A 58384-nucleotide genomic window follows, 5' to 3' on the forward strand; every position below is an offset into this window, starting at 1 on the left:
TTAATAGATGCATTCGATTCATTCGATTCTTAATGAATTTTGTTCCTTTTCTTTGTCTCGTTGTGGTATATTTAATTCTTTTAGTATAGTTTCTTCTTTGTTCGTTTTCTCTTCTGTGTTCAAGGGTTTTTTCTACGTTTTTCCTTCACAAAAATCTTAATCTGGCCTTTGGCAGGGGAGCCTGAGCTGTGAAATCACTCTCAAAATGTTCAAAGTTATACAAATTACATGGTTGGCTTTCAATGCTTGTATCAAGGACTAAATCCGGCGAGACCCCAATCACACCTTATGCACTAGTCAATTGAAACCCCCGCCCCTCGACCCCAGCGGCTAGCGGGGCACTGAACGGAGACGTGACGCGTTTTTAATGTGCTTTTAAGAGCATGATTGCACCGGGGGGTTCGGGGATTTAACGAATGGTTTTCTCAGCGGGGAATCGAGCGAGGATTTTAACGCTCGTTTGAATGTGTAAGGGCCTGGAAACAAGAGGTCGGCCATCTTGAAAAATACCAAGGAGGCGTTGTGATTCCAAGCACAGGCAGCCCGTAGCCTAGTACAAAGCAGTATGTCCTACACAAAACACATGCTCAAACAAACTTATAGCAGTTTCTACCTATACACTTTTACACTGAACTCCACTGATAAGAATCTTTCTTGATTGTAGCCTTAATAGGTTCTTATGTGGAGGGGTCTTAAAATGAGAATTTTAGCCTAACAGGTTCTTAAAAAACCCAGGTTCTTATAAACGGGTTTTGTTCAGTCGTTTCGGTCAGTTCGCCGGAATGTAGAATCAGATCATGATTAATCTATTAAAACTACAGCTTCGCAATATTTACAAGCATTGTTCATTTGAGGTTCAGAGCCCATGAAAATATTGAGCATTGAATATTAGTGCATGGAACACACAACAATTGGCTCTGTGTAGCACAAGAATTATTTGGAGTTGGTGTGAAATATGTTTTTCTTGTTGACTACTAAACCAAAATAACGGGGCCACAATAGCGGGGATTTTAACAGTGAATGTGCCTCCGACTACCGGGGAAAATGTCTAATTTTAACACCACTCAAATATTAAATTCCACGGTATTTCGCGGGGGTTGGGGGGTGGGGGGTTTCAATTGACTAGTGCATTACCTTCACTCCAAGATGTTCAGTTTAACTTTAAGCACCTCTAACTAGATGCTTTGGTTAGTTTTCTTCGGTTTTCTAGAAGTGAAAACACACAACAACGAGTATTGTTTTTGAACGAGTCAACTTCGAGCCCGAGTCAACTTCGAGCCATGAGTCAACAACGAGTCACATGAGTTTTGAGTATCTTTCTAATCCATATTTACGAACGAACATAAATGTTTGTCTAAATTAAGGATTGATTCGAAAAAACCGCTGACCCAAGTACCCGAGTTTGAGGCAACAGTTGTGATCACGTCGTGATAGAAGAGTGATCACAGGTAAAACCTTTTACATGTGATCACACCGTGATCACAGAATGTGATCCAAAATTCGAGTGTGATCACTTGATATCACACTTGAAGAATATTCATAGAACTTGTGTGTGATCACGCCCAGTAGCGTACATGTGATCACACTGAATGAAGTATGATCACATAGATGGATGCGTGATCACCCACTGACAATACAATCACAAAAATTCAATTCAAACAATAAAATGTAATTAAAAGTCTCTTAAAATGATAAACAATAAATTGCAAATGTTGATATCTTTTGATCAGAATCACACTATAGATGATTAAAATATTTATTACATCCATTTTGAAATCACAAGCAAATCCTGCAATCTGATTTGTTCCCTGCACCAGTGATTTCAGCATAAATTGCAAGATTTTGAGCTCTAAATTGCTCGATTTTGCACATCAACTGATATGAACCAATCACAAGAGAGACATGTCATTTTCTAGCCAATTATATCAAGGAATCCATGTGAGTGTTGAGTTGTGTTTTCTGAAGAACGATTTAACCGTCAAAAGTCGTAAAAAAAGACTGAAAAAGCCATAAAAAGGACTTAAAAAGACCAACTGATCACTTAAAATTGTCAAAAGCATCTTTGTAAAGTAACTGCTTAAGTAAGTTGAAGATATTACAGCGAAAAGCAGTGGGGGAAAATGCAAACGGCATCTTTAGAATGTGACTTCTTTGGCGATTGATCGTTGAAAGTGGCTTCCTTTTCAATCTGTAAAGCATAACAACACATCGAAAATACAGTCATTAAAAGTCTTAAGAAGAAGATTTTTGCTGAGCTACGTGACTTCTTAAGGACAACCGAAGGACTAAACAACTTTTGATTTTTGCTGTCTTCTCGGCACAAGTGTGATCTTAACATGTTGAACAGAAATCGTAAAAATACAAGCAGTGAGCATTGGCTGTATGGACAACAGCAAGTTCATTACAACCCTTTTGGGCAGGACTGTTTTGCTATTTAATGTAAGTAAACGATTCTTAATACATGTAATGCCTTTTGGTCCTATATAAATTCATTTTAGTTTTGGATTGAAAGTGTTGGTTTTCAAAATGAGAATCATTGCTCGATCAGTATAAATAACAAGTTCACTTGACAGCATGTTTGAATCGACTGCTTGTAGATTGTAAGTCATGTCGGTTTAACTGGAAAAAACGTCTTTTTCAAAAAAGATTTCAAAATGGATATAATAAAGTGGTAATTGAACTTCGTGTCGTGCAATTTTGGTCTGAAATCAAACTTGCAATTACAAATCAAATTTTGTAATCGCGCGTTTGATTTCAGACCAAATTGCACTCCACTCAGTTCAATTACCATTATTTACAAATACAATTATCAAGTAAATAAAAATTGTTAATCTGTCTGAGTATATAATGTTGTTTAGTTGTTGAGCAATGCTAACATATATAAAAATAAAATAAAATAAAAAAAGTAGTATTACAATTTACTTATTAATGTATTATTTGCATGGTTTGATTATAACTGCAATTGTTCATTACCACGAATCCATTTTTTTAATGATCAATCAAAAGGGCATCCCGTCCCTCTCCTGTGCAGGTAAAATCAACCTATCTACTGTTTTTTTTCCACTTAGCCGTATTTTCTGAACTCGAGCTCCATGACAAGCATCGCCCATTCCTCACCATACGACATTTGGAATTTATGCTCAAGTTTATATCATTCTAGTTGATTTCTCCTTCAGGAAACTTTCTGTTAGTTTGATCCTTCAAAGCTTCCATTCTTTTAGGATCAAGTTTTCGTAACTTATCCCCCTTTCCTTCGATGCTTGACATTGCAGCTTCCTCACGGCTGAATAAAACCTCAAATAGCTTTAGTGCATAGTTTTTAGCTTTCGTGTTGCTTATTTTGCTGAGGGTGTCTTTGTTTACACATATTCCATGTTTAGGATTTCCCAGCATCACCAAATCAGGTTTTGCATCAGATTCTGGTAATCCAGATGAGGCTGCCTTGCAGCTGGTTGTAGTGATTATGCTATGCTCGGGTATTGGTGATTGGTGATCGGCATGCGCTGCAGGTGATTGGTGGTGATCAGGTGTTAGTGGCGGTTGGAATTGAGTATGAAGTGACTTCACTACAGAGCCTGTTGAGTTATCCTCTTTTGCATTTTTGTAAAATCTCTTGACGCATTGCTTACAGAATGCAAATCCTCTGAGGAGGTGCTCCATTTTGTAAAGCTGTTGTTGCATCTCCTTGATCTCTTTTGAGATCAACATTATTTCTTCTTTCGTGGCAAAATCCCCACTGCTGAAATTCTTCACTTGACTTTCAATATCTGAAATTGATTTTGAAAAATTATAAAAACTAATATCAATGATAGTCAGTCTTTTTTTTCATCCTTAAAGAAAATGTTTATAGGGTAAGTGTGCGGCAAAAAATGTTATTGAAAGGGGCCAAAAAAATCAGTGAGTCATGCGAGCCATGTGAGGCACTTTCAGCATAGGCATGCTAATTTTGCGAGGCAATCATACAAGGCATGTCAAATAATAAATTGGCCAAAAAATTATGCATAATAAATTATTATTGAGTTTCTGAATTTTTATCAAATTGAAATGTGTTTCACGGATATAATGAATGCACTCTACTCAGTAGCGCTGACTAGTCGTTTGCGCAAAGGCGTATCGAAAAAAATCGTTGATGAAAAACGTCGCGTGTAACATAACGTTCATGGTATTTAAATATTTGAGCAGTATTACAATGCTCACCGGTTTTATTGGCATCAAGGGAAGTGCCATCAAATTCTGTACTTGGATATTCTTCCTTACCAATCCAATTATCATCATCAAACTGGGTTCCTTGGGGCAAAGAAAATGTTTACACCAATAAATTAATGTCTTAGTTACTTAGTTACTTAGTTACACACAAAGTTATGCTTTGAAGTCAAAATTAACTTATTGTATACATTAAATTTCCGTGATATCAAAAAATATCTCAATATCACGACATTGACGTGTTGCGAAAAATGGGCACGTCAAATTCGCGAAATTAAGGTTACTGTAACCGTTCAAACCTAAATTTTTTTCAACTTTCTATTGTTGAATTGTTTTATGTAGAAGATTACTGTTCGAATATTAATTCATTGTGATGTAGTGCTCACTTTCTCTCTTTTGTTTCTTTTTTATTTCATTTCAAACTCATTCGGTCGGATCACAGAATTTGTAATAGAACTAATAGGGCCTCTGAAAAAGAGCGGGAAAAAATCTCGAAAAAGTGCGGAAATTTTTTGCGGCCAATGTGAAAAAGGGCGATTTTCGACAAATTATGCGAAAAAGTGCGGAAACAATAATTTTTACGTTATGTTTCATTATAGAACTTTGCTTTTATCAATTTTGAAGTATGTTTTATTGAGACATGGGATAATCTCGTACATTATAGTATAGAGAATAGCGTGACTTACCATCGAATGAAGTGTCCGACTTGACACTTGTGACATCAGGATCAGTAGAACGTATTACCCCAATAATATCTTGAGGTGACCAAATCTCTTTTATCTTTACATGAAGGTCACGACAGGACTCACCGCGAATCATCAGAATTATTTCTTCTTCTGGTATTCCAGTAGTACCGGAGAGCTTTTTCTTCAATTCCTCGACAGTTATGTCAGACTTCACATTCACTGTAAATTCAATTGTTTCATGTCCATGAATTTTGTTGACTTTGACGGTCAAGGATTTCTGTCGTTCCTTCTCTATATCCATTGATTGCTTGTCGGCGTTTTCATCCATCAGTGCTTTTTGAGAAGTGAGACTTTTTATCGGCTTTTTTTTCGCTCCCGTCTCTTTTTTGTTCCCCTTTGATTTCTCTCTCTTTTCTCTGGCACTCATACAGTCATCATCAAGTGAATCATCCGAAGAACTTGAAATTGAAGGAATTTTTCGTTTCTTGGCAGTCAACTTTCTTTCTCGATGTTGAGTAAGACTTTTTTCCGCCCCCGTCGGAGCTTTTTTCTTCGAATCGGATTTCTCCTTCTTTTCTCTGGCACTCATACAATCATCATCACTGGAGTCATCCGAAGAACTTGAAAATGTACGAATTTCTTGGCAGTCAACTTTCTTTCTCGATGTTGATAGTTTTGTTTATTGTATTTCTTCGTATGAACATCAACTTCAGAGCTCTTGACTGATCACATTTGGCCAAAGAAGCTGTACCTGTTTTAGGAGTCTTGCAGTCTTCTTCTTCTAAAGTGATGTAATCGTTCAGTTTGGAAGGTTTTTTGCGGGTCCTGCTTTCCTTATTATTGATTTCTGCTTGTTGCCGGCTTATCCTTAAACGATCAATGAAGTCAGTGCATTCTTTTTTAGTGCCTTGCATTAGCGAAATTCCTTCATAGTCTTTCTTTTGAATGTTCCCAAACGAATCCACGACATCCCACTCAACTACTACCCTTTGGTCTCCACAGTCTCTTATCCTCGATTTGGTTATTACGAATGGACCTCTAGATTTCTCATCTTCTTCGCACGGAAATTCGACAGCATAAAACAGTGTCATAATTGTACAATCGTTAAAAAGCGCTTGAATACTGAGAATACAGTGTAAAAGAACGTTGAATGGATTGCAAGCAGTGGAATTCTTTGATGAAATGATTCATTTCTTCGCGCGCTTTTTTCCTATTGGATGAGAAGCCAGTTCCCAACTCATGTTACAAATTATGCGAAATTGATTTGAGCGCTATAAGTAAAATAAAGATGCTTGGAATGCAAATCAGGTCAATCAGTTCTACAATCAGTTGAAGTGACTGGTTATGATGATTTAAGTTCCTATGTTTTTAGTAAAAGACCTACAATGATAATAACAATAATAATAATATTAATAATAAATATGTTCTTATATAGGCGCATTATATATTCTAAAATTCTCAATGCGCTTTACAAATATAACGATGAATTGTTAAGTGATAAAGTAGATTAAAGTTACAAATTGGACAAAAATGTTTTTAGTTTTCTCTTGAATATTTCTAAAGAATCAAATGCCGGTCTTCAAGGACGTGCTGCTAAATGATCAGTTGTTAACTCAGCACCATTAAGGCATGACTCTTTTGAGGAAGTGATGGAAAATCAGTTATTTATTCATATCTTTGACAGTTTACTATGAATCTTTCCGAAATTTGGCTAGTAGTAGTAATTCTTCAAGGCAAGCAGTTACCGCATATCTGTTACCATGGAAACCAGGTCACGTGACCACAAGGCCGCCATCTTGGATTTAAAAAAATCGTTTGTAATCGTATTGAAACTACTTCAAAAGTCCTGAAAATCCATATTCCTTTTGATATTTGCAATACCTATATGGATCTAATTGGATATCTTGGAAATTATATTAGGTTTAATTTTTAGAATATTTTTAATTTTTTGGAAAAAATAGAAAATATTCTAAAAATTAAACTTAAAATAATTAAGATATCCAATTAGATCAATATAGGCATTGTAAATATGAATAGTAATCTGCATTTTCGTGACTTTTAAAGATGTTTCGGTACGTTTACAAACGGCTTGTTTAAAAATCCAAGATGGCGGCCTTGTGGTCACGTGACTTAGTTTCCATGGTAACCAAGGCTCTAAGGTTCCTTCTTTTCACAAAAGACATTAACTTGCCAAGTTTGGGGAAGATTTGTAGAAAACTGGCTATGATATAGCTAATCAGTTTTTCATCTGAGAGCCAGGCCTTAATGATGCTGAGAAAGTGCTACTACGACGAAAATCGCTCAAACTTGGATTCAGCTGAAACTTCTTAAAAAATACTCTTTAAAGGTCCAATAATCACTGTATGAAGTGTTTTCTCGATATTCAGGACGAAAGTAAGATATTTTTACGATTATTTTTTTGAGTCTGTTACCTCATACACTCAACATCAAACATTGCTACATATATTTCTTTGTATATAAATCCTTAATTTATTTTATTCCTTTGAAGCCCAAAGGGTGGCTAATGTGCTTATTTCACATTACTTGTGACTATAATTTATATTTTGGGGTGTTTGGGTATTTCTTTCTCCCTTTACTACTGATATTTTGATCATAAACTACAAAGAAATGTATGGAGCGATGTTCGATGTTGAGCGTATGACGTCACAGACTCCAAAAAATAATCGTAAAAATATCATACTTTCGTCCTGAATATCGAGAAAACACTTCATACAGTGATTATTGGACCTTTAAGGAGTATTCTTAGGAAGTTTCAGCTGAATCCAAGTTCGAGCGATTTTCGTCGTAGTAGCACTTTAAATAAATCAGAAATTTTCTGAACTTCTAATTGCCCTCTTGTGATCGAGTGTAGTTTTCCATGAATTTGTTCATATTCTCGCGTTGCTGTCTCATGCCTTCAAATGCACTCGCGATAAGCTCTCGTTCTTCGGCATCATCTTTGTCTGCCCTAATTCTCTTGCGGCCTTTCTTTCTCTCCGTCCTTTCTCCTTTTGCAACTTCTGCGGGCTCTACATCATCATTATCGGATGAGTTGTTAGCATTGCCCGACGATGAGCTACCAACATCTGAAACATGTTTTAGCGTGACGATATATGTCTCGGCATCCTAAAACCTTTTTGTTGTAAGAAATATCGTTGTAAAAGGGAGACTCTCGCCTATGGCCACCAGTTTGTTTTTTGTTCCAATCTTTGGCAATTTTGTATCTGTCGATTAGGTACTTTATCTTTTGCTTGTACTTATCTGTAGCTCGGTTGATTTTAAACTTCGTGTTTATTTGTTCTGCGATGGCATCCCATACTTTTCGGTTATCTTTACTCTCCAGTTCGATGTGCTTTTCTGCCCATAGGCTTACTAGAGGCTTTTGTTGATCAAGGGAAAACTTGTCATAGGTTTTTTTTACCTTTTGAGGGCGCCTGTTGTACCAGTTCTTGATCTGGGCTGTTGCTACTACTTGACAATGATGGTCCAGGGCTAGTGTTTGTTGATGGCTGATTTGAAGATTGATTTGTAGTAGCTGGTGAGTCCATGTTTAATTGAAATGGAGCTTGATACGGTAAATACGTATTGTAAGGGTTGTAATAACCTCCCTGATAGTAATATCCTTGACTATTCATGATGATAATGAAGGGGAGAAAGCGTTGCGTGACGACACTGAAAGCGGCTGTGGGGGAGACTAGCGGGGTCACGTTGAGTCTTGATATTTTATACTGATCAAGCGATCTGTTAACTGTTAACATGACATGATCTGTCATTACCGGATTCGGTTTCTTTTGTTCGCAGAAAATCATCCTGCCCCACCTAAGCATTACGGCGTCTTTGAAGTTTTGGCTGGTTTACAAAATTTTGGAGATTTGGAAAATTTAGAGTCGCATTACAAAAGGCATGTCGTTGACAGATGTCGAAAGGATTATTGACACATTTTGATCAAAAAATACTGTAATGCGACTTGCCCACGAAATATCCATGCCTGAATACTGTTCATCTGAATCACTAAGTCTTTCAGAAGATGAAATGAGTGAAAGTAGTTTATCCAGTTCTTCTAGTGAAAACGAATGTTCAAGTCTAAGTGAAAGTGAGTTTGATGATCAGGGGGCTCCCCAGAAACCAAATACTAGTAATACGACGTTTAACACCAAAATAACAGATGAGCCGCATTATAGAGGAAGTGCAATTTCTAAAATATTAGCTTATGTACTTATTGTTCTATTTGTTCTCAAACACAATTTGAGCAAAATCGCCTGGGCAGACCTTCTACTACTAGTCATTTCCATTTTGCTTGGTGACAGATGTGACAAGACTATTAAGTCTGTGTACAAAATTAAATTGTACATTAAACAGTATTTTGGAACAGAAGATCCAACACCAATATAGTACTGTTCAAACTGCTTAGATTTTTTAAGCGAGGATGCTTGTATGAAACAGCAATGCTCGGGTAAACGAGTCAACGCTTTCCTGGATCTCCATTTTGAAAATAAACTAAAAGAGTTTTTTAAGGACGCCGAGTTTTGTAAACTTATTCGAAAAGGAAAAGATCTGATTAGAAAGTCAGTAGGCCCAAAAATACATGATATTTTTCATGGGCTTGATTATTAAAACTTCACTCTTCCTGGTGGATTTTTAAGAAAGACTTTCAACATATCATTTACGGTTAATCCTGATGGAGTTAATAAATTTTCTTCATCACGCGCTGGTCATTTGTGGCCAGTGTACCTCATGATAATTGAGCTTCCAAAAGAATACCGTTTTAAGACGAAATACATAATACCGGCATATATCTACTGCGACAAGCAAGATCCAAATATGCTAACTTTTTTAAGTCCATTATTTGACAAACTGAATGTTCTTCATGAAAAAGGAATTGACATTAAGAACAGTGCTGAAGGCCAAATTCACGTCCGATGTTTGCTGTTTGTTGCCACAGCCTATTTGCCGGCACGTGCTGAAATCATGAATATGAAACGGTATAATGCAAAATGTGGCTGTCATCTTTGCAAAAGTAAAGGGCAAGGGTATGGAATAAACAACCTCCATCGTTACTGGCCACTTGAAAAAAATCTGCCGCAAAGCACTCATAATGATCAGCTTTCGTATGCAAAAGATGCAACTCGAAAAAATGCAGTAATGGTTGTTAGGGGCCACTCTGTTTTTGCAAGGCTGAATTACAGTTTTGATTTAACTCTTTCATTTGCTATTGATTGGATGCATTGTGTAGCACTTCGATCCGTGAAGTATGTCATGAATCTGTTAATAATAAACAACAAAACCAAGTGATATTGTATTGGTGGTACAAATACAATAAAGATTCTCTCGGAAAGACTTATAGCAATCAAGCCTCCTGATATTATTGGACGAAATCCAAGATCATTGAGTGAGGTATCACACTGGAAAGCTACAGAACTGAAAAACTGGCTATTACACTACTCAATACCAGTAATGTATTCAACTTTGCATCCTTTATACTTATAATGCATTGGTCACTTCTAGTAGGAGCGTTGGCCATCTTGACCTCTGATTCCATCAGTCAACTTCAATTACAACAAGCTGATGCAATGTTGCAAGATTTTGTTTTTTTGGTGACAATTCTTTATGAGAAAACAAATTGCACCATGAATATCCATCTTTTGCAACATTTAGCAAACTATGTGAAAAGAAGGGGGCCTTTGTGGGCATACAGCTGCTTTGCTTTTGAAAGCATGAATGCTTATCTCAAACCTCTTGTCCATGGCACACATCACGCAATGGAACAAATAGGATGTGCTCTTGGCTTGTGCTATGGCTTGACGCATTTTACAAAACGGACCATGGCAGACAACACATTGCCAAACGATGTGAAAAGTACATTGAAAAAACTGTCTAACTATAATAGTGGAAGAAGCAAAGCTGCTATTAAAATTGAAGAAGGTTACTTGTCAAGAAAATACAATAAACAATCGTCTGAATCAGATAACATTTTAACTCTAGTCAGAATGTATCTCCTTGCTAATTTTCTCAAAAAAGAACGGACAAATGTAGAAATTTTTTCCATATTTGAAAATAAGGATGGACAGAGGTTTATTCTATGTTATATCGGCTTGACCGTATAAAAAAAACCCGACTGTTCTGTTATAGAATACAACCTCAATGAACAGACCTTCTTTGGACGAATTAGATGTTTTGTGAAAGTAGGCACAACTAACCTTTGTGCTTGTTATAGGTTTACACCAATACAGAAAAGTGACTCACCATTTCTCATTCGCAACATACCACTACCTCAAGGGTTTAGTGAAGCAGAAAAAATGGCTATTTTAACTATAATCGAGAAGTATAAGGTAAGTATCAAGGCGGAAATACATAGAGGATGTGTTGTTATCTCATCCTGAGCAAAATCTAAATCATTAGAACTTTGATATTCAAACTAAACTATCGCTAATAAATGGATTTCTTACCTGGAAGTAAATTCCCTTGTGCTTTTTTCTCGACACAAACACAGTATAATGTTTGGCATATGATGTCGCAATAGCCAACTTCGTCAATTTAATTTGGTTGAGTGGTCAAGCATCAAACATTTTGAGTGGAGGCTCTGGGAAGCAATAATAGAATGGCATCATTGTTTTGAATTGATCCCCGGAGCTAGCCTTGAGATATTCAGATTATTTCGTGTTCGATCATTCAACCGGAATATCGAAAACGGGCAAAAGAAATGAAGTATTTTGGTTTAAACATGGCGATTTGATTTGCAGAATAGATTTATCCTGTCGAGTTCATGACATGACATCGGGGTTTTATTGTAGGCTCTCGGCCAATGAGAAGCGAGGTAGAGTGCATTCAGTCAAACTGTTGAATAGTGCGCCAAATAATGGTCATGCTAATCCGGGGGGTTGTTTTACCAGAGAATGAGTGAATAGGCATTCATTTGTATCATCGTTTTCCCCCTTAGTTTCAAATTTAGTTGACGTCACCTAAAATAGTAACTAACTTATCTAATTTAGGTGACGTACACTATTCAACAGTTTGACTGAATGCACTTTAGTGAGTAAAAATATGAGATATATATTTAGGCACTGCCTAAAAGCGGAGCTCTCGATACGGAAGTCACAGGGCAAGGGCGCTAGGGCAAAAATTACTTACTTCAAACGAAAGATAACTACAGATAATCCAATACAATATCAAGTTTAGTGAAATATACCTCGGATGTCTTTCATTGAATTCGAAAATCTGGAGATTTAGGGCAAATCAAGACCAAAAAACAGACTTGAAAACTGGTTAATGTGAGCACTGAGAAAATATGCTTACTTTACTTACGTCTTTTACAGAACGAGACGAAGTTTATATTCAGTTAAACTTGACAAGAACAACTGAGACAAAATAGAAAATAATGCAAAAAGCATGTAAAATACAAAATGATGAATTTCTTGTCAGTAAATTGGCGTTTGTAAATGTTTTTGAATATTTTTTAGCTTTTTAAAGTGAAAGTCTAGGTCTTTATACAATAACATCTCTCAACAACACAAATTATAAGCTCATTTTTATAATCATACTTGCTCGAACTGCTAAACAAAAGTTAAACATTTGGAGTAAATTTATATTTCATTCAATAATCAAATAAATTATCTGTAGAAAGATATAAAATTATTGAATGAAAGTCTTCTTTGTTTTGCCAATGAGACCCCGCGATAGGAGGCGAACAAAGCTGCATTTTTCATGAACGAAAAACATACAATAGTTGGTTAAAAACAACCGAAGTGTTATATTAAAGATTTAAAAAGCTAAATAAAGGACGAATATTTGTTGTCGTAATATGCTCTCCGTCGTGTTATTTTTCCTCCAGCATTAAAATAAATTAAGCTTATGTATAGAAATATAAAAAGTTTAGAGAGAAAGTCTTTGATTTGTCGATTCGTCGAGAAAAATGCTTTTAAAAAAACACAAAAAACAAAAAAAACAAAATAAAAACAAAAACAAAAGAAAAACAACAAACGATTGTTTGCTAAAAAACACACACCTGAATTCTTGAAAAACACTTCTTGATACATCTTTGACTACATGAAAGTTTTTTAAAATTTGTTTTTGGTCTATAACTTGTCCTAAAGCGATTTCTTTGCTATGCATTTGAGAGTCGCATTTGAGAGTAGTTTTGCTTTGGTATCAAGCGGGATTCCTGTGTTGTGTACACAGACGGAAGTGACGTCAGCCAAGCCATGAAAAATCAACTCGATGGTTTACCATTTTTTCTTAAGTATGGTGCTCCGCTATAATAATGGTAATACTGCAGCGCACAGATTCTAAAAATTGCTTAAAAACTCAGACAAACATTGCATTCTGTTTAACCGCGATAGTATTATACGAACCGATTTTATTATTTTTCCTAAAAGCTTAGAATGATAACCCATGTAAACTAAAATATACTACTGCGATCGGCTATGGAAATTATCTGCTGAACGTAAAGTAAGTTTGTTCAGTCTGTTCGAGTTTCGCCTTTGTCGCCGTTTTTATGACGTCATTTTTGCGCTGCGCTATTGCATTTGGAGCGAGTTCTACTCTCATAAATGAGTACCAACGTGAATAGAATACTTCCCGTGTCATTAAATATTTTAGGTCAAGCACAATAATGAAATTAATCAAACCGGAAGTTCCGTCACAGCCAAATAAAAACGAAATACCCATATAAGGAAAGAATAATTAGCAGTTTATTTTCAATGAATATTTGTTTGAGTCGTGTATTTTACAAGTGAGGAAATCTAATATTTTAAAATCAATGTTAATATGACATAAGCTATGCTACGATACAGCCTTGGTGCCTACCACGTGACCACGTGTTAAAACCACGTGACATATTTTGCCTCACGTGACATCGCCTTAGGGCTTCTGGTATTTCATAAAGCAGTAGAATGCACGCAAATAATTAGAATATTCAAATTAATGTCAAAATGTTAACCCACTGGTCACGTGTTTTTTCCATTATCACGTTGTTTTAAATGCCTTGATCAAGGGCACTAGCACACCGAATGTGGTTGGATTTCTATAGGTTGTTTTTTTATTTCCTTTCGATTATTTGAATTAAATCAACGTTATACTTGTTTACTTATCTTGCGTCCGTGTTCCTTCGTTCGCTGTTGTAATGCAGACGTTTTCATTCCAAAGGTCAAACGGTTTGAATAGTCTAATTGACTCTGTTTGTACTATACCAACAACAACGCGACCGCGCGATGCTCCTTACGTCAGTAATATTCAACCGTCCAGAGTTAATATGGTTAATCAAATCCACCTTAAGTTTCATATAGAAGTAAGTAAACAAATAAAGATTAGTTTACCAATACGAAATATCCTAAAAAAAATTTCTTTATTGTAGTTGATGATACAAAAGGGGGACGTTTCTTTGAGTAAAAATTGTCGCATGAGAGTGGGGATTTTAGTGTGTGTGGTAATAGTGTGTTGTCATTCATCGATGGTACTTAAATCTCTAACTCCTGTACTGTGTTAAGTTATAGAGGCCGTAATCGGGTAGTCACGTCTTAGGGTTCGAATAACTAGCGTTCGGGTCCGAGTGAGGGCCGAGGGAGATCGTGTTACCTCTGTCTAGGCTCGGCAGTGGTTCGTACACTAGCGTTGGTGCTGCATCTGTCATCGCTGTGTAAACACACTGCCAACCCACCTTTCAAAATAATTGGATTAAGCGAGCAGACGAGAGAACAATGGCAAGCAGGCTTATAGCCTACCCCGGGGCCAAAACGCCAAAACCGCGATGTATACATAACGGCAGCTCTTGTATTAATGATTTTTAATAGTTATTACTATTTTTAAAAGGATTCACCCTGGTAGCTTTGAAAGTGTTGATTCGATACTTGATCGCCTCTATAGCATAGTTAGCCTTTATAAAACGGAATAAAGAATTGTTTAATACCCTAGACACGTGCATCTTTTACTTGGAGAACAGTGAAGTTCATTAAAAGTCTCCAAACTGAGAAAATATCTAATACGATGGCAAGGGCGTATGCAGCCAAAATTTTAGGGGGGTGGGGGGCAATTGAGTTTCTTCCGTCAACACAACGGAAAACAATAAAAAAAAGCATCTAATTCTTTAGTTTAGTTTAGTTTTTTTTTCTGCTGAAGGGGTGCTTCAGCCCCCCCCCAACCTGGATCCGCCCTTGGATGGATCAGTTATATAATAAAAAAGCTGTTGTTTGGCCTGTCAGGCGGAAGTCAGGAAATAGAAAGGAATTAAAGGAGGGAAATCGTTGTGAAAGTCCATTAAGCGAAAAACCAAGAATCTCCTGGGACTAGATTTGGAATGGACAGCTGACGGACATAAAAAATGAACTTAAGATTCATAAGAGACAATTATTACTAAAGTCACTTCCTTAAGGTTCTTCTAAGACATCAAAGCTGTGTAGCTCATTCCTCACATAATAATATCTTACTCCAGCTTATCTGGTGCAGTATAAGGTATTAATTGAGAGACAACATCACAACTGCATTCAGTAACTACACGTTGCACTCGGGCAGGTTGGATAAACCGCACGATCCTTATAAAAGAACTTTACATTGCAATCAGGGATCAGACTGAACCGACCTCTAATTCGATGTTGAGCAGGCACTGAAACACTGGCTATATTCTCAATTAAGAGCTTCATTAAGGGTCTTCATGCTCATATTCCTTTTATTTAAAAAAAATGATATATATACGACTCTTGAGATATTCAACCTAGTGATGCAGAACACGACAACGAATGTCACCGGTATGCCTAAAGCTACATACACAACTTTACCCATATACCATCGAGTTAAATTTGCAATGGGAATAATCTATTTAGCAGTAAGTATCTATGCTGTTTTGGCTAACTTCTTGTTACTGCATTTCAAGAAGAAACAAGAATATGAAAAAAGAAGCAAGCCTAAGAGAGCATTCAGTAGAAACATCAACGACATCTTCATCCGTAGCCTCGCATGTCAGATATTTTGTGCGGAGTAATCACCTTCCCGGTCGTCGTCTTAATATTTTTTGCCGACATTTTACGCTACGATTGGATTTGTAAGTCCGTCAGATACGTGAACTTTGTCTTCCCTGTTATAACGGCAATGAATCTTTTCGTTATCGGTATGGAGAGATATATTGGCATATTTCATCCCTTCATTGCGCCATCTAAACATAGTGTCAAGCGGTTAGTCATTTGAACATGGATTTTAGGAGTTTTAGTTTCATTCTTCCCTTCTGTTGTATTATTTGCAATTGGTGCCAACAAACACAATACCGGACCTAACAGCTATACTATAACATGTGTGATAGACACAAACTTGACTCATATCCGTGTAATGGCTATCTGTTATGCTTCCATTCAGTACGTTATCCCAAGCATCATATTGACTATCACGAACATAAAGATCCTTAAATTCCTACGAAGACAAGTTCAGCAAACGAAGGAACGAGCCAGCAAAACACCTTTCACTGGAACAAATACTTTCGTAATGCTGATCTTTTCCTGCATTCTTCCTTACTTGATCTGCGCTTTGAATGCTGGTTTGAAAGGAATTTTTCAGCCCAAGTTGAGCTACACTATGGACTACATTATCAGGCACCTTTGCGGGTTTCTTGCCTACTCTAATTCCTCTGTCAGTCCGACTGTAATGTTTTACAGTATGCCTGATCTGAGGAGAATGATAAGGGAGTGTTTCGGGGGCACGTGTCGACGTCCGAAAATCCCACGAAGGTATGTCGATTCATCAGCCAGTTCAGTGGGAATTCAAGAGAAAGCTCCGAGTGTTCCAGACTCTAACCAACCTAAAACTTCATATAAAATAAGTCCCAAGACGGAACAAAGAAAACATTTGACTCCACATAATCGCGATAATCAGGAAGAAGAAGAATTAGAAGATTCATCAGCCGCTTCAGTTTGGAATTCAAGCGAAAGCTCCGAATAATTCAAGTGTTCCAGACTCTAACCAACCTCGAGTTTCAAATGAAAAAAGTCCCAAGACGGAATAAAGTATAAATTTGACTCCACAAAATTAGAAGAACTTACTGAAGATTCATCAGCCAGTACAGCCGGAATTCAAGCAAAAGCTTCGAAGGATTTAAGTGTTCCAGACTCTAACAAACCTCGCGAGCTTTAAATGAAAGAAGACCCGTGGAAGAAGAGAGAATAAATTTGATTCCACACAATCAAGAAGAAGACTCTTGACAACAAAATGATGATAATAAGACTTAAAAAACCGTGTTTTGTTCGCAGCTGCATTGGTACTTGCTCCAATTCGACCTCTCCGAGACTCACAGAGTCACGAGCAACGCAAGTGAAAAAATTGAGGGTCGAAATCACGCGGAGGTCGATATTCCCGCGAGCGAATGTGATTCTTGTTGGGATGCAATGATATGCAAGAGTAGATCTAAAGTAAACTGCAATTGACCTCTTCGGCTTGGGGTAGTGTTGTCCCATTTCAGACCACCTGTCATTCAATTCCCTTGAGAATAATATTCTTTGTTTGAGTTGTATCCATATTCATGTGTCTTCTCATGTGCAACCGAGCGCAAACCTTAAACAAAGAAATGATACTTTAGGGAATGACATGTGGTCTGAAATTGGAAAACATTACGTCAGAGACGAAGAGGTCTATTACTGCTTTACTACTGAATGGAGCATGCAAAAAGCTTTTTTATTCGTTTTATCATACAGCTACTTTTTTTTTTGTTTTTGTTTTGTTTTTTGTTTTTATATAATTTTGTTGGTATTGAATTTATTTACGCAAAAAATAAGGGGGTTGCAGGATCTAGCAGCACGGTGCTCCATTCACCAATAAAGCACAGTTTTCAATCAATCAGCGCACGCGTACTTTCCTAACTATATAATAATTTGTTGAATTATGCGACGATGAGGAAGAGCATTTGTGAGATACTAGGGATCTTGTCCAGGTAACTTGTAAGTAAAGTTTGATCTGCATGAACTGATTACTTATGGCACCTCGGAAAATTCGTGTCTACAAAGTATATGGTTTCGCTAATGGAACACCTGGAAATGAATTTCCTGGTAATCAAGTAACGAAATTGATATACATGTAAAAATAATATCAAGCAGGGAATTGAAAGAGCTGTGTTTTTGCGAGTAAAAACGAAGTGGAGCCGAGTTTTTTTTAAACCAGTTTCGATGTGTTCAGTGGATAGAGGATGAAGAACTCTTTCAAGGGCTTGATATGGCTTCTCAAGCTATTAGTAATTCTTGGAGAACTTCAAAGCATAAGTTCCAAAATTTTAAGCAGGCCTACACCGTGTCATTAAATCGTCTTAAATCGCCTTAAGTCGACTTAAATCGCCTTAAGTCGCCTTAAATCGCCTTAAGTCGCCTTAAATCGCCTTAAGTCGCCTTAAATCGCCTTAAGTCGCCTTAAATCGCCTTAAATCGCCTTAAATCACCTTAAATCGCCTTAAATCGCTTAAATTCGATTAAAATTCACCTTAAAATGCCTTAAGTTTGATCTTTTCAGACTTATTTTTGGCATTTTTGTATTCATTACTTCTATCATTCATGCATTATATCAATCAAGAGGAGTTTGCTTGATGGCATTACTTGACCACCATTACCAGAATGCTTTGCAAATTCCCTCATGAGAAAAGTAAGAAAATTGATGAAATGAACAAAACAAAGGAATTGTGGTAGCAGAGGTTTATGACTCCACAATGCAAATGTCCTAGCTATTATAGTGGAGCACTCATAGTCATATGAATAACAAAAACTGACATAAACTCAACATATAATATTATGTAAATAATTAAGACATTTCACTTAGAGTACAAACACTACAAGTGTGTAACATAAATACCACTAAATACTGATAAATTATGCTAATCCTATTGTTTTCTATTGTTTAATTAGCACTATTCACTACTAAATAGTGCAAAGTGTTTCACATTTTTAGTGTTTGTACTCTATAATCATATATGTAATAACAAACTGATATATACTCATAATATGAAAATAAACAGATATGATATGTAAATAATATTAAGACATATGCTATATATGAGCAGCCGGAATACAAAACAAACAGGAATATAAAAAAAACAGTAACTAAAAACAGTACAAGTCACAACTTTCTATACTATACTGTGGTAAAGTTATGCCACATTGATTGACTGTATATAAGACAATGACTATGTCATGTCTTTTTTGTTTTGCTTTGTAATAATTCTTCTAGCTTTATGTTCACGATATTCAGTACTATGTCAAGGGTAAAAACAGAAGCTCCTTGGCTTCCCCAACAAGAAATTTCGAAGAAAGAAGATCCCTCAGGGGCAGGATTTGTTAGTTTGAGATGTAAATATTAGTAGAGTGTCCTCATCAATATTGTCAAGTTGTCGGATGCCATATATCTCAGGGCTGTATTCTTTTGCTGAAGGATTTCCTCCTAAGGAATCAAATATAACACATGCCCTTTTCTTCCTAAAGTATGTCTGTTGCCGAGATAGTTATTTCATTTCAAAAGGGGGAGGGGTGAGAAGTTATTTTACGTTTAGCACAGGTGGGTTTAGCTTCAATTTAAGTCCAATATTGAGAATTTTAGAACCCCCCCTCCCGATAATTATTGCACAGTCCCTTATTTGGATATGCGCTATATAAATGCACTATACATTATTATTACTATTATATTACATTTTAACCAGCTATGGGTTATAGAGCCTCATGCTCCCTCGAGTTCACAACCTCTAAACGCAGATATGATGAACTGAAGCAAAAAGAAAAAAAACCCGTCCAACTAAGCTGAAATTTTCAATTCACTTTTAAGAGGTTATGAAAAAAAAACAAAAAAAAAAAAACAAAAAAAAAAACAAAACAAAACAAAAAACCAAAAAAAAAAACAAACAAACAAACAAAAAAAAAACGTCCTTTTTTCACAAGGGTAGCATTTAATAGCCAGTGGCTAACAAACCTGTGACACTCATTCCATGTCGAATTGGAATTTAGGAGTTGATTTTTGCGGAGGGAGGAAAACCAGAGAACCCGGAAAACCCTCGAAGCACAGGAGAGAACCAACGAACGACTCTACTCATATATAACACCGAATCCGGCGGGACTCGAACTCGGGTAGCATTGATGAGAGGCGAGCGCTCACACCGCTACGCCACCCGTGCTTCCCTATGACGTTTCTATGACGTCATATTCGGCATCTCCTTGTATGGTAATTTCTTATCGTTGATCGCTGTCTTTATCATTTGACTTGATCAGATGGAGAGTGTCGTGCAAAACACTTCAACGTTTATGGGAACTCGTTACGACGTTTCTTACTAAAGTTATTAAAGATTAAAGGATTTTGTGACGTCATCCAATTTGACGCCATCTTACATTTTAAGATACTCTTAAAGGTTGTGGAACGATTAAAAATTCTGGAACATCCTAGCTTCAATAAACTGAAAATATTTTTGAACAACAATAATCCTGTACGTAATTTAAATATTATCTTATTCAAGCCGATACAGCTCATCACCGGCTAGATTATTCAATGTAGTAGCAAGTGTTAGATGATATTAATCATACGAAATCTCTTTAATAGTCAATGCTCTCTCCAGACATTTCTGCGCTTCTTCATGCTTTCCCAGATCACGGAGGTTCAATCCTAAATTATTCAATGTAGTAGCAATTTTTGGATGATTTTGATCATACGCCATCTCTTGAATAGTCAATGCTCTGTCGAAACATTCCTTCGCTTCTTCATACTTCCCCTGATGACGGAGGTTCGATCCTAGATTATTCAATGTAGTAGCAAGTGTCGGATGATTTTGATCATACGCCATCTCTTGAATAGTCAATGCTCTCTCGAGATGTTTCTGCGCTTCTTCATACTTGCCCAGATCACGGAGGTTCGATCCTAGATTAGTCCATGTAGTAGCAAGTGTTGGATGATTTTGATCAAACGCCATCTCTTGAATGCTCAATGCTCTCTCGAGACATTTCTGCGCTTCTTCATACTTGCCCAGATCACGGAGGTTCGATCCTAGATTATTCAATGTAGTAGCAAGTGTTGGATGATTTTTATCATACGCCATCTCTTGAATAGTCAATGCTCTCAAAAGACATTTCTGCGCTTTTTCATACTTGCCCAGATCACGGAGGTTCGATCCTAGATTAGTCAATGTAGTAGCAAGTGTTGGATGATTTTGATTATACGCCATCTCTTGAATAGTCAATGCTCTCTCGAGACATTTGTGCGCTTCTTCATACTTGCCCAGATCACGGAGGTTCGATCCTAGATTATTCAATGTAGTAGCAAGTGTCGGATGATTTTGTTCATACGCCATCTCTTGAATAGTTAATGCTCTCTCGAGATGTTTCTGCGCTTCTTCATACTTGCCCAGATCACGGAGGTTCCATCCTATATTACTCCATGTAGTAGCAAGTGTTGGATGATTTTGATCATACGCCATCTCTTGAATAGTCAATGCTCTCAAAAGACATTTCTGCGCTTCTTCATACTTGCCCAGATCATGGAGGTTCGATCCTAGATGATTCAATGTAGTAGCAAGTGTTGGATGATTTTGATCATACGCCATCTCTTGAATAGTCAATGCTCTCTCGAGATGTTTCTGCGCTTCTTCATACTTGCCCAGATCACGGAGGTTCCATCCTATATTACTCCATGTAGTAGCAAGTGTTGGATGATTTTGATCATACGCCATCTCTTGAATAGTCAATGCTCTCAAAAGACATTTCTGCGCTTCTTCATACTTGCCCAGATCATGGAGGTTCGATCCTAGATGATTCAATGTAGTAGCAAGTGCTGGATAATTTTTATCATACGCTATCTCGTGAATAGTTAATGCTCTCTCCAGACATTTCTTCGCTTCTTCATACTTGCCCAGATCACGGAGGTTCGATCCTAGATTATTCAATGTAGTAGCAAGTATTGGATGATTTTGATTATACGCCATCTCTTGAATGCTCAATGCTCTCTCGAGACATTTCTGCGCTTCTTCATACTTGCCCAGATCACGGAGGTTCGATCCTAGATTATTCAATGTAGTAGCAAGTGTTGGATAATTTTGATCATACGCCATCTCTTGAATAGTCAATGCTCTCTCGAGATGTTTCTGCGCTTCTTCATACTTGCCCAGATCACGGAGGTTCGATCCTAGATTATTCAATGTAGTAGCAAGTGTCGGATGATTTTGTTCATACGCCATCTCTTGAATAGTCAATGCTCTCTCGAGATGTTTCTGCGCTTCTTCATACTTGCCCAGATCACGGAGGTTCCATCCTATATTACTCCATGTAGTAGCAAGTGTTGGATGATTTTGATCATACGCCATCTCTTGAATAGTCAATGCTCTCAAAAGACATTTCTGCGCTTCTTCATACTTGCCCAGATCATGGAGGTTCGATCCTAGATGATTCAATGTAGTAGCAAGTGTTGGATGATTTTGATCATACGCCATCTCTTGAATAGTCAATGCTCTCTCGAGATGTTTCTGCGCTTCTTCATACTTGCCCAGATCACGGAGGTTCCATCCTATATTACTCCATGTAGTAGCAAGTGTTGGATGATTTTGATCATACGCCATCTCTTGAATAGTCAATGCTCTCAAAAGACATTTCTGCGCTTCTTCATACTTGCCCAGATCATGGAGGTTCGATCCTAGATGATTCAATGTAGTAGCAAGTGCTGGATAATTTTTATCATACGCCATCTCGTGAATAGTTAATGCTCTCTCCAGACATTTCTTCGCTTCTTCATACTTGCCCAGATCACGGAGGTTCGATCCTAGATTATTCAATGTAGTAGCAAGTATTGGATGATTTTGATCATACGCCATCTCTTTAATAGTCAATGCTCTCTCGAGACATTTCTGCGCTTCTTCATGCTTGCCCAGATAACTGAGGTTCGATCCTCGATTATTCAATATTATAGCAAGTGTTGGATGATTTTGATCATACGCCATCTCTTGAATAGTCAATGCTCTCAAAAGACATTTCTGCGCTTCTTCATACTTGCCCAGATCATGGAGGTTCGATCCTAGATTATTCAATGTAGTAGCAAGTGTTGGATGATTTTGATCATACGCCATCTCTTGAATAGTCAATGCTCTCTCGAGATGTTTCTGCGCTTCTTCATACTTGCCCAGATCACGGAGGTTCCATCCTATATTACTCCATGTAGTAGCAAGTGTTGGATGATTTTGATCATACGCCATCTCTTGAATAGTCAATGCTCTCAAAAGACATTTCTGCGCTTCTTCATACTTGCCCAGATCATGGAGGTTCGATCCTAGATGATTCAATGTAGTAGCAAGTGCTGGATAATTTTTATCATACGCCATCTCGTGAATAGTTAATGCTCTCTCCAGACATTTCTTCGCTTCTTCATACTTGCCCAGATCACGGAGGTTCGATCCTAGATTATTCAATGTAGTAGCAAGTATTGGATGATTTTGATTATACGCCATCTCTTGAATGCTCAATGCTCTCTCGAGACATTTCTGCGCTTCTTCATACTTGCCCAGATCACAGAGGTTCGATCCTAGATTATTCAATGTAGTAGCAAGTGTTGGATAATTTTGATCATACGCCATCTCTTGAATAGTCAATGCTCTCTCGAGATGTTTCTGCGCTTCTTCATACTTGCCCAGATCACGGAGGTTCGATCCTATATTACCCCATGTAGTAGCAAGTGTTGGATGATTTTGATCATACGCCATCTCTTGAATAGTCAATGCTCTCAAAAGACATTTCTGCGCTTCTTCATACTTGCCCAGATCATGGAGGTTCGATCCTAGATGATTCAATGTAGTAGCAAGTGCTGGATAATTTTTATCATACGCCATCTCTTGAATAGTTAATGCTCTCTCCAGACATTTCTTCGCTTCTTCATACTTGCCCAGATCACGGAGGTTCGATCCTAGATTATTCAATGTAGTAGCAAGTATTGGATGATTTTGATTATACGCCATCTCTTGAATGCTCAATGCTCTCTCGAGACATTTCTGCGCTTCTTCATACTTGCCCAGATCACAGAGGTTCGATCCTAGATTATTCAATGTAGTAGCAAGTGTTGGATGATTTTGATCATACGCCATCTCTTCAATAGTCAATGCTCTTTCGAGACATTTCTGCGCTTTATCATAATTGCCCAGATGACGGAGGTTTGATCCTAGTTTATTCAATGCAGCAGCAAGTGTTGGATGATTTTGATCATACGCCATCTCTTGAATAGTCAATGCTCTCTCGAGACATTTCTGCGCTTCTTCAAACTTGCCCAGATCACAGAGGTTCGATCCTAGATTATTCAATGTAGTATCAAGTGTTGGATGATTTTGATCATACGCCATCTCTTCAATAGTCAATGCTCTCTCGAGACATTTCTGCGCTTCTTCAAACTTGCCCAGATCACAGAGGTTCGATCCTAGACTATTCAATGTAATAGCAAGTGTTGGATGATTTTGATCATACGCCATCTCTTGAATAGTCGATGCTCTCTCGAGACATTTCTGCGCTTCTTCATACTTGCTCAGATAATTTAGGCTCGATTCTAGATTATTTAATATAGTATCAAGTGTTGGATGATTTTGTTCATACGCCATGTCTTGAATAGTCAGTGCTCTCTCAAAACATTTCTGCGCATCTTCATACTTGCCCAGATGTTGGAGGCTCGATCCTAGATTATTCAATGTAGTAGCAAGTGTTTGATGATTACCATCATATAATTCTCTTATCTTTAGTGCTGTTTCAAATAATATTTTCGCAGCTTCGTGCATAGCGTGGGTTTGGCAGACGTTTCCCGCGGCACCGAAGGAACAGACGTACTCGTTGTATTGTTGTTCAATATTCGTTTTCTGTTTTTTTGGCGATAAAGATTGCGTTGTAAAATTGGTTAAATGTTTTGAGAGGTGCATAAAATGCACTGCTACAAATTTTGTTGTTGTAATGTCATTGACGTTGTTCCCATCAAAGGCTTTTAAGAGTGCTGAAAAGGCATTAATTACGTTTACCAAGAATTGAAATTCTTCTTTTTTGCTCTTATGTAGAACAATATCTTGTAGACAGCTATGTACAACTTGATGTATACCAATCTCTTTTGACTGGTTTTCGGAAACATTAAGAATAAGTGAAGATGAAAAGACAGTGGCGGCCACGAGATCTTCGTCTTGATCTGTCATGCACCGTGTTACATATTGTACGACATATTCCAGGGGTATCCGCTCAGGGCCCAACGCAGACAAGAACTGAAAAGCATGCATCATAACCATGTCTGCAGCCATTTCTTTTTCTAAGGCCAACTTGACTGCTGCAGTCATCGGTTGCGAGTAAGTTACGCTAATTGTTTTATATTCCCCTTCAGTCGCTTCTCGCTTGCCTTGTTGAATCTTCTGTAAATATTCTTCCCATGACATTGACGTTACATCACTTACACGCTTCATGTAAGTTGCTGCACACGCTAGTGCTAGTGGCTGGAAATCTAGAGCCTTCGCAATTTGTAAAATGCATTCTTTATTTGAAGCAACGCCCGATATTTCAGAAAGTGTTTTTACCGCTTCATCAGATTTCATACCGCGACTAAGGGATAAATGGTAAGTGTGCGAATTATTGGCACCAATGGATCGACTGTCTTGTGTGGTAAAAAGTATCTGACCATTGCCCTCCGTCTTCTCTCCTGCTTGTGGCAAGAATCTGAAGACTGATTTAACGTCTGTGACGTTATCCACAATCAAGAGCCATGAAGAATACTTTCGCAGTTTGGGAGCTAAAAGAGTCTTAAGATGAATAAGTTTGTCTTCCGGAGAAAGATCTTTTGGTGTTCCAATACTCCCAGTAGATTTCTCATCGCAGTTTAAAGTAATTGCAAATTCAATATATGATTGTATTAATGTGTCTGTACTGGATGCGTTTAGGGCGAACACAAACTTTACTTGATCTGTCGCGTTATCAGGAACATCATCGAAAGCCCTCTCACCTATCTGCCTTGCTATTTCACTTTTGCCACAGCCAGGATTTCCAGACAGATAAACAACAGTTATTTCATTTATTTTTGTGCTTCTCAACTTTTTCATCTCTTGTATTATCTCATTCATTTCGCTTGAGCGATCGATAACTTCGTGGGATGGTTTGGGTGGCAAAACACAAAACGATCGTGGTTCCTCGTTACGCATTTTCTCCTTTTCTAGCTGTTGCTGAGTGAGACGTAGTTCCTCTGTAGGAAATGTTTTCTGGTTTTTGATTGCCTCTATATCAGCAGTGTCTAGTTTTAGGACGATAAAATCATCTATAACCGTTTGGATAGAGGTTTGAAAATCCCTTTCTTTTAACTTTCCATCAGACACATGAGCAAAGACTTTATTACGGAACTGACGTAAATCATCCACGCATTTCTTAACAACGGGATCGAGACCCTTGCCAATACTATCTGAATAAAGAATGGCAACAAAAAGACTGGTACAGTCCCATTCAAGTCTATTGCCATTTCTCAAAATTAAAATTTCTCGTGAATTTCTCTTACGACTTTTAGAAGATTCCATGCTGTACAAATCAATGCCATTCTTAGCCGTATCTTGCCACTGGCCGTGTGTCGCCTGGTAATGAGTGTCCCATAATTGTTTGAAGACTACTCGTAGTCCGTCAGCAATGATTCGAGTGGTGACGTTGCAAACCCTGAAGTAGTTAAGTTCTTCTGTGGAATACTCTTGTGCTGCGGCCATCTGCAATAACAATACAATCCCAGTCAACAAATAATTAAGTACGAATCAACCAAGGACAATACGAATTTCTTTTAAAAATCACTCCATTGTATTTTCTTCGTAAATATTATAACTGTATACATACATTAAAAACATCAAACAGCTGCAACGCTTACGTTTGGAGAAATTAAAAACCATCGAAAATTAACCAATGTCGAAAATGGTTCTATGGTCGAACATTTTTAAGTCTGAAAGCTATTTATTGACAGTATTTAACTTGCTTCATCTTTACCACTACTTGTCTAATTAAAAATAGTTTAGAATAACTTTTTCCAACCCTTTCAGTTCAAACTCCTTTTGACCTGAAAGAGCACCCAAGCCCAGTAGCTCGTTATAAAGAATGATCAATGAGTCATTGCTATTTCGAAAATAAGAGACTTTACTTGTCCTGTAGGTCATAGTCATAGTGTGTCCACCTATACAACTGTTACACACAACAGTAGTGTTGTACCAGGTGTCCACCTCTAACTGGTACACACAACAGTGGTGTTGTACCATGTGTCCACCTCTAACTGGTACACACAACAGTGGTGTTGTACCATGTGTCCACCTCTACAACTGTTATACACAACAGTGGTGTTGTACCATGTGTCCACCTCTAACTGGTACACACAACAGTGGTGTTGTACCATGTGTCCACCTCTACAACTGTTATACACAACAGTGGTGTTGTACCATGTGTCCACCTCTAACTGGTACACACAACAGTGGTGTTGTACTATGTGTCCACCTCTACAACTGTTATACACAACAGTGGTGTTGTACCATGTGTCCACCTGTACAACTGTTACACACAACAGTGGTGTTGTATCCATGTGTACACCTGTAAAACTATTACACACAACAGTGGTGTTGTACCATGTGTCCACCTGTACAACTGTTACACACAACAGTGGTGTTGTACCCATGTGTACACCTGTAAAACTATTACACACAACAGTGGTGTTGTACCATGGGTCCACCTCTACAACTGTTACACACAACAGTGGTGTTGTAACATGTGTCCACCTGTACAATTGGGTACACACAACAGTGGTGTTGTACCATGTGTCCACCTGTACAACGGGTACACACAACAGTGGTGTTGTACCATGTGTCCACCTGTACAACGGGTACACACAACAGTGGTGTTGTACCATGTGTCCACCTGTACAACGGGTACACACAACAGTGGTGTTGTAACATGTGTCCACCTGTACAATTGGGTACACACAAAATGTGAAGTATTTGAAAAAGTTTCATAGAGTACAAACACTATAAGTGTGTAACATAAATACCACTTAATACTTCTAAATTATGCTAATCCTATTGTTTTCTATTGTTTAATTAGCACTATTTACTACTAAAAAGTGTACTCTAGTGTCACCCTTTGCTTTCTGATATGCTCATTATGATGCATTCACTTTGCATTAAAAATAATTCCGGAATATTCTGCCAAAACTCCCGTCGTATGACCCCAAGGCGTAGAAAACAAAAACAAAAAAACAAAAAATCGAAAATAAATGTACAATGCAAAAAAGAAAAAAATTAGACTCTCTACTTTTTGTATAAAAAATAATTTAAGTTTAGATCCATTTGTCCAAAATCTTAATAATCTATTACAATGTTTTGTCTTTGACGTGATGCATGACAGGTATTTAGATTGGCAAAGCGTTTTTTTAAGCATACTTTGGTTAATAAAATTACTCTGAAATAGTGAAGTTATTTTAAACTTTTTTCCACAGATTCCCCAATATGTTCTGCATTCGATAATCAAGAATACAAGAATGAAATATGCTTTAATTTATCAGTTACCATAAGGCTTCCAGCGCAAGCTATGGAGAATGCATGGCTGATTATACTGTAAACCTTTAATACAAAAGAGCTGCTACGGTGTGTGGTTACGTTGACCTTTTCAAATTATGGCAGGTTAACAATCTACCAAGATACCATTAGAACTAACGTAAGATCATTACTATTTGACTAAGCTCAGTTAAATATGAAGATCAATGCCGACTAGCACTATTATAGTGTATACACTTATTTCATTATAAAGTTAGCCACCTGAAAAGCTACAAAACTGAGACCGTCAAGGATTATGGGTAGATACATTTTACATGTTTTAACCACTTGATAACTGTTGATGGACTTGAGATCAATAACAAGTTCACCTCCTCTGAGCATCCCCAACTGCTGTAGTTTGTGTAAAAAGCTTCACTTGTTGGATATAAAACATTTCCCCATGATTCTCAGCGATCACAGCTTTCTAGGTTTTTGGTGACTAACTATATTGAAATAAGTTTATAGTGTATAAAACAATGAGTAAAGATGAAGAACACCAGATTGCTAAATAGAATCTATTACTATTATCATTATCTATTTATTATTATTCCCGTACGTCCTCGGATTTCTATTTAGAGAGTAGAGAGTTGTCTGTTTATTTTCTCCCGTTTTTTGGGTTTTTTTCCCCCTGATTCTTCAGATTTCCACCTTCCGCAAAAATGAATTCTAAATTTACTGAATTTAATTATAAGTGGATGAATAGCTACTCAGTAGATATGCCACTGTTAAATCCCATTCATTTACTTTATTTTATAATTATTTAATAGATGCATTCAATTCTTTAATGAATTTTGTTCCTTTTTTTTTTTGTCTAGTTGTGGTATATTAAATCATTTTGAGTAAGTTTCTTGTTTTTTTCGTTTTCTCTTCTGTGTTCAAGGGTTTTTCTACGCTTTTCCTTCGCAAAAATCTTAATCTGGCCTTTGACAGGGGAGCCTGAGCTGTGAAATCACTCTCAAAATGTTCAAAGTTATACAAATTACATGGTTGGCTTTCAATGCTTGTATCAAGGACTAAATCCGACGAGACCCCAATCACACCTTACAATCAATCAATCAATCAGTTTATTCAATCTACCTTTCTGGAAATATAGTAACAAGTATTCAAAATTGTATGAACAATAATTGTACAAATATGTAATAAAAGAAATAGTGATTGCAGATTTTATAATTGAATGTATATATATATCCAGAAGGAAGACACCTAAAGAAGAAACCATAGGCTCATATTCTTGAGGTGTCTTATATAAGCTTGGGTAATTTAGATATAATTATTTGATGAAGCATGAAGGTGTATATTGTCATATATAAAAATGAATATATAGAAATAAATATATAGAAATAAATACGTATTAGTACATACATATGCACATGAAGTTAAAGTTAGAAAGCATTAATTTACAATGATCAGTAATTATAAAGAGTTCATTTACAATTTAATTTAAAAAAATACAGATATTAAACTCAATTGATAGATTAAATTAATAAGCACGTAAAGATCAGTGTTTAGACATAACAGCTGATGAGATGCTTTTTTAGTGTAATTTTGAAAATAGATTTTGAACTTGCTGACCTAATGTGATTGGGCAGCATGTTCCACAGTTTTGGCCCTTGACTTATTACAGTGAATTGTTTGATTTTGGTTCTACAGAAAGCAGGTCTACAATTATTTGACTGTCTAGTTGGATAATTGTGGATTTGGGAGTTTTTTACAAATTTTGTTTTGAAAGGAGTTAGGCAAATTTTTATTTTCTATTGAATACATAAATAGCCCTAACTGAAGAGAGTGAATATCTTGCAGTTTTAATAAGTTATATTGAAAAAATAAGGGAGAAGTGTGAGCATCATATCTAGAGTTAGTAATAATCCTGATTACGCGTTTTTGAAGTATTTTTAAACGATTTAAATTACTTTCATAGATAGAGCACCATATGATATTGCCATAATAAAGATAAGGGTAAACCAAAGTATAATAAAGCATAAGAAGAGATTTTTGTGAAATAAAGAACTGAGATTTAGATATAATTCCTATAGATTTAGATATTTTCCCAGCAACAGTACAAATGTGATCTTTCCAGCTTAAGTGTTCGTCAATTATGACACCTAAGAATTTGGTGTTTTGTTTACGTTCAATTAATACATTATTAATTTTTAAAGTCAGATTATTGCTATTCAATGTCCTCTGTCTTGGCTTAAATAGCATATAGTTAGTTTTCTTGATATTTATAGTAAGTTTGTTCACGATTAGCCATGTCGAAACTTTGTCAAGCTCAGAGTTCAAGATATGATTTAAATTATTCACATTTTTACCAGAATAAAATACATTAGTATCATCGGCAAATAATATAAATTTCAGTAGATCTGTAGAGTTCGCTATGTCGTTGACATAAATAATAAATAATAAAGGTCCTAGAATACTTCCTTGACGAATACCGCAATTAATCGTCATCTGGGTAAATAAATTATTTTCAATTTCAACATATTGCTTTCTATTTGTTAAATAACTGGTAATCCAGTTCAAAGCTAATCCTCTAATTTCATAATATTCTAATTTTTTTAAAAGTATGTTGTGATTTACTGTATCAAAAGCTTTTGACAGGTCCAGGAATACACCTGTGGAAAGTTCCTTATTATCAATTGATGAAGAAATGTGGTTAACCATTTGAATAATAGCTAAGTTGGTCGAATAACTGGATCGAAAGCCATATTGATGTTCATAAAGTATGTTATGCTTGGTTATAAAAGCAACTAACCTATCATAAATAACCTTCTCAAAGAATTTTGAAAAGACAGGGAGTATAGAAATTGGTCTACAGTTACTAAATTCAGAAGAACAACCACTTTTATATATAGGAATCACCCTGGCAAGTTTAGTACTATTAGGAACAATGCCAGTGGAAATAGATAGATTTATAACATGTGACAGTGGTTTAGCCAGAGATTGAATATTAGCTCTGATGTCTTTAATGTTGACACCATCAAACCCAGTGCTTTACCTATCTTAAAGCCAACAGAGAGAAGTGTGATTTCATCTTCTGTGACTGGAGTTAAAAAGATTGTTTCACTAATCCTATTACTAAGATATTGTTTAGGTAAGATATTTGAGTGTGGCAGTTTTTTTGGCAAGGCTTGGTGCAATATTAGTGAAAAATCCACAAAACTTATTTGCAATAGTCAAAGGATCCTTTATTTCATTTCCATTGTGAGAAAAAGTTGTTGGCATTTTTGGTTTATTATTTTTCTTGTTAATAACTTCATTTAGAAGTTTCCAAGTGGCTCTTAGGTTTCCTTTAGCTGATTCAAACTTGGAATCATAGAAACTACGTTTTGATAACTTCAATAAGCAGGATAGTTTGTTTTTACATTTCTTGTATTTTTGTTCAACAAATGGAGTGGGGTTACGTAAGAATTCCTTATAAAGTTTACAATTAGCTTTGATAGATGTTAGAAGTCCTTTGGTGATCCAAGGTTTACTAGCTAATTTTGCTTTCTTTCTTGTTATTGTTTTGACTGGAAAACATCTTTCATATATGTTGTTATAAGTAGCAACAAAGTTATCATAGTCGATATTAGGGTCGTGAGAATCAAAGACTGCGGTATTCCAATTACACCTATTTAGTTCTTCGCTGAAAAGCTCTTTAGTATGAGTATTTATTTGTCGTCTAGTTACTCTTATGTTTCTAGATTCAGCATTGTCCTGCAAAGGAACTATAGAAAAGATTGGCAAATGATCTGAAATGTCTGTGAATAATATACCATTGATAGATTGGTCATTTTGAATTAAACAGTTACAGTAGTAAAGATATTGTCAATAGAAGTAGCTGTGTGTGAAGTTATTCTAGTAGGATGATTGATAATCGGTAAAAAAAGCATGTGAAAACATAGTATCAAGAAAATCATTGGTGTTGTTATGCTGTTGATATTTCAGGAGGTCTATGTTAAAGTCCCCCATTAAATAACAGTCTTTTTGTTCTTTTGAAAATTTAGGCAAAATTTCATTCAATTTGTTCATAAACATTTGAAAATTTGAATTGGGTGGCCTATATAATACCCCTATAACTACATTTCTTTGGTGAGGTCTAATTATTTCGATAAAAATAAACTCCAGAATTTGAGAATCAAAAACTGTAAGGTCATTTCTTAGTTTAAAGTTTATGTCATCTTTTATGAATAAACCTACTCCACCACTAGGTCTATCATCACGAGATTTATGAATAAAATTATACCCTTCTAAGTTTATGTAATCACTGTTGGAATTTCTTTTATCAAGCCAAGTTTCAGTAATACCAATGAGTGAAAAAGTCAGGTCTAGAGTAGTGAGAAAATCTGTTAATTTAGTGAGGTTTTCATTAATACTGCGAGCGTTTAGATGCAATAAAGAAAATTTTGAGTTATTGTTGTCATTACGCATAATCTCATTAAATTGCTCAGAGATATAATAGTTGCTACTGGTTGCCTTGGTTAGTTTTCTTCCGTTTTCTAGAAGTGAAAACACACAACAATGAGTATTGTTTTTGAACGAGTCAATTTCGAGCCCGAGTCAACTTCGAGCCACGAGTCAACAACGAGTCACATGTGTTTTGAGTATCTTTCTAATCCATATTTACGAACGAACATGAATGTTTGTCTGAATTAAGGATAGATTCGAAAAACCCAAGTACCCCGAGTTTGAGGCAACGTAGGGCCTATTCCTGTGTCAGTGCAGGACCGGAAGCTTTATCATTAAAAGTGAGCAGCCGGCATGCCTGCAATAAACTGCATTCCCGGTTTTTTTAGTCTTACTATTCATAAAGAATGGCTGTGGAAGTTATCAATGTATAATAGTTGTGCTTATAATTTAACCCAAAGAATCCTTAAAATGGTTTGATTTTCATATAAAGGCAAAAACTGATGTAAACGGTAAGTTACCTTGGTTGTAAATCATATTCCCGTTGTTTAATCACAGGTAACCCAAGCGTATACATTGTACTGATTTACACCCGTCCCGTACGTTGTGAGTCAGTGCTTACTGAAAGTTGTAAAGTCCTTGTAACCAGATGTTACTGACCTTTGTAAAAAGCGATAAAGCTAGCGCCCAACCTCTTCTGGGTTTGCCGAATGGAACGCCTGTTGACCCCTGCAAATACTGTATTCCTTACCTTTTTACACAGCCTGTATTGCTAAAATCATCCCATATAGTTCGTGTTTCTTACAGATTTTGATCGCAGTTATATATCATCAAGGTAAGGTACTTCCACATTCGTACGAGAGCACACGATCGACACGTAATAGACTGCAGTAACTACTGGCTTACAACACAGTACAAGACACGTAATAGACTCGAGTAACTACTGGCTTACAACACAGTACAGGACACGTAATAGACTCCAGTAACTACTGGCTTACAACACAGTACAAGACACGTAATATACTCCAGTAACTACTGGCTTACAACACAGTACAAGACACGTAATATACTCCAGTAACTACTGGCTTACAACACAGTACAAGACACGTAATATACTCCAGTAACTACTGGCTTACAACACAGTACAAGACACGTAATATACTCCAGTAACTACTGGCTTACAACACAGTACAAGACACGTAATATACTCCAGTAACTACTGGCTTACAACACAGTACAAGACACGTAATATACTCCAGTAACTACTGGCTTACAACACAGTACAAGACACGTAATATACTCCAGTAACTACTGGCTTACAACACAGTACAAGACACGTAATATACTCCAGTAACTACTGGCTTACAACACAGTACAAGACACGTAATATACTCCAGTAACTACTGGCTTACAACACGGTACAAGACACGTAATATACTCCAGTAACTACTGGCTTACAACACAGTACAGGACACGTAATATACTCCAGTAACTACTGGCTTACAACACAGTACAAGACACGTAATAGACTCCAGTAACTACTGGCTTACAACACAGTACAAGACACGTAATAGACTCCAGTAACTACTGGCTTACAACACAGTACAAGACACGTAATATACTCCAGTAACTACTGGCTTACAACACAGTACAAGACACGTAATATACTCCAGTAACTACTGGCTTACAACACAGTACAAGACACGTAATATACTCCAGTAACTACTGGCTTACAACACAGTACAAGACACGTAATAGACTCCAGTAACTACTGGCTTACAACACAGTACAAGACACGTAATATACTCCAGTAACTACTGGCTTACAACACAGTACAAGACACGTAATAGACTCCAGTAACTACTGGCTTACAACACGGTACAAGACACGTAATATACTCCAGTAACTACTGGCTTACAACACAGTACAGGACACGTAATATACTCCAGTAACTACTGGCTTACAACACAGTACAAGACACGTAATAGACTCCAGTAACTACTGGCTTACAACACAGTACAAGACACGTAATAGACTCCAGTAACTACTGGCTTACAACACAGTACAAGACACGTAATAGACTCCAGTAACTACTGGCTTACAACACAGTACAAGACACGTAATAGACTCCAGTAACTACTGGCTTACAACACAGTACAAGACACGTAATATACTCCAGTAAGTACTGGCTTACTACTCCTTATTTGGATTACGAGATGTATTCGTATCTTATTGATACATCGATAGATGCCTAAAGCTCTCGATAAAGAGAAACAAGAAATTTTGAATAAATACTGGGAAGATGGAATGACTTCTACCTCCCAAAAAAAGAAAATTGAAAAGGCAGCGAAAGATACGCTTTTAAGCCCAACAAAAGACAAGGTGGGTAAAAAATTTTTTTTAATGATTTCATGATATGCTCAGGCTATGAGAAATAATGGCATTTTACGATTTTTTTTTTTCTTTTTTTCTATTATAGCAATGGATCGGCAACGAGAGGAAACGTCGGGGACAATCTAGACAAAGGACCTCGACAAGAAAGGCTCAGCCTTCGGTTCCGTGCAAAACCCGGAAAACCAGTGCATACCAGATGTTTAAGTCTGATTTTTTTAAATCTTCTTGTAAGGGCATTTTGTAACTTCATTTATATAAGTACAAATTCAGAGTGGAAACTACAACGTTACGGTTTAGGTTGTAAATTCGTTTTATATACATCATCATAAAAATTTCAATTTTTTTATATTTTGTTAAAAAAGCAAAGCATTGGACATCCCCAAGACGAAACCGGAATGATTTTCAGTCAGATATAAGTGTAAAAGGTGTGGCAAAATACGAACAACAAAATCGTGCACCTTGTCGCACAACATAGAACCTTATCACCCCGATTTTTGTTGCGTCATTTTGTTGCACGAAGTAGAAGCTCTCTTTACTATTCTGTGTAACCAAGAAAACTCTTTGCGTTTGGGGTGGTAAAACGAGCAACATTTGTTCTGCAACTCGCGTATTTTGTTAATCGTATTACCTTACCCTAAGGCTATTCATTATACTAGAATTAGGTTTCCAGATTGTGATAGGAATATAAACTAATACACGATTTTTGACCACTAGTGGGCAAGTCAATAGGGGATGAGGATGGCAAAAGTGGATTGCAGCAGACGGCAAACGCCATGTGGAAAAAGTTGGGCGCCGGGGAAATGGAAGCTTATACCCGAAGAGCAGAGGAAGCAAACCAAAATCCGGCTGCGCAAAAGAAGGAGTCGCGCTCTAAACGAGTAAAAAGACTCTCGAGCGTGATACGCGATTCTGTAAGTTTAGTGGCAAAATCATTATGTGGACGACTTTTAGTTATCTTATTTGAAGTCCTTTCCTTTTCTTTTTTACGAAGATTGAACAATTAAATGACTTGGGTTGCCCTTCCTTGTGGATTGGACTCTTCGATGGAGTGCCAGAACGCTACTTCGCTGATGGAGTTGGCATGCTTGCCAGAGATGAGGTGTTTATGAATTACACAGTATCATCTCTGGTGCAAAGTGTAGGTAGGTCGCATATTTTGGAATGCACCTGTTTCAAAAATCGTTGTCGTAGCTAGGAGAAAAGCGTCAGTAATTTTGATATCTGAACACGAATTATCCTTAATCATCCAAGCTGTTGAGAGATTTGTGCAGTCGAGTAATAAATATTCACCATACATATACTTGTTACAAGTCAATTTGGCCACGCGTCCTTTGCGTTTGCGGCCGTTTGTTGCTTGAGCCAATGTTTTATTGCGCCAACCATTCTAGTAGAAATGAGTGTAAGGAGACCATAAATGTATGTAATAGGACTTCATGCTCTTCGGAATAAAGAAATAAATGGACTGACAATTGCCTAAGGGAATAAAAAATAGATTATTTTTTCAATATGTATGTCTATATGTAGTATATTTTTAATTTTCACTTTGCAAGAGTATGAAGTAGAAATAAATTATCATTAATATTACTGATTACCATATCACCAGCATACGTACATGTATATAGTATTAAATCCAAACCTTTTTGAAATTGACTAATCTAGATATGGTTGCTATTTTTTTCAATTAATGTTTAGCTCAAGAGAAAATGGAAGAGAAATCAGCGGAGTTATCCGCAGAAATCGAACAGAAGAAAAAACAAATAAAGAAAACAAAAAGTAAGCTGGTATACTCAGATCTTTGTTTAAGTATCTTTTAACGTTTTTTTTAAAGATAAAAAGTGCTGAAGGAGAACGTCTTATCATTTAATAACTACGGATAATATGATGCAGTATTTTGTCGAAGTAAACGCTATGAAATGCTAGGAAAACCAGAAGTCATAAATAACTCGTTGGTAAAACACATCGGACACAACCCCAATACCTGATAGACACTTCTAGTTATGAACTTCCTGGAAAACCCAATAAAATTACAAAGAAATGTATTGTGGGGTAGCAAGTCTATTGATTTTGGGCGTGAAATAAATTGCTTTTTTGCTTCAGAAACCAACAATACTGCTATCAATGCAGCGCCTCCTGGTGAACTACTTCAAACAAACAGCAAAGGTACATATTATTAAATAGTAACCATGGGACGCTCATTGTCACGAAGTTGAACGGCCCCTTTAACGAATCTTACGCCTTCGTTACTATACGGTCTCGCTATGGCGTTGATACACAAGTTGCACCGAGCGTCGCATCGTGTACACAATGGCGCAATTTGTGAACGCAATGCGAGACAAGTTGAAGAGAAAATAATAACATCGTGTAATCGCGCCTTTAACTCTTTTACGTTCTTTTCTGCAGCAACAGCATGCTCCTCCGCCGATTTTCAGCTGCTTGATGGAACAGGCAAGGTCGTAGGGCAAGGGCTGAAAGTGGAGCGAAGCACTGTCCATGGCCGCCAACTATCTCCGGGTTGGTATGCTTTCCAAGTAACGGATGTCATGGACAGTGCTGTAACCGCTTGGGAAGACTATCCAGGTGAAGTAGAGAAGGGGTCCTACATTGCCTGGCCATCTGCCAACGTTAGGCCTGTAGGCATTACAGTACAGGCATCGTCAGCTGAAAAGAAGAAGGGAAAGGAAGCCAAGACGTTGATTGACCAGCTGCATCCTGAATTTGGTCAAGGCAGCCCATCTGTCCTGGCTCAAAAACCAAGAAAATTGCGAGAGAAAAAACAAAAATAGTTGAACTGCTAGAATACAGAGCAGCTAACAGGTGATAGAGAGGTTTCATTAACCCATGAAATACACTTCAATCTATTAAACTGCATTACTCCCGTTCCTCTGCTTTCCATTATGTGCTTCTCACTATTACACTATAAGTTAGCAGGATTTAGTACACCTTTGTTTCACGACTGGTTTATGAGAACCACTCTATCTGCGAAACGGCACAAATTAGTACGTATACAGGCTAAAGATTTAGTTAACAATAGAACTTTCAGAGTTTTATCTACAATAAACCCATAAACATCATATCTACAAACTAATGAATAGATATTAAGTTGAAATATACAATGATTGAAAAGTTCTAAGCAAATTGCAATATATATTTAATTAATTGATTTGTGTGTGGATGTTAAAATCGTTAAAACCAATAATATCAAGGAGTTAGAACTCAGTTACAGAGTGAAGTCATTAAACCCGACTAATATAATACGATTTAACTGATGTTTTTTTTTTGTTTTTTGTTTGTCGTGGCGGAAATTGATTCTGATCCCGTTGGAACATGCCCATCGATTATAGGTAGGATTCGACTTTCAGCCTTATAATTTTTTTTTCTGTTTTCTGCTCAAGAACCAACGACTTCAATTATTTTCGAAAACTACGTTTATCTAGCTTTCAGAAAGTGTATACTTTTATAGAATGATAGAGTCGTTTTCGTATGAGTGGGAAACTTACGATCACGGTTTACGGTACGACTACGGCTACGATACGGATTTGACGTGTTCATCCCAATCCGGAATCGACCTTACGGCAACAATGATTGCGCGATACGGAAAAAGTACCGTATTCATCCGTATTCATCCAATCAGGAATCGAACTTACGATACGGTTAAAATAAGATACGGCAAGTCGGCCTAGTTCATCCAATCAGAGGTCATACTTACGATACCGCGCTACCCACGAAGAATTATTTAGCGACACATCATCCAATCACAGAGAGGAAGTAAAAATTAACAACAAATCAGAATCGAGAATTACGATACGGTTACGATACGGCTGCAACAAGGACAAAAAGTATCGTAGCTGTCTCCCACTCATACGAAAACGACTCTATTGAAAAGACAGCGCGAAATTCGGCTTCCGCGCAAAGCGGTCTTCAAAGTATCCTGATACCTTAACAAGCAATTTCTATTTCTCGGATTAATGCCTAGTAATTACTTCACTCAGGCTATAACTGAGCCCCAAAATACTCTTACTATCCAAAGCCTATGTTCTAGCTGCTATGTTCTTCCCTGTATGCGTAAATGGTTACGAGAGAAATTACGTACCCTTTTTAAGACAAACATAGATAATAATTTACAAAAAATTAATGCTACAATTTACAAAATGTCGCAACAACATCTCTTGTGGTCTCCCAAAGAAAAATAGCACCTGGAATACGACTTATGCCAAAAAATCAACCCCTATTTAAGACAAATTCTCGTAAATTCTATACCCTGTCTAAGACCGGTGGAGCAAAAAACCCTACCCTGGCTGGCGGCAAGTCCCCGTATAGCAAATATATGGGAGTACCCCCCCCGGGTGTAGTCCCTATACTAAGTAGTAGATAATTAGTCTTTAAATACAGTCTCAACTTAATTGTAAAACTCGATCCCTGAGGAAGTCTTCAGAGTTAGACAAAACGCGTAGGAGAAGATAAAAGTTTTACAACCCATCATCAGTATAGTGCTGTTCACTTGTCCTCCTTTATACTTCTTTTTTAAATTGCATATCAACAAACAAAATCAAAAACAATTGTTGTATTTTTTTTTTTGTATGCAGAGGCTATATTTTTGACAAATTAAATAATACGTTTTTTTTTAAAAAATAAGGAAAACCGTCGATCACAATATGCCTTGTATATTTAGATTATAAAGCGCACACTCTATAACGACTTACGTACGAACTATATAGAGTGCAAAGAGTACTATTTCTGTGAAACCAGTTTAGTTTAAATTGTACAATTTTATACAACTTCTATTGTTTTACTATTTTCTATTGTACTATTTAGTAAATTTCACGGATATATTGCTTGCACTCTATCATGTAGGGTTTTAAATCAGTAATCTTCACTAAGACTCACTGGGCCGTGAAAAGTTGTAATTCAGTACTGAACTAATGAGTTCGTAATCATGTTTGTAAGCCAGCAACTTCTAGTATTGTAAAACATTTGATGTTATAGACCAGTAGTTACTGCAATTGTAAACCATGTTTGTAAGCCAGCAACTACTAGTATTGTAAAACATTTGATGTTATAGCCCAGTAGTTACTGCAATTGTAAACCATGTTTGTAAGCCAGCAACTACTAGTATTGTAAAACATTTGATGTTACAGCCCAGTAGTTACTGCAATTGTAAACCATGTTTGTAAGCCAGCAACTACTAGTATTGTAAAACATTTGATGTTACAGCCCAGTAGTTACTGCAATTGTAAACCATGTTTGTAAGCCAGCAACTACTAGTATTGTAAAACATTTGATGTTATAGCCCAGTAGTTACTGCAATTGTAAACCATGTTTGTAAGCCAGCAACTACTAGTATTGTAAAACATTTGATGTTATAGCCCAGTAGTTACTGCAATTGTAAACCATGTTTGTAAGCCAGCAACTACTAGTATTGTAAAACATTTCAATTTTTTATGTTGTGGATAGTTTCATGTTTTACCATATGATTTGTGTCTTAAACAGGGTATGGGTTTTCGAGAATTTTTTGTCTTAAATGGGGTCACGTTTTAGGGGTTCCGGCGGGACACCCCCATCAGATCCCAGGCCAAGAACTCCCTTCGGGCTGCTAGGAAATCTATTTTAGAGGTTTTTTTAATTTTAACTGTTTCTTAAGTTTGTCATATAAATAAAGACAAAATAGACACTGAACTGTAAAAATATATTAATTTTTGATGATGATTATGATGATGATAATGACAACAATGACGATGAGGATGATAAATTTGTCCTATAAAAACTAATAACCTAATGCTTGTTTCTAGTGAGTGATATTGGGTGGGATTGAGGATTCGTAAGCAGATGCAAAGCCACTATCATTGTCATCTCTGAACAAGTAATCACCTTTCTCTTCATCAATAATATACTCTAAAGGGTTCAATGCTTTAACATCTTCAGTTGGTCCACACTCATCCATCTCGTTCATCAAATGATCATAAGGAATGTTGATGCATATGCTATTTTTAAGATAATCATCGATGTTTGTAGGGATTGCTATGAGGGCTTTAAATGATTCTACTGAAAATAATAGATGTCTCTGACAGAAGTACAATTTACGCAAAAGAACACTTCTTTGACCCGCCCAAAGAGTAATGGGAATGTCCGGCCTCCTTCTTAGAGTGACTTCATTTCTTTGTTCCAAGTCTTTGCATTCTTCGTAAAAGAAATGAATAATCCTGGACATCTCCTGGTTCAGCGTGCAGAGTTCTTCACCTGCCCTTTGGCAAAGATTGTATGCATCGATGATTTCTCTCTTAATGGCATCTGGCACTATTTCCTGGTCACAACTTTTGGGAGTACTGGTGTATAGGGAGGAACTGGCTACATTAGTCACTTCATCCCAAGAGAGAGTGCTCATAAAACGCCCATGCTCCTTCAAGATTTGAACAGATGCATTGAACTTTTTAAGCAGGTTCTTCAGAATCTTGCTTTCCTTTGTGACTGCCTTGGTGATGCGGTACGCTTGGGCTTGGCCATCTATAAATAAAAACAACAGTTCACACTAATATTAATATAAATATTAACAATAATGTTAATCGCGGGTAGGTGTGGCAGCAGCAGCAGTAGTAGCAGTAAGAGAAGTAGTAAATACTAAATTTATGAGGATGTAGACATAAAACAATAATGAAACAAAACAGGTGACCTGCATATTTCTTCACTAGGCTTAAAAGAAACCATCTTCTGCGGCCACTCATAAGTAGCAGATTAAGTGTAGACCTCGCAGAGGCTGCTTCACTGGCAACAAGTGTATTCTGGAACTCTTGATCAGTTGGCTTCCATCTCATTGGGATTTTATGGGCCTTTTCAATAGCAAGCAGTTGGTTTACTAGCCTGTAATGATTAAAATATCAAATACAATGTAATAGACCTCTTTAGCTTCGTTGTTTGTTCCCTCATTTCAGACCATGTAATGCCACTCCTTAAGCCTGGGAATTCATTTTTTCATGTGTAAATATTTTAAGAGATGAAGAAATCTCAAGGGAAATGATAATGACATGTGGTCTGAAATGGGCAATTTGCATGCAAAGATAAAGAGGTCTATTGGGGCACAGTGTATTGTTATTACAGTTATTATACCCACTTTCCCATATGTCTCTCACAGGATTCATCAACCTGCTGAAGGATAACATTTTCCCTAAAAAGCAAAAAATGAAGCAATCTTAAATCGAATGACATACATCCCTTTGTGATACCAAACAATAATTCACACCTCAATGCATAAAATTTGCGTAACAGCTGGAAGTACTCCATTATCCATTCATGTCCTTCTGGAAAAGTAACTGGAAATAGATTTTTAATGCAGTAAGTAAATAGAAAAAAATATATATCCTGCATGTGGGGTTTGTTACCTTTGGGAGCATTCTTGTTAATTAGAATACTCTTTTCTTCCTCCAGTCACTGCTGTATTACCTCCGAGGAAACAATACCTATCAATACAATATTAAACTAAGTCAATAGATTAAATTCACCATGATCATGCATTAAATCAAAAGTGAAGACATCAGTTAAGAATTTACCATTTAAAGTTCACTACTGGCTCATAATGTCATATGTCCACAATTAACCTGAGCACATTACCAAATTTAGGTCTGTTTGGCATGGAGCACAAAGAAAGAACTGTCTAATGGCAAACCACTCATGAATATTAATGATAAACAATTTGCAATCAACTGAATGCAAACAAACTTACTGCTGTATTCTTCTTGAATTTCCTTTATGGTGTCTAAAGCCTCTTTCTGAACTTTCAAAGCACTTTTGTGTCGAAGTAGGGTTGAAGTTACTAAAAGATAAATTACCAAAAAATTATGGCCTGGGCCATCCACAGGTGCAAATGTGTTGCAATTTTTTTTTACTGAAATTGAAAACTGGAAAATATATCTCAAAATTTAGAATTTGCAATTTAAAAAGAAACACAAAATTTAATGTGATTATAAATTTATTTATTATATGGCAAGGTAATTTCACGCGCTATGATTGGTCAATGTGTGGTCCGTAACTTATAGTACAGACCAAAAATCAATTTTTACTTCATAAGTCTTGCCATATAATAAATATCTTATTAACCTCGTTTGTACAGTCCGTACCATAAGTTAAGGACCCTCGTTTTTTCCACTTTTTATGGACCTCATGCTATGCGCTTGGGCCATAAGGCAGTGGAAAAAACTCAGTCCATAACTTACGGTACGGACCTTGCACTCCGATAATAAGAGCTATATATTAACCTAGGGTATTTTTTTGATGTAAAGCATAGAAATGAAGGGCATCTGTTAGAATGTCTTGACGATGAATGCTGGACATTTCTTTGGTCATCTTCTTGAATTTACCAAGGTAAGACCACAGCCTTTCCATTACTTCTCCATCACACAATCCCCAGCCAGGTAAACGTCGAGGGCTGTATTGCATCTTAATTTAAGAAACAAATTTATAATATAAATAGATCAAATTATATATATATATTTTTTGGAGTCATGGTATTTTAAGATAAAGTAGAGATGTGTGCATGTCAGTTGTGTTGAGTGTCATATTATCCCATAATATACTGCGGGGTCAACTTACCTGACAATCTGCTCCATGTGCATAGGCATGAAATTGTGGGCATGCCAACTCTACCTTACTAATAAGGTCTGATCTACCATGGTTCTTCAAGATATGTAAATGATAAAAAAGGAAAAAATAAACATTTTTAAAAAACATTTATAAATATTGTCTTTATGAACAAAAATATTACCTTCAAGTGCTTGTTCAATTGACAGCAAATATCGTACATTACTTTGAGGTTGTTGTTGGTGAACCGCTCATCACCAACCACGTTTATCAGCAAATACACCATATAGCCAATCCTAATGGTTTTTGAATGCAAAAATTGTCATAATTTAAACCAATTCTATACCATTATTAATTAATATTTTAAAAATTATCAATAAAAGTGTTATTACCTTTCACCTCCTTTTAAGTTTAAGAACTTCAATGGAAAAGCATGCCTGCAGGCCATCCCAAACACAGCTGTTTCATCTAAAGCAATATACCTCCCTTTTGATCTTATGACAGATCCTGCTTGAAAGTCACTGCAGTCCTTTAAAACAATAATAATAATAATATGTGGCAAAAAGGTATGCCTAGAAGTAAACTTATTTTCTTTATAAACTTATTTTTCAAAATGTATATTATTATACCTCTCCTCTATCTTTGAGTGCATCTGACCTACGACTATCTGATTTGGGATATTCCTCCATAAATTTGTCCACTTTATCTTGGTCAAGGAAGTAGCAATCGCCAGAAAGTGGATCTTGAAAGCTTTCCCCAGCTGATCTCTTGCGTGGTAGACCAAAACAAGCATCAGCTGACAAAAACACATCTTCTTTCTACAAAATTCAAATTGTATGTATAAATAAATAAGTATTAATAAAGCATTATAGAGTTGTGACTGTGACAATACATCTATTAAGTTGAGCTTAAAGATGCAAAAACAATATCACCTGTAATAGAACATAACATCAAAATAAAACAAAATTATATTATCATATTCACCTCTGATAGATCAGGGCATGAAGGGCATTTTATGCTTTCAAGTTCAATTTCTAGATCATCATATGTCACCACAGGTACACTTTCAATGGCTTTAAAATGATACCTTAGGAGTAAAAATAAATGACTATTGATGATATAGTTTATAATTATTTGGGATATCATTATTTCTATCTTTTATCATTAAGTTTATTTTTCTTTGATTAAGTAGGGAACTATTACCTGAATTCCTCAAAGCTTTTGCGTAATTGCTCATAAATGTTACGAGTCTGCAATAAATTGTGAGGATATAATTTATATTATAATCAAGTTATTCCTAATTATAAAATGATTAATTTATTAATAAAATAATATCTATGTATATCAATATTTTATTACTTTTTATTTTGTTTTTTTGGTCATGAATCCCACTCCCAGTGCATGAAATCCCATTTCCCAGCCTCCAGAAAAGGCACATCCCAGCTCCCATTTTACCCCTTCAGGACCCTCTTCTAATTGAATCAATATTTTGATTTACCTTCGAAAATGGTGCATCCCTATTATAAAAGAATAAATGCTTGACAAAATCATAAACTGAAATATGACACTCAAACATTAAGGCCTGTAATCTTAGTAGGAGATCAAAAGAGAAAGCCATGGTTGGGGAGCATGGTGTAGCTGGCCAAAATCGGTGGTAGACTAAAATCTCCATTATTGTGGCACAGCTGCACGTAGGAACCAAAACATTATGGTGTCTACCTAAAAATTGGAATTTAAAATGATTTTATATTTGGTGTCAGTAGTGATAAGAATTAATTAACCGGCAAGATCTTTTAAAGGGGGACTTGAACGAAAATCGCTCAAACTTCAATTGAGCTGAAACTTCTTCAGAATAATCTTTAGTGGTTAAATAAACACTGTATGAAGTTTTTTTGCAATATTCAGGTCGAAAGTATTATATTTTTACGGTTCTGTTTTGGAGTCTGTGACGTCATTTACTCAACTTCACACATCGCTCAATACATTTCTTTGTAAAGAAATCCTTGATTTATTTTATTTCTATTAGGCCGAGAGGTCTTTCCTTTCTTTGAAACTGATATTTTGATCATAAAATACAAAGAAATGTATTGAGCGATGCGTGATGTTGAGTATATGACGTCACAGACTCCAAAAAAGAACCGTAAAAATATGATACTTTCGACCTGAATATACTAGCGATAAAACTTGATAACGTGTTTATTTAACCACTAAAGATTATTCTGAAGAAGTTCAGCTCAATTGAAGTTTGAGCGATTTTCGTTCAAGTCCCCCTTTAAAAATACTGGCTAAGATTGACAGGTGACCGATATATATATAGGTGCAATATATATTTTAATGTTATAAATAGAGTATGCTGTTCATTTGATGTACATTACCTTTGTCATCAATCAAAGTTAAGGACAAATTGATTTGGTGGCCCATTTCAGCAATATCAGGATCAAAGCAGGATGTAGCAAACGTCTTTGTAAAAATGTATTGCTCCCACTTTCCATCCTTAGAACAAACATGCAGTATTTTACCGTAAGAGATTGAGTATGCAATTTGTTATACAGGATGCAATAGTCTGAAATTTACCTTCCATATCTCAGGGCAATGTAGAATATTCTCTGTACTGTGAAGGCGTATACAACAGGATTCACACAGAAAAAAACCTGACGAACCACCACAATCAAGACATCTCAGTTGAGCTGTTTGTGCTTTGCACTTGCTGCATTCTTTATCAAGCTGCAGTAAACCTTCTCGTTTTAGAGAAACTTTGATTAAGTTTGCTCTAATTTCCTGCCAGTGCTTGACAGCACTAGCACTACTTTTTTCGTAGTGGGATGGACCAGGGTCAACTTCAACATTGAAGCGATCACTAGCGTCTGGCAAGTCTAGTATATCGTCAGCTGAAGATGAACTTGCCCCATCATCATCTTGTCGACTATTCACAACACCTTCTAGTATTCTCACGGTGCTCCTCACTCGTTTCACTTTTGTTTGGCCGTCCTCGTCAACAAACTTTTGATAATCTCGGACAATTAACTTCGATTTTCCTCTATTACAGCCACGACTGAAGAACATCACTCACAAAACGTTTTAAAGAATAAAATATCTAAGTGCTTTAGAGGCAAAAATAAAACACTAATTAAAAAATAAAAGACATATATAATGCGATAAAGATCAGGCGTTCCATTCAGCAAACCCAGAAGAGGTTGGGCGCTAGCTTTATCGCTTTTTACAAAGGTCAGTAACATCTGATTACAAGGACTTTACAACTTTCAGTAAGCACTGACTCACAACGTACGGGACGGGTGTGATTTACTATACAATATATGGGACTTCATAAATCTTCATTTTCGTTCATTGAATTTTAATAAAATCCATTGAAACTTCTACAGCGTGTTTGGTTGTTCTTAGACATTGAACGAAATTCGCTCAGCAGAGTGAAGCCAAGAACAACCAAAACACGCTGTAGAAGTTTCAGTGGATTTTATTAAAATTCAATGAATGAAAATGAAGATTTATGAAGTGAAACTTCTACAGCGTGTTCGGTTGTTCTTAGACATTGAACGAAATTCGCTCAGCAGAGTGAAGCCAAGAACAACCAAAACCTGCTGTAGAAGTTTCAGTGGATTTTATTAAAATTCAATGAACGAAAATGAAGATTTATGAAGTCCCATATATTGTATAGTAAATCAGTACAATGTATACGCTTGGGTTACCTGTGGTTTAATAAGTTAATTAAACGTTAGCTTAAGGTGGCTGCCTACTTTTGAACGTTCAATTTGAGCCCACGATGTGCGCGCGCTCAAAAACCGCTGAAAAATCTACAAGATTTTATGGAAGAACCATACGCGTTTTGAGCTTCAACAGGGCAAAGCCCTCAAATTTTGCACGGGACTCTATATTTTTTGATAGCTCATTCGAAAAAACTCCTAAAAATCTAGGTTATATCAACATTTTAGGAAAAGTTTAAATCAGGAACACGTGAAAAAATAGATTTTTGTAGGGATTTTTGTTCGACTTTATGAGCTTTTTTAAGAGCACCGAAACTACAAAATATGACAAATCAATGTATCTCTCTGTCTTTTTGTCGAAAATATCCGTGTATTATTGTAGAAGGATTGACTAGCCTTCGTTCGTGCGATCATATAGTCTGCAAATAACTATTATCATATTAATCTTAATTTTTTTCTAATCACTTCCGGTGGCGCAATTTTTACTCCAAAAGCTCGTGCGTAGGCTTCCATTAAATGCTGATTATCTCCAAAACGAGCTCGGTACACCCTATTTTTCTTTCCAGATTTGGAATCAGCATTAAATTTCGAATCGCAAAATCGAAGTTTTAAAGAAAGCTTAAATCAATTTTCAAAAGTAGGCAGTCACCTTAAAAGCATTTTGATTAGTTTTGTATTCCTTTTCAAAATGAAATACAAATGTTGACCCTGACAAGTTTCTATGAAACTCATGAAATTATTCATGTGACTCGTTGTTGACTCGTGGCTCGAAGTTGACTCGTTTAAAAAACGATACTCCACAACATCAAGGCGGAAATAGATAGAGGATGTGCTGTTATCTGTCTTATCTCATCCTGAGCAAAATCTAAATCATTTGGGCTTTGATATTCAAACTAAACTATCGCTAATAAATGGATTTCTTACCTGGAAGTAAATTATCTTGTGCAAATTGAGAAGCTTGCGGCCTTTTTTTCTCGACAAAAGCACAGTATAATGCTTGGTATACGATGTCGCAATATGGTCAACTTCGTCAATTTAATTTGGTTGAGTAGTCAAGCACAAAATATTTTGAGGAAGCAATAATAGAATGGCATTATTGTTTTGAATCGATCCCCAGAGCTAGCCTCGATATATTCAGATTATTTCGTGTTCGATCATTCAACCGGAATATATCGAAAACGGGCAAAAGAAATGAAGTCGTACTTCGGTTTAAACATGGTGATTTGCAGAATGGATTTATCCTGTCGAGTTCATGACATGACATCGGGGTTTGATTGTAGGCTCTCGGCCAATGAGAAGCGAGGTAGTGAGTTAAAATGTATAATAATGGTAATACTGCAGCGCACAGATTCTAAAAATAGCTTAAAAACTCAGACAAACATTGCATTCTGTTTAACCGCGACAGTATTATACGAACCGATTTTATTATTTTTACTAAAAGCTTGGAATAATAACCCATGTAAACTAAGATATACTACTGCGGTCGGCTATGGAAATTATCTGCTGAACGTAAAGTAAGTTTGTTTAGTCTGATCGAGTTTCGCCTTTGTCGTCGTTTTTATGACGTCATTTTTGCGCTGCGCTATTGTATATAGAGCGAGTTCTACTCTCATAAATGAGTACCAATGTGAATTATGCTAGCCCAAACGTGACAAAACTTCAAGTTGCATTTTTTCATGATCAAGCAGTACTTTTTATACATCAAGTTGATTTTCATTACACCAAGGCCCTTGTGTTCTATGTCTAGTCATTTGTTTCGCTTGTCTAGTCATTTGTTTTTGATATCAAGGAAGCACGGGTGGCGTAGCGGTGAGAGCGCTCGCCTCTCATCAATGCGACCCGAGTTCGAGTCCCGCCGGGTTCGGTGTTGTATATGAGTAGAGTTGTTTGTTGGTTCTCTCCTGTGCTTCGAGGGTTTTCCGGGTTCTCCGGTTTTCCTCCCTCCGCAAAAATCAACTCCTAAATTCCAATTCGATCATGGAATGAGGGCCACAGGTTTGTTAGCCACTGGCTATTAAGTGCTACCCTCGTGAAAAAAGGACGATTATTATTATATCAAGCGCAATGTTTAAGTTGACAAAAGCAGCCATCGCAATCAAAAGTCATTTAGGTCTTTGCGATTTGCATACAAAAGGGAACGCTAGAAGCACTCAGGAGAAGATTGATTTCGATCAGCTTGCGATCGATGAACGCGCTAGGTCTGGAAGCTAAAATTTTTCGATTTCGAATTTTTTTCACCTCGAAATCAGCCTTCAAAGTTAGATTTCTGACGACGCCCAGTCGTGTTGGCCGTGTTTTGGGAGACTGGTAACTAGTGACGTAAATTCGAGAACCGAGAAAAGCGATTGTCAAGGATACGAGTAGACAAAGTATTGTAAACATTGACACGTTAGTGACTTTCATTCCTTCAAAAAACATAAATTTCAATATATAATTTCACAAGATGGCTACGAACTATTACGGGAGTGATTGCAGCTCTGAAAGCGAGATTTCAAGTATATATTCAGAGGAAGAGGATGGAGAAATCGAGGACGAATGCCATCGACATGATAAAACGCACGAGTCAGATGATAGCTACCCCAGGTCTGAATCTCACGAATTGGTAGGACCATATTCTTCAGAACCACTTGCTGATGCGGACTGGCTCAGGGAATATAACGAAGAAATGTCAAAGATCGAGAAGAGAAATGAAAAGCTTCAAGAAAGATTTGATGGCGTCACGCCGAATAGCGCTTGGTACGTAACTATCAAGATCTAGCTACAAGCTCACTCTTTTTGCAAAATATTTAGTTTCGTTTTGATTTTTTTACTAACTCGCAAATCTAAACGTTTCCTCTTTTAGGTGTAGATGCGGTTATTGCAAGAAAACGTACTTCAAAAACCTCAAGAGTGTAATTGCTGTCACGAAATAGAGGGTTGTCTCGAGTCACTGAAGTCTTCCGAAGTGCTCGAAGAATTGGAAGTGCCTCCCATTTGTGTGACCTTACATCCAGGGTTTGAGCTGGTCCCTACGTCCATCATGTGCCAAGTACCGCACTATCGACGGATATAAGTATAGACAAACTGGCAGTGAAGAAGAGTGAGTAAATCCTTTTTTTTTCTAAGCTTAGTTTTAATTACATGGGCCCAGAACAAGTAAAATAACTATGACTAGCACTACACTAATGTTTTCTTCCTTATTTTCTTATATCTTTTACTGTTCACGTGCTTTACAAGTCATACCATGCAGTTTTAAAGTATTACTTATTTCCATGATAATGATGTAAATAGCAATTGTAACTGACATTTGTTTATTTCAAGAATATATTCTTGTTTGTTTGATAAGTTTATATACTAACAAATTATTATTTCATATTTTAGGCTTCTTCGTGCAACAGCTTACAGGAAATTCACCCAATTGGTTCATGGTTATCAAGGAGGAGGATCCAAGAGAATCCCACTGCCTGCTTGTGCATACCACGCAATAAGAAAACAGTTTCCTAGCACCGATTTTTGTGGATACGAAGATAACGAGTGATACTGTACATATTATATTATAAACAGAACAGAACATTGCATTAGAATGATTTTACTTGAAGCATGAAAAAAATTGCACTACATAGTAGTAGATATTCACTGTTTTCTTTTGTTTTACTTCGACTCTCCTCACTAATTATACAACTTTGTATCATGGGTCTAATAGAAATGACTCAAATTGCCGTAATCAAATTGCCTTTATGAGGGTTGTTTTGTATATGTCACTTTATATTGCACTTACAACTATAATAAAAAATTAAAAAATAATTAATTGTAAATAGTATTACAAAATGATACATTTCTACATATTAGAGTGAAGTCACTAAACCAGTGAAATGGATAGTAGACTAATACCCCTTAGCACTGAGACTCTAATGCCATTGTTTTCTTTTGTGTCTATTTGACTATTACACCTTAACAAGTAATTTCTATTTCACGGGTTTAGTAACTTCACTCTAAAAGCAAGAGAGTATTAACTGCTTTTCTGGTTTTTAGGGCAGTCTTTCACATTCTTCTGTCCTTTCATGGGATTCTTGCAATGAGTGAAATGAGGGATTGATTTCTATCCTGCCTTCTTCAATCTTCTTTGTTTTCTTCATCTCGGCAGCTTTGGCTTCTAGTTCAAGTACCTGTGATACTGATAAAAGTAATGCACAAATTAGCATGAAGTGAATAGTTGATGACAAAATTGTTAGTTTATATTATACTTCTATTATGTTATGACTGTTAGATTATTCATTATTCATTAGTCATGCATTTATGTCTTATTTCTTGATAGCTTTTATATGAGAATAATACTATAATTATAATATTAGAAATATATATATAGCAAAAATACATATTAATACAAGTTATACACAGTACTAGACACCTGCAATACATTCCAGGGAAAGAGAATGCAATCATTTTGGGACAAAACTGATTTAGTAGCGAGTGCCGAAATCCCTCGAGGCAACTTGTTTGCGATAAAGGAGAAGACTGTTTAATGCCAGCAAAAATTCCTTTTTTGCTCAATGCTTTGTCCAGTTTCTCATATGCCACGGAATCTAATAAAGAAAAATAACATAATTATAATGTCTGAAAACAGTCAAGTAGGTGCTAGGTGCTAGGAGTCAACTTTTCTGGGCTCAAAAAAAATCCAATTCTATGCACCAGGTTTGGGATTTGCAAATAAGAAATGGGAATTGTAGTTGCTCAAAAACATAACTAATTTGAGAGCATGGGATTTGGCCAGGAAATGGAATTTGGATCACTCTTCCAAAACCGTGTGAACAAAACAGTGGTAACAAATTTTGAAATTATCAACATAAAAATAGAGAAAGAGTACCAGGGATAAGCCATTTCCTAGGTGTTATGTCATCGGCATGTGAGCACTTATTGAACAGAGGGTCAGGTAGATCTTTATGCCTATTAAGAATGTGGCTTTTGAAGGAGTTGAATTTTGACCAGATAATTCGTCCAGTTCCACAGACAGTTGATGTTGCACTCCAATGGAGATGGTTTAAGCAAGGCTGAATCCAGTCCTTGATTAATTCACATCCTTTTTGTCTTGCAACTTTGTTCAGAGCCTTCTTGACAGCTGCAAATTAAGTGCAATATATTACTATTATTATCATAATATACATATGCCATTAGAATGAATGTATTCATAAACAATCATTCTGACTCCAAAGGTGACATGAAAACAGATATAGTTGACCAAGAGATAGTCAAAGATAACTGTAGTAAATATTTACTAATATTTGCTTTGCCTTCATTAAATAAGTGGTGTAGAGGTTTAAAATTTCACACCAATAATTCATAAAATATGATATTAATAATAATACCACTAGATATTCATACATTTCTTTAGGTGCCAAAGATCAAAATATAGTGAGTAATATTTGGCAGCTTTTCTCGCATGTGTTTGGCAATGGAGAGATGTCTGTCAGATATGAAGGTGCCAATTGTAAGGCCAATTTGAAGAAGGAAGTTGATGCTCCTATTGAAACCAATGTACTCCATCGCCGTACGGTTTACAGTCATTTCGCCCACGGACCATTTCGCCCACGCCAATTCGCCCACGCATAAAATCATCGCTACCATTGGAAATTACCAAAACAGAACTTCGATGAGACTTGTTAAAAAGAAACATAGTCTCTTGAAAGACATTTGTATACGATTTTGAAGCATATTTAGAGCGATCATTTCATGATACGATCAGTGAAAGTGGAGATCTAAACGCGACCAAGGACAGCGTTCACTTAATAGCTACCATATTGAGTCCGAGTCCGTTTCTACCAACTTATGACTCGGATGACTTTATTTCCCCATACTCTAATATATGAACTGTGTGCTTTGGGTAGCTTTATCATTCTTTATCATTTTTTAACTTGTCAAAGTTCGAGAAAAATACAAAATACCTTATGCGCGAAACATCGATCGACAAGCGACGCCATATTGTTTTCGTGTAATCATCAAGCTTTTCCTAGTCGTTTACTGACGCTTTCTTTTCTTGAATTCCATTACGGACTTTATTATTTGCACTAAAACACTAAGACGAAATGATCTAGCGACTTTATCTGGAATAAATTTGAGGCCATTTAATGTCTGATGTAAACGCCAAAAACTTAACGATTGAGCCAAAATACCTTTACGCCTATTAAACATCGATCGACAAGCGACGCCATATTGTTTTCGTGTAATCAACAAGCTTCCTAGTCGTTTACTGACGCTTTCTTTACCTAGAATCCATTAGACTTTATTCTTTTCACTAATAAAGTTAAAGGAAAAGATATGGTGCTTTGAGATGGCAGATGTCTCGTGTTGCTGAATCTGACATCTACAAAAAATATTAGACAAGCTTTTAGACAAGCTCACGAATACAATATGGCGTCGTTTGTCGATCGATGTTTCGCGGAAGGTATTTTGGTTTTTCTCGCTCTAACCTTGGCAAGTCAGAAGCAATGATATTAAATTTGTCCTAAACATTCGATTTTTCGATGAAGAAGAAGGATATTGTAATGTTTTCAACAAACTACTCTACGGAGACTAAAAACTTATTGGTAGCGAAAAGACTCGTATGAAACACGTAAACTGAGCTCGATCGTTCCATTCAATCGTTAAGTTTTTGGCGTTTACATCAGATATTAAATGACCTCAAATTTATTCCAGATAAAGTCACTACATCATTCCGTCTTAGATTTTTAGTGCAAATAATAAAGTCTAATGGATTTCAAGAAAAGAAAGCGTCAGTAAAGGACTAGGAAAAGCTTGTTGATTACACGAAAACAATATGGCGTCGCTTGTCGATCGATGTTTCGCGCATAAGGTATTTTGTATTTTTCTCGAACTTTGGCAAGTAAAAAATAATAAAGAATGATAAAGCTACCCAAAACACACATTTCATATATTAGAGTATAGGGAAATAGGGAAATAAAGTCATCCGAGTCATAAGTTGGTAGAAACGGACTCGATATGGCAGCCAAGTGAACGCTGTCCTTGGTCGTGTTTAGATCTCCACTTTCACTGATCGCATCGTGAAATGATCGCTCCAAATTTGCTTCAAAATCATTTACAAATGTTTTTCTAGAGGCTATGTTTCTTTTTAACAAGTCTCATCGAAGTTTTGTTTTGGTAATTTCCTATGGTAGCGAAAGGACTTCATGATGGTAGCGAAAGGACTCCGGGTGGTAGCGAACCGACGGTAGCGAAAGTGCGTGGTAGCAAAACGACCGGTATTCGTATAAAAAGTTCGCGTTTTGAAGTCTTGAGCTTAAGCGTCGAGTAAGGTTGGTAAATCACGAACTACTTTTTTTCAGTCATGGTAACATATTTCTTAAAGTGATTCTACACGTGGGCGAATTGGCAAACGCATGATCGATGATTTTATGCGTGGGTGAATTGGCGTGGGCGAAATGGTCCGTGGGCGAAATGACTGGTTACCCGCCGTACTGCTACCAGTTTCATTTCTCTAAAAGGAGCAATGGCACAATGCAAAGATTAGCATTAATTATCTTATAGAGTCAAATAAGAATGTGTGTACAGAACATATAATGAATGTAAAGTCAACAAAGTGCTTTTTTACAAGTTTAATTCTCACTACCTGTTTTGGCAGTAAGGACAGATATAGTAGAATCATAACATCCAATGATGATAACATACCTGTACAAGGGAAAAATGAATAATGTTCGACAAATTACAAAGGAAGATTGAGTATACTCCAAATTTGGCGCTGTGCCCCATGCTGTCATGCCTGGCATCTCCAGACAGTGTTAGGGGCTCTGGCAGTGACTTTACTTCACTTAGCATTACTTTTTGGTACTTTTTCCAAAACAGCAGGATGGAAGGAAACAGCTTTTCCTAAAATTCAAAAAATAAATTTACATGGAAAATAATTCTCCTACATCTCAGGTACAGAGCCCTTGTTTGCATTACTCAACTAAATTTAACTATGATAGATCATTTTATAAATAAAGCATTCTGTAAACATTGCGTACCCCTTGATGTTTAAAGAAAGTAGTAAGTGTGATGCAGGCAACTCCCATGTTCTGAAATAGTCTGAAAACCTTGCTTGCAGAAGCACCTGCAGTTAGGACAGCAAAGCACAGGAGAATATTACCAGCTGGAATCTTAGTGCCTGTCATGTTGGGTTGGCTTCTCCAAGTATTTTCCTTCTTTGGGCAACTGGGGTTTTGCATTTAGTTGTGATATTGACCATAGTCCCTACTTCTCGGTATGTCACAACAGGGTTTTCAGTCTTGCAGGAGTGGCAGAAGGAGAACAACAATAACAGCTTGGACAAGAAGACAATGTACTTAGGCTCAGTGTTCTAGTGCTATAGTTGCTTGAATTGAATCTGTAAGACAAAACAACAGCAAAACAAATTATTTTTTGTCAAGATTTAAACTATAAAGATCAAATTTATTCCATACCTCTTTCCTGTCATATGCTCTTCATCCTCCGTTTCAGTTTCTGTCTCTGTATCTGTGTAGGGGTGATAGTCAACGTCATCAGGGATACTCTCAGGCTCTTCCTCTGTAATATCATAGTCAACTGTGTCCTCATCATCTTCCTCCACTTCCATATTTACATACTCATCGTCTTGTTGTTCCAAACTCTCTCCGATCCTTTCTCCAAGACCTTCTTCATGGTCGTTTAGCTGTGTTAAATTACACTGAATACCACAGGACGATTTTGGAGTGGGTTCCTTTGCCAGAGAATCGATCTTGTTTTTTAAATCGATGCATTTATTATGTAGCAATCGTTTTTCTTCTTTGAGCTTTTTGCAAGCCAAGAAATCTGGAGTCTGGGTGCTGAAATCCCGCGCTGAAGAACAATCCTCGGCACTGATTACTGTATCAGGCTCCTCTACATTGTCTACAGGTAACCTGTCTTCATTCTCAAGCTCTCTAACAGGTCCCATGGATTCTCTGGACTCACCAGTACTAGCAACGATCATGTCTCTAAGAATCTATATAGTAAACAAACAATAGTGCTACAGTTGGGGCATATAGTTAAATATGTGTGACATTTTTTTTTAATCAATCGACGACTTACCTTTCGGCGATTTCTTTGAGAATTGTTGGCTTCAGCTGAACTAGTTGATGGAACTGGGTAAAGTTTTGGGTATGACACAATTCCGGTCTCATCCCTTACTAAGTATGCTAGCTTTCTATCGTCTTCTTAAGATTCATAAGAGACAATCATTACTAAAGTCACTTCCTTAAGGTTCTTCTAAGACATCAAAGCTGTTTTAGTTAATTCATTACATAATAATATCTTACTCCAGCTTATCTGGCGCAGTATAAGGTATTAATTGAGAGACAACATCACAACTGCATTCAGTTACAGCTACGTTTGCACTCGGGCAGGTTGGATAAACCGCACGATCCTTATAAAAGAACTTTACATTGCAATCAGGGATCAGACTGAACCGACCTCTAATTCGATGTTGAGCAGGCACTGAAACACTGGCTATATTCTCAATTAAGAGCTTCATTAAGGGTCTTCATGCTCATATTCCTTTTAGCTAAAAAAAATTATATATATACGACTCTTGAGATATTCAACCTAGTGATGCAGAACACGACAACGAATGTCACCGGTATGCCTAAAGCTACATACACAACTTTACCAATAGACCATCGAGTTAAATTTGCAATGGCAATAATCTATTTAGCAGTAAGTATCTATGCTGTTTTGGCTAACTTCCTGTTACTGCATTTCAAGAAGAAACAAGAATATGAAAAAAGAAGCAAGCCCAAGAGAGCATTCAGTAGAAACATCAACGACATCTTCATCCGTAGCCTCGCATGTCAGATATTTTGTGCGCTGTAATCACTTTCCCGGTCGTCGTTTTAACATTTTTTGCCGACGTTTTACGCTACGATTGGATTTGTAAGTCCGTCAGATACGTGAACTTTGTCTTCCCTGTTATAACGGCAATGAATCTTTTCGTTATCGGTATGGAGAGATATATTGGCATATTTCATCCCTTCATTGCGCCATCTAAACACAGTGTCAAGCGGTTAGTCATTGGAACATGGATTTTAGGAGTTTTAGTTTCATTCTTCCCTTCTGAAGTATTATTTGGTGCCAACAAACACAATACAGTATCGGACCTAACAGCTATACTATAACATGTGTGATAGACACAAACTTGACTCATATCCGTGTAATGGCTATCTGTTATGCTTCCATTCAGTACGTTATCCCAAGCATCATATTGACTATCACGAACATAAAGATCCTTAAATTCCTACGAAGACGCCGAAGACAAGTTCAGCAAACGAAGGAACGAGCCAACAAAACACCTTTCACTGGAACAAATACTTTCGTAATGCTGATCTTTTCTTGCATCCTTCCTTACTTGATCTGCGCTTTGAATGCTGGTTTGAAAGGAATTTTTCAGCCGAAGTTGAGCTACACTATGGACTACATTATCAGGCACCTTTGCGGGTTTCTTGCCTACTCTAATTCCGCTGTCAGTCCGACTGTAATGTTTTACAGTATGCCTGATCTGAGGAGAATGATAAGGGAGTGTTTCGGGGGCACGTGTCGACGTCCGAAAATCCCACGAAGGTATGTCGATTCATCAGCCAGTTCAGTCGGAATTCAAGAGAAAGCTCCGAGTGTTCCAGATTCTAACCAACCTAAAACTTCATATAAAATAAGTCCTAAGACGGAACAAAGAAAACATTTGACTCCACATAATCGCGATAATCAGGAAGAAGAAGAATTAGAAGATTCATCAGCCGCTTCAGTTGGAATTCAAGCGAAAGCTCCGAATAATGCAAGTGTTCCAGACTCTAACCAACCTCGAGTTTCAAATGAAAAAAGTCCCAAGACGGAATAAAGAATAAATTTGACTCCACAAAATTAGAAGAACTTACTGAAGATTCATCAGC

General features: G+C 36.7%; 8 protein-coding genes and 1 pseudogene across 13 annotated transcripts; 4 read left to right on the top strand and 5 right to left on the bottom strand.

The window, feature by feature from the left end:
* Positions 1–2941: 2941 nt before the first annotated feature.
* On the bottom strand, positions 2942–5478 carry LOC148912578 (uncharacterized). Its single transcript, XM_089027274.1, has 3 exons — positions 4890–5478; positions 4198–4287; positions 2942–3767 (listed from the first exon to the last, which is right to left on the bottom strand). Exons 1-3 carry the CDS (start codon positions 5476–5478, stop codon positions 3157–3159), a joined length of 1290 nt encoding a protein of 429 aa, XP_088883400.1. The 3' UTR covers positions 2942–3156.
* A 3842-nt stretch (positions 5479–9320) lies between these two features.
* Positions 9321–10410, top strand: LOC148912579 (uncharacterized; annotated as a pseudogene).
* A 5789-nt stretch (positions 10411–16199) lies between these two features.
* LOC148912580 (galanin receptor 2a-like) lies at positions 16200–16805 on the top strand. Its single transcript, XM_089027213.1, has one exon. It carries the CDS (start codon positions 16200–16202, stop codon positions 16803–16805), a length of 606 nt encoding a protein of 201 aa, XP_088883339.1.
* Positions 16806–18523: 1718 nt separating this feature from the next.
* LOC148912581 (uncharacterized) lies at positions 18524–26556 on the bottom strand. Its single transcript, XM_089027532.1, has one exon. It carries the CDS (start codon positions 26554–26556, stop codon positions 20398–20400), a length of 6159 nt encoding a protein of 2052 aa, XP_088883658.1. The 3' UTR covers positions 18524–20397.
* Positions 26557–36899: 10343 nt separating this feature from the next.
* Positions 36900–39482, top strand: LOC148912582 (uncharacterized). The gene is made up of 3 exons (XM_089027214.1): positions 36900–36969; positions 37294–37356; positions 37597–39482. The coding sequence occupies exons 1-3, from the start codon at positions 36900–36902 to the stop codon at positions 37977–37979; spliced, it is 516 nt and encodes a 171-aa protein (XP_088883340.1). The 3' UTR covers positions 37980–39482.
* Positions 39483–42025: 2543 nt separating this feature from the next.
* LOC148912583 (uncharacterized) lies at positions 42026–48725 on the bottom strand. 6 transcript variants are annotated; one of them, XR_016119270.1, is made up of 15 exons: positions 48405–48725; positions 46336–46862; positions 46137–46254; positions 45260–45480; positions 44965–45011; positions 44746–44848; positions 44391–44579; positions 44154–44290; positions 43946–44057; positions 43774–43857; positions 43440–43620; positions 42908–42997; positions 42567–42644; positions 42428–42497; positions 42299–42352 (listed from the first exon to the last, which is right to left on the bottom strand). XR_016119270.1 is itself a non-coding variant. In XM_089027303.1 (13 exons), the coding sequence occupies exons 1-12, from the start codon at positions 46822–46824 to the stop codon at positions 42613–42615; spliced, it is 1803 nt and encodes a 600-aa protein (XP_088883429.1). In that variant the 5' UTR covers positions 46825–48725; the 3' UTR covers positions 42358–42497; positions 42567–42612. The 6 variants fall into 6 exon arrangements, 1 of the variants encoding a protein (XP_088883429.1); XR_016119273.1 differs by having other exon boundaries at positions 46336–46412; positions 48405–48724; XR_016119272.1 differs by lacking the exon at positions 42299–42352 and adding an exon at positions 42026–42048 and having other exon boundaries at positions 46336–48725.
* A 1031-nt stretch (positions 48726–49756) lies between these two features.
* On the top strand, positions 49757–51263 carry LOC148912584 (uncharacterized). Its single transcript, XM_089027139.1, has 3 exons — positions 49757–50216; positions 50323–50559; positions 50841–51263. The coding sequence occupies exons 1-2, from the start codon at positions 49924–49926 to the stop codon at positions 50390–50392; spliced, it is 363 nt and encodes a 120-aa protein (XP_088883265.1). The 5' UTR covers positions 49757–49923; the 3' UTR covers positions 50393–50559; positions 50841–51263.
* A 1034-nt stretch (positions 51264–52297) lies between these two features.
* Positions 52298–55691, bottom strand: LOC148912585 (uncharacterized). The gene is made up of 4 exons (XM_089027215.1): positions 55475–55691; positions 55140–55337; positions 54921–54948; positions 52298–52575 (listed from the first exon to the last, which is right to left on the bottom strand). The coding sequence occupies exons 1-4, from the start codon at positions 55673–55675 to the stop codon at positions 52298–52300; spliced, it is 705 nt and encodes a 234-aa protein (XP_088883341.1). The 5' UTR covers positions 55676–55691.
* On the bottom strand, positions 55662–56451 carry LOC148912586 (uncharacterized). The gene is made up of 2 exons (XM_089027686.1): positions 55910–56451; positions 55662–55833 (listed from the first exon to the last, which is right to left on the bottom strand). Exons 1-2 carry the CDS (start codon positions 56434–56436, stop codon positions 55716–55718), a joined length of 645 nt encoding a protein of 214 aa, XP_088883812.1. The 5' UTR covers positions 56437–56451; the 3' UTR covers positions 55662–55715.
* Positions 56452–58384: the final 1933 nt, after the last annotated feature.

This window comes from Actinia tenebrosa, unplaced genomic scaffold, assembly GCF_029948245.1.
Source record: "Actinia tenebrosa isolate PJP-AT-01 unplaced genomic scaffold, QUT_ActTen_1.0 PGA_scaffold11__36_contigs__length_13525064, whole genome shotgun sequence".
NCBI lineage: Eukaryota > Metazoa > Cnidaria > Anthozoa > Actiniaria > Actiniidae > Actinia > Actinia tenebrosa.

Coding starts and splice junctions, on each gene's coding strand:
- LOC148912583 (XM_089027303.1), bottom strand. CDS start 46,824: ATGTTCTTCAGTCGTGGCTGTAATAGAGGAAAATCGAAGTTAATTGTC. Junction 44,580..44,745: donor CATGCCCTGATCTATCAGAG/GTGAATATGATA, acceptor TGAATTTTGTAG/AAAGAAGATGTGTTTTTGTC. Junction 44,291..44,390: donor CACTCAAAGATAGAGGAGAG/GTATAATAATAT, acceptor ATTGTTTTAAAG/GACTGCAGTGACTTTCAAGC.
- LOC148912581 (XM_089027532.1), bottom strand. CDS start 26,556: ATGGCCGCAGCACAAGAGTATTCCACAGAAGAACTTAACTACTTCAGG.
- LOC148912586 (XM_089027686.1), bottom strand. CDS start 56,436: ATGATCGTTGCTAGTACTGGTGAGTCCAGAGAATCCATGGGACCTGTT. Junction 55,834..55,909: donor GAGCATATGACAGGAAAGAG/GTATGGAATAAA, acceptor TTTGTCTTACAG/ATTCAATTCAAGCAACTATA.
- LOC148912585 (XM_089027215.1), bottom strand. CDS start 55,675: ATGCAAAACCCCAGTTGCCCAAAGAAGGAAAATACTTGGAGAAGCCAA. Junction 55,338..55,474: donor CTTTCTTTAAACATCAAGGG/GTACGCAATGTT, acceptor TTTGAATTTTAG/GAAAAGCTGTTTCCTTCCAT. Junction 52,576..54,920: donor AACTGGTAGCAGTACGGCGG/GTAACCAGTCAT, acceptor CTTAATTTGCAG/CTGTCAAGAAGGCTCTGAAC.
- LOC148912580 (XM_089027213.1), top strand. CDS start 16,200: ATGGCTATCTGTTATGCTTCCATTCAGTACGTTATCCCAAGCATCATA.
- LOC148912578 (XM_089027274.1), bottom strand. CDS start 5,478: ATGAGTGCCAGAGAAAAGAAGGAGAAATCCGATTCGAAGAAAAAAGCT. Junction 4,288..4,889: donor GTCGGACACTTCATTCGATG/GTAAGTCACGCT, acceptor CTTTGCCCCAAG/GAACCCAGTTTGATGATGAT. Junction 3,768..4,197: donor CCTTGATGCCAATAAAACCG/GTGAGCATTGTA, acceptor AATCAATTTCAG/ATATTGAAAGTCAAGTGAAG.
- LOC148912584 (XM_089027139.1), top strand. CDS start 49,924: ATGGCTACGAACTATTACGGGAGTGATTGCAGCTCTGAAAGCGAGATT. Junction 50,217..50,322: donor GTCACGCCGAATAGCGCTTG/GTACGTAACTAT, acceptor TTCCTCTTTTAG/GTGTAGATGCGGTTATTGCA.
- LOC148912582 (XM_089027214.1), top strand. CDS start 36,900: ATGGAAGAGAAATCAGCGGAGTTATCCGCAGAAATCGAACAGAAGAAA. Junction 36,970..37,293: donor ACAAATAAAGAAAACAAAAA/GTAAGCTGGTAT, acceptor TTTTTGCTTCAG/AAACCAACAATACTGCTATC. Junction 37,357..37,596: donor ACTTCAAACAAACAGCAAAG/GTACATATTATT, acceptor TCTTTTCTGCAG/CAACAGCATGCTCCTCCGCC.